The 63,923-nt window shown below is 49.9% G+C and overlaps 5 protein-coding genes across 7 annotated transcripts in view; 2 read left to right on the top strand and 3 right to left on the bottom strand.

Annotated features, from left to right (window-relative positions):
• KLK14 (kallikrein related peptidase 14) overlaps positions 1–157 on the bottom strand; it is a 5,858-nt gene extending 5,701 nt beyond the window's left edge. The window contains exon 1 of the mRNA XM_084773267.1: positions 76–157. The gene's annotated coding sequence lies outside the window, so the exon portion shown is untranslated. The remainder of the gene's footprint in view (positions 1–75) is intronic.
• Positions 158–8,108: 7,951 nt separating this feature from the next.
• LOC311588401 (uncharacterized protein) lies at positions 8,109–10,921 on the top strand. Of its 2 annotated transcripts, XM_084765981.1 has the most exons (4): positions 8,109–8,170; positions 8,413–8,508; positions 9,150–9,257; positions 10,365–10,921. In XM_084765981.1, exons 1-4 carry the CDS (start codon positions 8,151–8,153, stop codon positions 10,576–10,578), a joined length of 438 nt encoding a protein of 145 aa, XP_084622107.1. In that variant the 5' UTR covers positions 8,109–8,150; the 3' UTR covers positions 10,579–10,921. The 2 variants fall into 2 exon arrangements, 1 of the variants encoding a protein (XP_084622107.1); XR_014776188.1 differs by lacking the exon at positions 8,109–8,170 and having other exon boundaries at positions 8,294–8,508; positions 9,123–9,257.
• Positions 10,922–15,276: 4,355 nt separating this feature from the next.
• On the bottom strand, positions 15,277–21,989 carry CTU1 (cytosolic thiouridylase subunit 1). The gene is made up of 3 exons (XM_084774140.1): positions 21,918–21,989; positions 17,797–18,340; positions 15,277–17,064 (listed from the first exon to the last, which is right to left on the bottom strand). The coding sequence occupies exons 2-3, from the start codon at positions 18,302–18,304 to the stop codon at positions 16,424–16,426; spliced, it is 1,149 nt and encodes a 382-aa protein (XP_084630266.1). The 5' UTR covers positions 18,305–18,340; positions 21,918–21,989; the 3' UTR covers positions 15,277–16,423.
• A 14,044-nt stretch (positions 21,990–36,033) lies between these two features.
• Positions 36,034–43,206, top strand: LOC311583669 (sialic acid-binding Ig-like lectin 12). 2 transcript variants are annotated; one of them, XM_084757451.1, is made up of 7 exons: positions 36,034–36,504; positions 36,689–36,775; positions 37,157–37,204; positions 38,594–38,851; positions 40,029–40,122; positions 40,539–40,620; positions 42,804–43,206. In XM_084757451.1, exons 1-7 carry the CDS (start codon positions 36,069–36,071, stop codon positions 42,990–42,992), a joined length of 1,194 nt encoding a protein of 397 aa, XP_084613577.1. In that variant the 5' UTR covers positions 36,034–36,068; the 3' UTR covers positions 42,993–43,206. The 2 variants fall into 2 exon arrangements, with proteins under 2 accessions (XP_084613577.1, XP_084613576.1); XM_084757450.1 differs by having other exon boundaries at positions 36,689–36,967.
• A 302-nt stretch (positions 43,207–43,508) lies between these two features.
• CEACAM18 (CEA cell adhesion molecule 18) lies at positions 43,509–57,991 on the bottom strand. The gene is made up of 7 exons (XM_084756997.1): positions 57,883–57,991; positions 54,471–54,824; positions 51,884–52,168; positions 48,521–48,796; positions 47,525–47,660; positions 45,710–45,760; positions 43,509–43,939 (listed from the first exon to the last, which is right to left on the bottom strand). Exons 1-6 carry the CDS (start codon positions 57,932–57,934, stop codon positions 45,745–45,747), a joined length of 1,119 nt encoding a protein of 372 aa, XP_084613123.1. The 5' UTR covers positions 57,935–57,991; the 3' UTR covers positions 43,509–43,939; positions 45,710–45,744.
• Positions 57,992–63,923: the final 5,932 nt, after the last annotated feature.

The raw sequence follows: 63,923 nt of genomic DNA, 5'->3' as shown, positions 1-63,923 counted from the left end.
AGCAGAGATCTAGAGGCCAGAGTCAGAGAGGTTGGGGGGTCCCAGGCTCCTCAGCTGTGAAGAAAAAACACCTACCAGGTTCCAGTCACTCTAGCTCCTTGCAAGTGTGGAAGAGGTAGGGGTGGTGTCTCTTCCAGGACACGCCAGCAAAGCCTTTTATCCCTGGTCTGGGCAGCTAGCCCTGCCCCCACCGCCCTTCTACTGTTTTTTTTTTATTGCCTAGTTTCCATTCCAAGATTCTCTGCTCCCTTCCCTCCCATCTCTGGCCAGAGAAGCAGACACAATTATTAATGGAAGCCTACTTGGTGAAAGATGCTGTAATCTGAAAGGAATGGGAGCCAGGGGGTGTGACCCTGGGCACGGAGGATGGGAGAGGTGTCCAGCCTGGGCACAGGGCGTGGGAGAGGTGTCCAGCCTGGGCACAGGGCGTGGGAGAGGTGTCCAGCCTGGGCACAGGGCGTGGGAGAGGTGTCCAGCCTGGGCACAGGGGGTGGGTAGGAGAGGTGTCCAGCCTGGGCACAGGGGGTGGGTAGGAGAGGTGTCCAGCCTGGGCACAGGGGGTAGGAGAGGTGTCCAGCCTGGGCACAGGGGGTAGGAGAGGTGTCCAGCCTGGGCATAGGGGGTGGGAGAGGTGTCCAGCCTGGGCACAGGTCGTGGGAGAGGTGTCCAGCCTGGGCATGGAGGGTGGGAGAGGTGTCCAGCCTGGGCACAGGGTGTGGGAGAGGTGTCCAGCCTGGGCACAGGGTGTGGGAGAGGTGTCCAGCCTGGGCACAGGGGGTGGGAGAGGTGTCCAGCCTGGGCACAGGGGGTGGGAGAGGTGTCCAGCCTGGGCACAGGGGGTGGGAGAGGTGTCCAGCCTGGGCACAGGGGGTGGGAGAGGTGTCCAGCCTGGGCACAGGGGGTGGGAGAGGTGTCCAGCCTGGGCACAGGGGGTGGGAGAGGTGTCCAGCCTGGGCACAGGGGGTGGGAGAGGTGTCCAGCCTGGGCACAGGTCGTGGGAGAGGTGTCCAGCCTGGTAAAAGAGCATGGGGTGGATGGGTAGAATCTGGGAGGGGGACCCCAAAGATGATACTGGGTGGGGCAGAGGGGAAAAGAGAGAGAGAAGGGAGGAGACAGACAGACGGACAGAGACCCAGAGAAAGCAGGAGAGGTGGAAGGTGAGTTAAGGTGAGCATGTAGTGGGCTTTGGAGCTTGGGGGGTCTCCCATTGCAATCTGCCCCTCTTGGCCCCTCCCCCAGCCTCTTAAAGTACCTAATGATTATAATTTGTCCCTGGGCTTTGGCAGCCCCATTCTTGGACCACGCAGTGACTCACAGCCTGCAGCCTCTCTCCTCACCCCACCTCATCTCTCTCCTCACCCCACCTCACTTCTCAGTGATTTTCCTCCTGGAGGAGCTAGCTGCCTTGTGGCTGTCTCTCGGGGATGGTGCTTCTCCAGGGCCCATTCCTACGTCTGTGGAAATCTATGCCTGGCTCTCCTTGAACTATGCCTACTAACTGGGGGGCTTCATTTACTAGTTGATCTGAAGGCCTTTGAGTAAGATGAGTGTGGAGACAAACTAAGGCTTCGAGAAAGAATCTCTGATGATACAGGATCAGAGGCACAGGGGGAGCAGCCCCACTATGACCATTTCTGCTTGTCTCTACACTCGAGAACACACCAGAGAAACCCATATGCACCTGTGCACACACACTCAGCTAGATGCCCTGGAAGGAGACCCATGTAAGCTCAGCATGTCCATCTCCAGGCCTCAGGTAGACCAGATGTCACTGTTGGGGCGATTGGAGGAGGGGAATGTGGGTTTCTACTTCCTGCCTGTGAAACTAAGGCTGAGGATATAATCATAGCCATTAAAAGTTTAAAACACGATAAAATTCCTTTTCCTCAGAAGAATACGCTGATTGGTGGTATGGTGGTTCACACATGGAATCCCAACACTTAAGGAGGCCGAGGCAGGAGGGTTGCCATGAGTTTGAGGCCGCTTTGGGTAATATAATTCCAGGCCAGAAGAGGAGGAGGAGGGAGACCAGGAAGAAAAGGAGAAAGAAGAGGAGGAACAGAAGAAGAGGGGGTGATCAAGGGGTCATGGTGCCCAACAGGGCTCTTGGCGAAAGGTTGGGGATAAGGCCATGAAGAAGAGAAGCTTCCAGAAGCTGCCAACCCACCACAGCCTCATCACAGTGTCCTCTTCCTCCCAGATTCTGAACTCCCCAGGATCTCACTCAACCTGCTCAGCATCATTTTGATTTCCCCGGCACGGTTATTTAACAATGTGTGAGGAATAAATGAATGAGTGCATTAGTGAACACGCATGTGGCCTCAGTTCCAAGCTCACTGTCCGGTGGGACAGGTCAAACAAAGCTCAATCTTGTTAGCGCCCCGAGCGTGGGGACACACACAGTTCCAGGGTTCTGCGGATGAATAGGAGTTTGCCAGGGTGGAGAGCGATGTAAGGGAGCACAGTGGAGATTGGCAAAGGAGGCACGGTGTGCATAGAGACTGGAAGAGAAGAGAAAGAGACAAGGGCTAGATGCTTCCAAGGATGCGGAGATGAGATTTAAGAAGGGAGTGTAGGGCAGTTCAGCGTGTTTTCTAGGGACTCTGAAAAATTGTCTGGCTGGAACCAGAGATGTGTCAAGTATTCCAGAGCATGCGCTGTCCGTCAAGGAAAAGATGCATCATGAAGAGCCAAGGAAGCCCACACCCGGGAGTGTGTCCTGGGGGCCGAGACACACTGCCCACACCCGGGAGTGTGTCCTGGGAGCTGAGACACACTACTTATTTCAGTCATCTGTTGGATGTATGCGTGGTGTGATTGTGGAGTGTGAATACATCTAGGGACATATACCTGTGTCCCGGGGGGGGGGGCCAAAGGAAGATGTCTAATGTCCTGTTCTGCTGTTCTCTTCCTATTCCTTTGAGGCAGGTCTCTTGCTGAGCCTGGTGCTAGGCTGGCAGCCATCAAGTCCCTAGTGTAGAGGAATTTTAACCCAGCAACATGGCTACTTTGGCTGGAATACAGACACACTTTTGATCCCAGGAGACAGAGGCAAGCAGATCTCTGAGTTCAAGGCCAGCCTAGTATAGAGCAAGTTTCAGGTAAAGAAAAGCTTAGATCTAGGTGTGGCAGTACACACCTTTAATCCCAGCACTTAGGAGACAGAAGCATGAAGATCTCTGGATTTTTTTTCAGGCAGTTCAGTTGAGTCCAGTGAGTTGAGAGGCAGTGTGGTAGGGCTGAGTTCATGGCAGTTCAGTCTGTAGAATTCAGAGGCAGCTTTTACCAAAAGAGTTTTACAGAGAGGTTGAAGAGAGAACAAGTTAGACACGGGTGAAGGCAGAATGAGCCAGAAAACGAGAAAGAGCCAGAAGGTTAGAACAGATTGCTAGAGTTAGTTTGAAGCCAATCACAGCAATTCAGTCAGAAGTGAGAGAAGCCAGTTTGAATCAGTCAGCTTGAGGAAGAGTTTGAACTAGAACATCTGAGTTGAGCCAGCCAGCCAGAGTTTTCAGAAAGAACTAGAAAGGGTGAGCTTATTCAGCAGTGAGCCTCAGAAGCTGAAAACATTCTAGGCCTGGATTAGATTGTACAGAGGCTAGAAGCTTCCAGGGTTAGGCCTAGGTTAGCAGACGGAGGCAGTGAGCCTCCAAGACAACAGTTACATTCACAACCTGTGGTCTTCCCGCCTCCACCTCAGAATCGCTGGGGTTACAGGCTTGCATCTGGTCAAAGCTGGCTTTGCTATGTGGATAGTGGGAGTTTGAAGTCAGATTCTCAAGCTTGAGTAGTCAGCCTTCTGCACAGAATCGTTTCCCCTGCCCCCCTGAGTGTCTTACCTGCGAGTATGTATAGGTATGTGTTCCTGCTGACCAGAGGCCAGAGGAGGCTTTGGATCCCAGGAACTGCAGTTACAGATCATTGTCGGGCACTGTGTAGGTGCTGGGAACTGTACCTGCTCCTCTGTAAGAGCAGTGGGTGCTCTTAGCTGCTGAGCCCCCTCTCTGGTCCCAGCCGTGGCTGCTTCTAAATAGAGTAGGGGCCTCAGAGGACAGCAAAGAGACATCTTTGGAGATAAAGGGTTTTGGGGGTATGTAGGGTGGAGAGGAGAGTTGAGGAAAGCTGTGAGGGGGGAAGAGGAAGGAACAGCTGGGTGTCTAGAAAGTCAATTATAGCAGTGTTGCCCTGGGCCTTTTTCCTTTTGACTGCTTTTCACAAGTGAGTGGGACTAAGTGTTCCACATACTGTTGTGCTCTGAATCACCCAACTCACCCACAGACTTCACTTCATGTTCCCTCCCTTCCTCCCGCCCTCCCTCAACGTATGCATGTGTCAGTCTTCATGTGTGTTCACATATGTGTGTGTAGGCCAGAGGTTGATGTTGATGTTGAGTATCTTCCTTGATTGCTCTCCACCTTAAAAATTACACGCTCGTGTGTATGTGTGTGTGTGTGTGTGTGTGTGTGTGTGTGTGTGTGTGTGTGTGTACATGTGTGGAACTCAGAGGACCACTTACAGGAATTAGCTCCATCTCTCCACTGTGTAAGACCTGGAGATGGAGATCAGTCATCAGGTTTGGCTGCAGGTGCCCTCACTCACTGACTCACCTTTTTGGCTTTACCCCTGGTTGTTTGCTTCTTTTATATTAATTTACTTATTCATATATATATATAGGTTTTTGTGCAATATTCTTTGTGCAATAGCTCTGGCTGTCCTGGAATCACTTTGTAGACCAGGCTGGCCTCAAACTCACAGAGATTTGCCTGCCTCTGCCTCCTGCCGTTATTAATTTATTTCTTTTACATCCCAATTACAGTTTTCTTCCTTTCTCTCCTCCCAGTTCCTCCCTCCCACCTCGCCTCCCTCCCATCCTCCCTTTCTCCTCAGAAAAGGCTCAGAAGAAGGGAGGTCTCCCATGGCTACCAACCCGCCTTAGCATACCAAGCTGTAGCAGAGCTAAGAGCATCTTCTCTAATTGTGGCCAGGCAAGGCGGCCCTGTCAGGGCAAAGGGATCCAAAGGCCGGCAACAGAGTCAGACACAGCTCCGGCTGTTAGGAGTCCCACGTAAACACCCAACTGCACCACTGTTGCCTATGTGCCTAGGGCTTAGGTCCATTTCATGCTTGCTTTCTGTTTGGTGGGGGAGGGGTCAGTCTCTGTGAGCCCCTATGGGCCCGTATGATTTTGAATGTTTTCTTGTGGTGTCCTTGACCTCTCTGGCTCCCTCAGTCCTCCATCCTCGTCTTCCATAAAATTCCCCAAGCTCCACCTAATGCTTGGCTGGAGGTTTCTGCATCTGTTTCCATCAGTAGGTGGGCGAAGCCTCTTAGATGACAGTTATGCTAGTCTGGATGTATAGGAAAATGTTACTGATAGTGTCAGGCCCACCCCTGATATTTAAAGATAGGTTTCTACACAGCCCAGGTTTGTCTTGAACTCACTCTTTTCCTCCTTCAGCTTTGAAAGGGCTGGAGTTAACAAGTGTGTTCTACCACGTCCAGCCTTCCCAGCTACGTTCTCGTTATTTTTGTCTTGAGACAGGGTCTCATGTATTATTAGATTCGCCTCAGATTGCCGAGGATGACCTTGAACATTCTGATCCTCCTGCCTCTACCTCCTGAGTGCTCAGGTGACGGGTGTGCACCATCATGCGGCGTATCAGGTGCTGGAGATGGAGCCCAGGGATTTAAGCATGCTAGGCAAGCACCCTACCCCACCCCAGAGCCAGATCCTCAGCCCTCTAGCTCTGGTCTTTATGCCAGCTAGCTTCTTTCCCCCCCCCCCTTCTTTCTATCCTCCAACCTGCCTTTCTTTCTCCTGCCTCAATATTTATAACTAATATTTATTAAACACCTACTTTGGATCTATACAGCATGATTCCAGGTACCAGGGCACAGTAATGAACAAAATTGATCAAATACGAAAAAAAAATTTTTTATCTTGGATTCTGGAAGGAGAAAAGTAAATAAATATAATATGTAATTATAATTATGTATCATATGATGTTAAGAGACTTTATGCAAAGAAGCAGGAGCTGACGAGATGTCTCAGAGTTAAGTGAGTATTGCTCTTGCAGAGGATTGGAGTTTTACTCCAAGTACTCACTAGGCTGCTCACAACTGCCTGTAATTCCAGCTCCAAAGGACGCAGTGCACCCCATCCTGGCCACTTTACTCATGTGCACATATGCAAACAGACATACATGTCCACACATAATCAAAAAATAGTACATACTCATGTGCACATATGCAAACAGACATACATGTCCACACATAATCAAAAAATAGTACATACTCATGTGCACATATGCAAACAGACATACATGTCCACACATAATCAAAAAATAGTACATACTCATGTGCACATATGCAAACAGACATACATGTCCACCCATAGTCAAAAATTAGTAAAAACAGATATTTTTTAAAAAGAAGCTGTTGGAGGACCCAGCTGCTGAAAGTTGCAGCCTCTGTGACCAGACAGATCTCTGAGCTCTGATCAAGGTATAAGGCTTCCTTGCCCCAGCGGATCTTTCTACTCTCTGCCAGGCCTCAGTTGGACGATGTCCCTGAGCTCAGTGCCTGGTTTATCATAGAAATAGCCTCTGACACAGCTTCCTGCAGAACGTTCTCCCTCTGCTGCCCATATGATAATTAGGTATTATGTGCCTGCACAGGTGATAGGACCAAGCAGTTTCATGCAAGTGAAGTACACTGTGAACACCTATCAGAGTAAGTACTGGCTACTTCCATTTTCCCGTGTATTCCCCTCACCCCTGAAATAAAGTTGATCTACCTCGCTGCAGCTGGCCCCGGAAGCCCATCATTCTGTTGTGCTCACAGCCACCCCCCCCCCCGAGTCCTGCCCCGCCCCTCTGTTCCTCCTGCCCTTATGGGCTGATGACCAATGACCCCCAAGGCCAGAGGAGACTCATAGGAAGCAGGAACTGGGCGTGGTAGCACACACTTTTAATTTCAGAACTTGAGAGGCAGAGGCAGGCAGATCTCTGTGAGTTCCAGGCCAACCTGGTCTACAAAGTGAGTTCCAGGATAGCTAGGGCTACACAGAGAAACCCTGCCTCAAAACAACCAAAAAAAATTAAAAATTACAAAATAAAATAAAAAGGAAGCAGCTTGCTTTGTGTAGAAATAATATCATGGTTTTTTTTCCTTTACTCATTCTAGCTTCCAAATAATGACATAGAGACCTATGGGATTTACTAATAAGCTTTAAAGCACTAGAGCTGGGCAGATATTTATCTATTCTAATCTATTTATGCCATCCGGGCTATTTCCCAGTAGTCTCACCTTGGCTTTTCTGCTCCATTTTTTTCTGCTCCTGGTGACTCCCTCATGGCAACCTTCTCCCCTCTGTCTTCCTCCTCCTCCTCCTTTTCCTCTAGTCCCTACCTGAGACCCCCCTGAATGGAAACAGAAGTCCTGCCTCCTATCCTCTCTGCCCAGCTATTGGCTGATCAGCTTCTTTATTAACCAATCAGAGGTGATGGAGAACAATTTTTTTTTTGGTACGTCATTGAGACAAGAGATTCTTCAGAGAAATGGCAGTGCCCACTTCTGGACTGTAACCAGATCTCAGGGCACAGAAATCAGTATCTAAATACACAGTGCACGAGACAATCCATCAGTAGCTTGGGGGTAGAAGGGTCTGGCAAACGTGAGACCACAGAGAGACCAGTGTGTTTGGAGGAGAATGGAAACCGAAGTATGTGTCGTGGAAAATCTGTAGACACTACCTCATGTCTGGATTACAGGTTGGGAAACTGAGGCTGATTGAGAGGAAGTAGCATGTCTGCCCAGCTGAGAAGGAAGCAGTGTACGCAACTGACAACTGTCCTGGATCTTTCTTCTGTCACCAGGGGCAACTGCCACCTTCGTCAGCACATCGGCTTATGTGGCCAGTAGAATTTCACGCGTGTTGAGCAAATTAACCCACGGGATCCTCCCCCTACCTGCGTGAGAACTGAAGCATCCCAGTGTCACTCTGACCCTTCATTGTGCTAGACAAGGAAGTGAAGATGAAGTCAGCTCCCTCGCCCAGGCTTGCACAAAGCTATGTAGCCACACGGTGATCTGAACCTAGATGAAGGGCTCTTCCCAACTGTGGTTGGGAAATAGTCAAGTGGACGTGGATGGTATGGCTGGCTAAGTGGTGAGATTAGCCCCAGACAAGAGGAAGGACGCCTAATCCATTGTCCAGGGGAGGAAAAAGGAAGGGCGAGGTTCTGTGTGGGTTGTGGGTCAGGTGGCAGGAAGTGGAGGGCATGCCTGTCTAGTGGCTGGGTTGTTTTTTTGTTTGTTTTGTCTTGGTTTGTTTTCTGAGTGGCCACACACACTCAGGTTAGGCGGGAAGTGCTGGGAATGACTCGGCATTGGTGCCTGTCTTACCGCAAGGGCACTGTCTTGGCGAGTAGCCAGAACAAGGAAGCCAAGGAGCACCTGCGAGACTGATGCTGAGCCAGGGGAGCTGAGGATGCTGAGTGACTGGAGGTGAGGATGAAGTGAAGACAGGAAGGCTTGGTGATGAGACCTGCTTTGGGGGGGGGGGGGTCAAGTGTTTGGGGGAATGGAAGAACGGCTATGACTGAGCTATCCACACCACCCACCAGAAGTGTGCCTCAGAGGCGGAGTCCTTCCTGGAAGAGATAGAGGCTCTGGCTGAGCTACTGGGAAGGCTGTGGGGGAGGGGCAGTCTGTGGCCATGGAAGATTATAGACCTCTAAGCCTGGTTACTACCTCTGTGCTCCTGCCCTTGTGTTGCCCGGTGCTGGGTTAGGTACTCTGTAAAGGACACTTCTTGACTTCCCCATCATCTCTGGGAGATGTCCTGCTTGTTTGTTGTTTGTTTGTTTGTGACAGGGTCTCAAGAAGCCAGGTTGGTCTTTAACTCTCTATGCAGCTTGAACTTCCGGTCTCCTTGCCTTCACCTCCTGAATGTTAAGGTCACAGGTGTGATTCCTTTTTGCAGGGAATCGGGGTGGGTGGGATTCTTCTTCCCCGTGTTAAGTCTCAACCCTCCTTCCCCATGCTGACGCATACATCACAGGTGAGGACACAGACCTGAATCCCAGCCCTCCTGACTCAGGGTCCCTCTCTGGCTTTAGAACTCATGTGGCTCTCTGATTACTCAGACTCGCCGTCCCTGGAGATGAGCTGGGTGAGGAAGTGTCCATGCAATCCAAAAGAGGGTGTTGGACCTCCCGGACTGTAGGGACAGGGGGGGTTGGAAGCTGCTCCAGGTGAGTGCTGGGAACGAAACTCTGGTCCTCCGAGAGCAGCGCAAACTCTTAGTCACTGAGTTGTCTCTCCAGCCCCATTGCTACATCTTTCTCAGTCAGCATCCATACATGCTAATGCCTGCTAACACCGGGCATCCTTGATGGCGGTGGACCCTCTAATTCCTCCATCTGCACCGTCTCCCACACTGGGCATCCTTGATGGCGGTGGTTCTCTCTAATTCCTCCATCTGCACCGTCTCCCACACTGGGCATCCTTGATGGCGGTGGTTCTCTCTAATTCCTCCGTCCGCCCTGTCTCCATTTATTTGTGCTGAAGCTCCATGGTCCATTAGAACCCAGCCTACCTTTGTCTGGCCAACTGCACAGGCCAAAAGCTGGGAGTGGTCTCCAACTCGTGCCCACACTCCCCCCCCACCCCCCCTCCCACCCCCCCTCCCAACCCCCCTCCCACCCCCCCTCCCACCCCCACTCCCACCCCCACTCCCACCTCCCACTTCGGCAGTTCTCTTCAATGTTAGCTCCAAAACACCAAGCGGAGCCCCCACCCCTTCACCTCCTCTCAGCCCCTTTCAATGCAGCCTCCATTCTCTCTCACCTGCACAGGCCGAGCACACTAACTGCTCTCTCTGTTTTCTGTGCCCACTCGGCCCCTCTACCTCCCCCTATGCTGATCCCAATCTTTATGTAGCAGCTATAGTCTTATAATCAAAAGAGCACCTTTGTCAAAAGCTGCCTACAAACCATCCGCGTCCTTGATGGAATCATACTAAATTCTAAACGCCCCTAGGCCCCCAGCGTCTAGATGCCATTCAGACTTCCAGCCTTGCCTTCCCTCATGCCCTCTGCCACAGACCCCTGCGCTTCTTTGTGTCTCCAACGTGGTTGGTGCCTTCATGCCTCAGGGACTTTGTCATTGCTGTTCCCTCGGCCTGGGGCATGGTGGCCACCACCCTGCCCGTGCCATGCGCCCAGTCACCTTTTCCGAACTGAGTGTTCTCTTCCTGTCTGTGCCTTTATTGCTCTCTCTCTCTTTCTTGCACACTCGTGTGCGAGAGTTTATCATTGTGGAATGTCCTTCGTGTTTTATTCACCTACCTTCTCATTCAGAATACAAGTCTGGTCTCCGACTCTGATGAGGAAAAGTGTCCAGCCCCTCGACTCTGTGCCCTCTCCATCGGAGACCTCACGGGGAGAAGGACTGTGTCCCGCAGAGGATGCACGAGGCCCGGACCTTTCCTGCCTCCTCCCAGCGAATCTCCAGCACCTCTGGGTCTGGTTTGCAGGGCTGAATGAGTGCGATTATTTTCAAACTGAATCCTAGGACGTCTGCAACCCTCATTTCTTTCTCTTCAGACCTGACATTTGTTTCATTACTCAGCTTTGAGACACAGCTGGGGGGCGGTGGACAAAGCCTGTGGGATAATTTCTGGAAAGGCCTATCATCTGCTCAAGTCCCTGCCAGGAGATAGTGTTTTTCCTCTTAGGTCATGGAATGCTGCATTAGGAAGACCCATCACCATTTTTAAAAAGGACACCAGGGGGCTGGAGAGATGGCTCAGAGGTTAAGAGCATTGGCTACTCTTCCAAAGGTCCTGAGTTCAGTTCTCAGCAACCACATGGTAGCTCACACCCATCTATAATGAGATCTGGTGCCCTCTTCTGGCACCCAGACACACTTGCAGGCAGAACATTGTATATATAATAAACAAATAAATCTTTAAAAAAAAAAAAGCCACCGGGTCCTTTGTGTTTCAACAGAGGGTTGTGAGTCCAGAAGCCACGGGCTGCCTTAGGGATACCCGACCGTTCCTCCCGCGTCAGCAAACCCTTGTCCTCTCAAAGACCCTCCAGTATTTGCTAAGGCCATCTGTGCAGGGGAAGCTTTGGTATCTTTCAAGACTCAGTTATAGCCGGGTGGTGGTGGCGCACGCCTTTAATCCCAGCACTCGGGAGGCAGAGGCAGGCGGATTGCTGTGAGTTCGAGGCCAGCCTGGTCTACAAAGTGAGTCCAGGACGGCCAAGGCTACACAGAGAAACCCTGTTTCGAAAAACCAAAAAAAAAAAAAAAAAAAAAGACTCAGTTATGTTTTGTGAGTACGTTTTTGGTTTAATCCCAAGTGTGGGATATGGGGCTGCCTTAGTTTATCCACTGCTGATAACACCTGGCGCAGCTCAGAGACGGGTGTGGTCTTTGCCGGCTTCAGTTTAATCCCGAGGCCTTTGAGAGGTTATAGATAACAGAGCCCCAGAGAAAGGAGATGCTTTGAGGAGACAGATGGAAAAGGAAGGCTGCTGGACCTCTGGAGATCCTGACGAGAGATTAGCATTTCCCCAAAGAACCCGATGCCCCTAACCAGCCAGAACTAAGTCTAGAGAGGTCTATATGCCCTGTTCCTTCTAACCTTCTTTCTTTCCTTCTTAAGGTTGGGAGGTTGGAAGGGAGGTAGAGGCATAAGACAGAGTTAAAGGTAATGCCTCCACACCTGAGAGAGAAATCTGTTTGGTCTGCTTATTAGGAGAGGCACCTCTTGTACTCATATCTTTTTGTTTTGTTTTGTTTTTTGAGACAGGGTCTCTCTGTGTAGCCTTGGCTGTCCTGGACTCACTTTGTAGACCAGGCCGGCCTCAAACTCACAGCGATCTGCCTGCCTCTGCCTCCCCATCATATCATTTTTAAAAATATTTATTTATTTTTTTTTGTGTGTGTGTGTGTGTGTGTGTGCTCACGCGCACGTGCGTGCATGCAGTGAATATGGGTGCCTTTAGAAGCGAGAAGAAGGCATCTGTTCTCCTGGAGCTGGAGTAACAAGATGTCAGCCCACCTAACACAGCTGTTTAGAACAAGGCTCAAGTACTCTGCAAGGGTAGCACACACTCTCAGTGGAGCAGCCCCCTCTCCAGCCTCTGCGTACGCAGTCTGTGAACTCGCACAGGAGTTCTTTAAAGCTTTTTAAACACTTAATGACAGGAGGATGTGCAGCTCTTGGCGAGGGGTTCTTTGAGCCCTTGCACCGGCCCTCATGATCGCCAGGTCCTCAGCCTCTGCGTGTGGGGGAGGGGCAGCCTCAATCCCCCTGGCGTCTCCCAGAGAGCTCTTTTTGTTTGGGGACAGAGCATCACGTAGCCAGGCTGGCATCCACCTCACGTAGCTGAGAATGACCTTGAATTCATGGTCCTCTTTCTCTATCTCCTTCGCCAGTGCTGGGATTTGGGCTGCGTGCGCCACCACATCCAGGTTCCGCAGTGCTGGCGATGAAGAGACCAGGGCTTCGTACGCAGCAACCAGCACTCTGCCCACTAAGCCACATAGCCCAGCCTAGCCCTGTCTGCTTTGAGTCTTTCCTGGCAGGCCCTGCTCCCATGGAGGGCGGCATTCTGCCTCCTGAAGCAGGAACAACGCTGCCCACAAGGGGCAGGTGCCTCCCGTTGTGGACTTCCGGTCCGCCCGCCACCATTCTACCAGGCACTGTTTTCCTCTCTCACCCTTTTCCTGGCCTCCGTCTTACTCAGCTCCTGGGTCTTGGATTAAACATCACCTCCGCATTCTATGACACACCACACAGAGCTGGGTGCGCCACCTCTAAGCGCCCCGTGTCCTTCTGAACTCTCCCAATGGTGGCACCAGTGGCATGGAACCTTCTAGTCCTGACTTGTCCCTGCCTGCTCCCGCTTCCCCCACCAGAGGGAGAGCCCACTGAGGGCAGGGACCAGAGATGACTCAGTTGTTTCTCCACTCTCCTAGGCTGGGCCCCGACTCTGGAAATATCTGCAATCGTGATCCTTATCTTTCCCCTGCTGGGAGAACTTCCGGGCTTTCAACACCCGGCCCCTCACACTCTCGCCTCTGTCACCTCTGTCCTGTCCTCCAGCTGTCAGCCAAGCACTGTCTCACTTTTGCATGGTTCCGTGCTGGGACAGGGCCATCTCCCTGGGGCCACCCTTTTTCTGCTTACACAGACAGGACACAGTCCCACCAACGCCTGTCGGCGTCCGACTGTTGCAGTACACTGCTCGGTGTGCCCCTTCCTTCTCACTCTTGTGATTTCTTCTCCCTCTCCAGTCTTTACGTTCTGTCCCGAGTGGCTTCGGCAGTTAACTGTGTCGCAGGTCTCATGCATCATCGACACAAGCATCTTCCTGCAAAGTCCTCCAGTTCCGGGCTCTCTAGATGTGTAGGCCTGTGCTGTCTGGGTCTGGGCTGGAGACCCAGCGTTGGAGTCGAAGCCACCTCGGGCGCCGATGTGGTCACAGTGCCCTCTTGTGGCCAAAGCTGAATACAGCACCTTTCTCATACCAGAGGCTCAAGAGGGCGGAGTCCCAGGGAAGCTCCAGAAAGTAAGGATGCATGGATTTGGAAGCGGGTCCTCTGGCCTCCAGGATGAGGACCTAGAGACCCTACTCCCTCCCCGAATCACTGTTATGTACTCTAAGCAAGTTACTTCACTGGGCTGCACGTTCATCTACCATAAATGAGTATTAAACACCCATTACTCTCATATTACTGCACTAACGAGGGAGGAATGACCTCTTAGCACCGGGCCAGTCTCACAAGCAGAAAGCTCGGAGCTGTACCATCTTCCTGATTGGTCTTCAGTTCTCTGACTCGACCCGGTCGGTCCCTCCTGTTCCCCGTTCCTTGTACCCAGCCACTTCTCTTTACAGCAGTCAAGGGACTTTTAGAAAATGATCATTGGATGGATGGACTCGCGGAATAGGCCTCGGGAGACTGACCTCCACTGTTAGAATAAAACCCAAGCCTTCGACTCCACAAACCTGGTCAGGCTAATGGAGGGCCCTGCCAATCCCCGGAAGGTCCCACACCCTGGCGCTGAATTGGCGGCTCCTTCCTCCAGAGGGAGCTGTTCCTCCAAGATACTTTTGAGATTTGTCCTTTGCTTTCCATAGGTCCCTGCTCAAAGGCCACCTCTCCAGACACTGGCTTCTTCCTCCCTCCCTCTACACTACTTAAAACAAACCTCTGTGCTGGGGATGTAGCTCAGAAATAGACTGCCTCTGTGAGGAGCTGGGGCTGGGGCTGAGCACCTAGGCCCTTCATTCGATCTCCAGCATTGAAAAAGAACAAAAAGTGGCAGTCAAAACCGCTTGACGTCTTATTTATGGTCACATTGTCCTCCCCCTTCCCCGACCCCCAGGCTGGAAAAGCCTGGAAGGAGGGTCCCCCGGCTCTGCTCACTGAAGCTTCCTGGCACCCACTGGAGGACCACACAAAACCATGTTCAATATTTGCCAAATGAATAACTGTCCTGGTGCTTTTAAAGCCCAGGAGAACCTGATGCAGGCAGGACATCTATCTCTGCCCTTTAGCCCCATCTTAATTAGGGAAACAGGACCCCACTTCCATGAGGACAGGACCACAGAGCTAAAGAGTACCCTCTGCCCAAAGTTGGGAAGTTCAGGGAGCAGGAGACAGTTAGCTCTTGAGGAGCCAAGCCACATCTAAGGGTAGGAATGACACCACCAAATCTGGGGCAGTTTCCCCAACCTCTCAATTCTTTGTATGTCAAGGCCGCACCCAGAAGCCTGGCGCCCCCTGGTGGCCAATCCTTAATATGCAGGGCCATGCTGGACACGGTTGGCCAACTACTTTGACCACCGGCCTCTGCTCTCCCCAGCGATGTGAGGGGAACTGGACATGCCAGTTTCGTTTTCACAGGAGGAAATGTCATCTTAGAGAAGTTAAGGGAGGGACTCAGCACAAGTTATGTCTCCAGAGTCCAAGCTTGGGGTGCATACCTCACCCACAACAGATACCAGGAGTGGACAAGGCAGTCACCCTATTGTGGATAGGACTGGTGACAGCCCCTGTGATCCCTTCCAGTTGAGTGACCAACAGCCATGTACAGACATGAAGTTGCCATAGGGACAAATGGGAAGGTATCTATAAACACCCCAAAGCAAAGCTTAAGATCAACTCCCCTGGAAAGCAACATGTGTGTTGAAGACCTGCATGCCGACTCTGATTTCTGTTGCTTCGATAAAACACCATGACTAAAATCACTGTGAGGAGGAAAGGGTTTATTTCAGCTTACATCTCTCAGGTCGCACTCCATTGCTGAGGGAAGTCAGAGCAAGAACTGAGGCAGAGGTCATGGAAGAACACTGCTGACTGGCCTGCTCAGCCCGGTTTCTTACAGAGTACCCAGGATCACCTGCCTAGGGCCTGAACTGCTCACTGTGGGCTGGGCCCTTCCATCTCAACCAGGCTTGCCTATAGGACAATCTTAACGGAGGCATTTTCTCACATGGCCTGTGTCAAAGTTGACAAAATAAAGAAAAAACTGAACAGCCAGGACACTGGCCTGACAGCCTAGCAACCACATGAAAACCATGCGAGTCTGGTTTGGAATGCATCAACCCAGCAGACCACTGGCTTCCAAAGACCCACAGGCTAAAAAATGCCATCGGATAGTACCTGGGGGCCACAGAGGGAATGTCCCCAGGTTTCCCGTAACCAGTCTGAGGTCCACACCAATATATCTGGCCAGTGTCTTGGTGACTGGCTTTCTATTGTTCTATGGCCCTAACTGTCTGTGTAACTGTTTCCACAGCAGTGTCTCTGGGGCAATCGCAACTCATGCAGGCGGCCATGGACGCTCCCATCTGGTTCACAATAAACTCTCTGATTCCCTTAGGAGCAAGCAAGAGCGGTCTTGATGGACGGGGCATAGTGATGACTGTAAATATGTTCCCATTACTCATGTGACTTTGTTTACCTGACTTGGGGAGACAGAAAATGAGAGCCAGAGCTATCTTGAGCCACAGAGACTCCCCCCCCACACACACACACAGAGGCGCAGGAATGCCCAGCTGTTGGTCTATTCTCCCTCAGACCTGGTAGGCCAGCCCGGGTCCTCCCTCGATTTCTTCAAGGCTCAGAGTGCTGTACCGGGTGCGTCCCTCCACACGGCAGTCACTCCGCAGGGCTCAGGTTGCAGGGCACAGGTCACTCTAGAGGTGCAGTGACTCTGCAGGGTAGCAGGTCAGTCTGCAAAGTACACGTCCAATAAGACACAGGCCACTCTGGAAGCGCAGGGCACTGTAAAGCAGTCATTTCACAGTGTACAGATCACTCCACAGGCGCAGGACACCGCGGGGTAAATCACTTCCCAGGGCACAGGGCAAGGTAGAAGAGTATAGGACTTGGGTCACTCCGCCACTCGGCTCAGGTCGCTCTGCAAGACACAGGAGGCTCCAGCCTGATCCCCTCCATCCCTGCACAAGTTGGCTTCATCTCTGGATTGCTTGCAGGAGCAGGGGCCTGGCGGGGCCACAGGATCACTGGTGACCCGATTTGGATTCCCGAGTGCTGGCGGCTCAGCTTGCAGCACACGGCGGCCCTTGCCGATGGCCAGGCGCGGCAGGCCTCGGTTGAGGCCATCCAGGAGCGCACAGGCCTGGCAGAGCGTGTGGCTGGCCAACGCCCCGCAGCGGGAACAGGTGCCTGGAGGAGGCGGCCGTGCCGCTGGGGCCAGAGCGAGGCGCTCGGCTGAGTGCACTAGGTCCAGCACAGCTGACGGCCGGGCTGCCTCCAGGCGCTTGAGCAGGTCCCGGGCGTGGCCGCGGAAGGCCTCAGGGGCATACACACATTCCTCAGAGAAGTAGCGTAGGCGACGGAAGTGTGCGTACAGCACGACCTCCTTCTGCGAGGCGAACTGCAGAGGCCGGCACCGGGGGAGTGCACACCCCTCACCCGTGGAGCCCAGGACTCCGCCCCGGGCAAGCCGCCCAGCATCACCACGCAGGAAGTTCATGAGAACTGTCTCCGCCATGTCGTCAGCATTGTGGCCTACGGGAGAGAACTCAGGTTGAGAATGGGGGCAATGAGGACAGGGTTCTCATAAAAGGTCCGAGCCTACTTCCTGGTTTGAAAACTTACCAGAAATCCACTAACATCCCCCCACCCCTCCCGCCGCCGAGCCTGAAAACCCACCATTTGGGGTTGGCTTGAAATTTCACCAATCCCTACCCTAATCTTCACCTTGGAAAAACTCCCAGCCCCAAAATTTTATATAAGTGCTCAGTTGGCTGTTGCTTCTTACTGGAACAGGGGTACTCATCTTCTGTGTCACTCTCAATAAATTGTTTGTGTGAGATTTCTTGTGTGTTTGTAGTACTCCTTGGCTCCCGGCTGCCAGGGCACCTTTCCCTTAAGAGCAGCACACTGAGGCCCTTGCCAGCAGCCAGACGCTGCGGGCCTGGATTGAGGCCATACAGGAGGCCACAGGGAGGGCTGTGTGGAGGCGCCCAGGACAGAAGTAGAAAGGTTAGCCAGAAACCCCTGGACCAGGAGAATGAGAGGACCCTGTAGACCGTCTCTTCCTAAGGAGAGGACGGAGAAAGGATGGTAGACACTGAGGACCAGAAGAGTGGAGGCAGGCGTCAGAGCGCCCCGAACTCAGAGGGAAAAGGAAGGTTCGTGGAAATTCCAGGGACCCTAAAAGAGAGGGCGGTGGAGACCGCACCCCACACCCACTCTCTTGAACTTCCTTGCAAGTTACCTTTCCACAACTGCACTCACCTGTCACGATGTGTGTGGCGCCCACGAGGCGAGCACCCTCCTCCAGCGCACGTCGCCGCAACACCCCACAGAAGGTACAGCAGGAGCGGCTCCGGCCAGAGCCAGCGGTGCTGCGGGCCACAGCGTCCATTGTCCAGCCCCCGAAGAGATCTGCATAGGCCACAATGGTGAGTGGCAGCTCCCAGCGTGCCGCCTGGCTGCGCACCGCCTCCAGCGCCGCGTCGCGGTAGCCGCCAATGCCCTCATCCACCGCCACCAGGTGCAATGTGATGCCCAGGCGCGGGGCGAGCTCGCGGAGCACGTGTGCCAGCACCGTGGAGTCCTTGCCACCAGAGGCACCCACGGCCACTACAGCACCCGGCGGCAGCAGGTGCCCAGCAAGCACCGTGTGCAGCACCTCAGCCTCAAAGGCAGCACAGAAGCAGGAGCCGCACAGCGCCTGCCCCGAGCGCGGGCGACGGAGGGCGGCTCGGGCTGTGTGGCAGGAGGAGCACGTCGGGGCAGGCATCTCAGGAAGACGAATGGGTCCTCTGGGAAGTCTACACTGTAGAGGAGAGAGAAGAGAGTCATTTAGAGTGTCTACACTGCAGGGCTGATGGGAGAGAAGGGGGTGGAGCCACAGGAGATACCCAGAAGAAGGGAAGCTGGTCACCCAGGCTTGTCTGCACTTCGGAGTTAAGGGGAGAGAGTTGGGTGGAAGAGGATAGTCAACACTGTGAGGAAGCTGTGGAGGTGGTGTCCTACCTAGAGTGGCCCTCACAGAGGGGAGACTACAGGAAGGTCAGCTTCTCCCTGCACCAAGAAAAAAAAAACCTAATGATTCAGGTTTCAAGGGGACAGACGGGAAGACATGCAAGGGACAGACAGACAGAACGCAATTGTTGGCAAAGAGCGGAAGAAACTTACTCTAAGCACTATCATTTTGTTTCCAGACTCTGTTTAATCACAGGGATGAAGGGCCCAGAGCATCTCCATGCTGCTGGAAGTCCCCTACTCTAGATTCTCCCGAGTTACAGGGAAAACATGCTTTGGCCTATAAAGTTAAGATAAAAATTGCTACATTGCCAAAATAGCCTTGAAGGGAAAGTGCACTTTCCTTCCCACGTGTTCCCTTCTTACTACATTGCTTCTGCCCACATCCTGAGCAGGCCCTGTACTCAAGGACCACTTCTCCATCTTACCCGCAGGGTCAAACAAGTTCACGTTCCCAGGCCCAGGGACCTACTCCTATCCTGATTGGTGGAAACTCCCTTGCTCAATCCCTTGAGTCAAAATATGATTGAACAATGCTATAGCCCTGCCCCCCCCCCCCAACACACACTTTGTGTTCCCATCCTTTAAAAATACTGAACAATCTCCCTTCAGGGACAAGGCTCAGATCTCGAACTGGCCATCTCTCTGAGCTCAGAAAATAAAGCTTTCATTTTAGGCTTCAGTGTCTGAAGTGAGTTTTCTTGGCTTCCACCCTAAACCCAACAGAATTTTTGTCTGTTTTATGAAGTGGACCACTGCACATTTTTTTAGGTCTTTTTTGTTTGTTTGTTTTTTGTTTTTTGTTTTTGTTTTTTGAGACAGAGTTTCTCTATGTATCCTATGCTGTCCTGGACTCACTTTTGTAGACCAGGCTGGCCTCGAACTCACAGCGATCCACCTGCCTCTGCCTCCCGAGTGCTGGGATTAAAGGCGTGCGCCACCACGCCCGGCAGGTCATTCTTACTATATCTGTAGTCACAGAGACAAGATAGGTGTCACTGACCTTGACTTCCAGGGCTAACCAGAACCCGGAAGAGTCCACTACTCAGAAGCAGAGGGCTACCGATGTTTGGATTTTAGTAGGGAACACACCTCCGCCCCCATCCCCGCCCACAAGGCCCTAATTGCATCCCCTGGGAGGCAGCCTGCATCACCTCTATGTCACCAGCTGTGGCTCAGCCCTCTCCCCTATACCACCTCATTCCTGGCACAGACTGTCCAGGAGGCCCCTGCCTTTCCCCGCAGGTCAGGCTGCTCCTGGGATTTAGCACAATGATCAGAATTATCTGCACCTGCGGGTTTTCTGTCAGGCGCTTCCACGAGGACAGGACCATGTAAGCAGCATCTCAGCCCCCACACGCCTGACTCCTTTTACCAGATGGCGTCTGCTGCAGCGATGCTCAATTCTGTCCTTCCGGGTGCCCAGGTGCCCTGGGGGTCTGAGACCACCCTGATCACTCATCCTGTTGGGGGCTCAAAAATGCAAAGTCCAGTCTTCAAATGTCCCCAATCTATCCCCAAAGGCATGCTCAGATCACCCAAATAAGGACAGCCAACCTTTCTGTGGCTTCAAAACAGACCCAGAGGCCAGCGACCTCACACCTGGTCCACGGCCAGCACTGCAGTATAATTCTAGTAGAATCATTGTATACAGGGTAAACATTAGGATGAAACAGCTGTTTTTCACTGTATCTAGGGCAGACATCAGAGTGATGTCAGAAGCATCAGATGATGTTTTCTGGACGCACTTTGACCTTGAAATCATCGTAGAACAGTGACTGCTTTCTGTTGTCTATAGAGCTGTTTTTCTGAAGGAGCTTTGCAACCTTTGCATGGCTTTGCTCATAAGACGTTCTGGCACATCTGGAACATCGTGCACTAATGAGCACTTCACACAGTGCACAGTAAGGACTAAAGCTGCAGGGGTGTGATGTTTTCCTTCATGAAACATACAGACTAGATCAGAGGTTTCAATATGAGAAACCTGTTTTACTAAATTCTCTGTCTCTCTCTCTTTTTTTTTTCATTTTAAAAGGTAATGTGTTTTTGTTTTTGTTTTTGTTTTTGTTTTTTTTCTGCTGCCCAAAAGCATCTACAGGGACACAACCTAAAGTAAATGCTAAATAAAAAGAAAGAGCCCGGATGTAGGGCTCATCAAGGCTGCCTCGGAGCCTGATGGCACTCTGAAGTGACCTCTTTCTTTGGTTGTCCTGCACCACTCAGCACACAGACACGGCAAGCTTGTCTGGGTCACTGGCCTTTCTGCCTTGAACTCCCCTGCTTTACACTCACAGCAGATCCAGCCCAGTTTTCTTTTTGACACTGTTCTGTAAATGATGTTAGCCCTGTGAGGCCCTGTGGCTTCCCCTCCCATCCCCCTTCCAGCCCCCAATACTCTCAAGTATCCTTCCCAGGGGCACGCCTTTCCTTTGCGCCAGGGTTATTTCTGATTACGGAGCCCAGCAAGCAGCTCTCAGGACTCACTTATCCCTCATGGCTGAGCCCTGGCTCTTGAAATATCCCCTCCCCAGCTTTTGATTCAAACCTTCCTCTTGCCTAGATTATGTCTTTTCCAGTGTCTCACCACTGGCTCAAACCCTGCCCAGCAAGCCTGAGTGAGAATCACCAATCAGGCTCAGAGGTGCCTCCAGGCTCCGCCTCCAAATGCCCCATTGAGGATCCTTGCAGGGCAACTTTCAGACCTCAAGTGCCAACGAAATCTGTCCCTTCTGCCTGGCTTACCTGACTCCTGAGTGGCCACCACCTTCTACCGGACAATTATGTAGAATGGGGTGTAAGGTCACTCTCTGTCCTCAGCCTCTAATCCTGTAAGGGGGTTGCTGTTGTGAGGCGTAGCTTATGGGCACAGGCCGAAACCGAAGGCCAGGGGACCACGTCAGTAGTCCTTAGCTGCTGGAGCGGAGCAGGCTGATGCTAACTAAGTAAATATCTGGGATGGTGCGGAAAGAACTGTCTACAGACAGGCTACAAACCCGTGTAATTCTAGGCGTGGTGGCACACGCCTTTAGTCCCAACACTCGGGAAGCGCAGCCAGTTGAATTTCTTCACGTTCCAGGCTAGCCTGAGCTACAAAGCCAGTTCCAGGGATGCCCCCGGGTGGCTGACTTCCCTAATGGACAGAAGAGGGGCCTCCAGAACATATTCAATTGGGGGCAGAGGAAGTCGGATGATCTGTCACCACCAGGTGAACAGAGCGGCCTGGCAAGAGATAGGACTAGAAAGGCATCTTGGCCCCACCACGAGATGGCAATCATAAAAGCGAGAGCCAAACCCCTAAAGAGCCCTTCGGCTCTCCCGTGGCACCACAACCTCAGGCCCGCCCGACCTGGAGCAAAAGGAACACTAACCTGGGTGGAAAAGTAATCTGCACTCTGCCTGCCACGCGGAAGACTGTCGCGGAAGTTGCCCTTGAGACTACAACTCCCACAAGGTCTAGACTACCTTGCCTACGATTCCCAGAATGCAGCCGTTCTACCGGCGCGCCTGTAACGCTAGGACAGTTTGGACTCCAATTCCCAGCAACACTAGAGGGCTTCCCTTCTGCCACTGGCTTTCCAAACGCAGGGCTCTGTGAGGCGCACGCTCTGGTTTAGAACTGAGCTACAGGTGCTGCTGTTGCCCTGGCAACGCGAGATTACCAGGAGGGATGCTTGAAATCAGAAATGGCTCCAATTGGCGGGGTGTGGTGGCGGATGCCTTTAATTCGAGCACTCAGAGGCAGACGGATCTCGGTTAGTTCGAGGCCAGCGAACTGGCCTGATCTACAGAGTGAGTCCAGGACAGCCAGCGCTATTACACAGAAAAATCATGTCTCGAAAAATCGGGGCGGCGGGGCGGGCTGTGATCTAATTTCTTAGTTTTGCAGATTGTCATATGCTTTTTTTTTTTTTTTGACGTATCTTACCATGTAGCCTGGGTTATCTTGGAAGAACTCGCTATATAGACCAGTCTGGCCTTGAACCCACCTGCTTCAGCCTCCAGAGTGCTAAAATAAAAGGTGTGTGCCATCTCACACCTTTTTATTTTCCTTCCTTCCTTTCTTCCTTCCATCCTTCTTCAGAAAGGTAGAAGGAGTCCAGGATGACACACAGCTGTGCGAGGTGTTGTAATATACATCAGTACATTGGTAAATTGTTGTCTTGTATAGTTTACAGTGGCTGAGGACCTGACACTGGAGGTGGGGTTACCTGCCGCAGGCCAACTTTAGACCTCAGCATTTTGTCTAAAAGGGCCCTCCAAGGCCACCTGTTCAGCTGTCAGCCAAACAGCCTGGAGAACAGGAGAGTAAATTCTTATAAGATAGTTTATACTTGAACACAGACGGGATGTGAACCAGGCCCAGAGACCACTGCCACTTCTCGTCCCGTGTGATATAAAACTGAAAGTATCTGTGGTGGGAACGGCTGGTTGGGAGACAGTCTGCCTGCGACCCACTTCTCCAGCCAGATGTCCCCGCTGATTGTCCTGGTTCCTGCCCTCCCCAGTCTCCCCAGATGTTTGTCACGCGTCTGACCTGCCTCCCCCTGCCCCCTGTATCTTTCTGCGGGGTGCTGCTTATGCACTTAAAAGGAGAAGCACTGCTGTGGGTCATTCTACAGTCTGAGACAGCTCTCCACCACTGAACCACACCCCAGTCCGTCACTAGGGCATTCTAGGCAGGGGCTTTACCGTTGAGCCACACCCCAGGCGCTAACTGAGGAATTCTGGGCAGGGGCTCTACCGTTGAGCCACACTCTAGCCTCTCACATGAGGATTCTAAACAGGTGCATAGCATCACTGTGCTATGCATCCAGCACCTCAATGGGGAGAGTCTAGGCAGATGTTTTAACACTGAGCCATAACCCAAAGCTACTCGCTGTTGGGTACTAGGCCAGTGCTCTGTAGCTGAGCTATAGTCCCAAGATGCACCCCTTTTTGTGCTTTTTGTTTTTAAACAAGGTCTTAGTATGTGGCCGATGGACCTCAAAATCACAATCCTTGTCTCAGTTCCTCAGAGTAGCTGGAATTACATCCGTAAGCTACCAGGCTGGGTTCAGCCGGCTGGTAGATCAACCTAGACCAGTGGTTCTCACCTTTCCTAATGCTGTGACCCTTTAATCCAGTTCCTCATGTTGTGATGACCCCAGCCACAAAATTATTTTTATTACTTCATAACTGTAATGTTGCTGCTGTTGTGACTCATACTGTTAATGGCTGTGTTTTCTGATGGGCTTAGGTGACCCCTGTGAAAGGGTCGTTAGACCCCAAAGGGATCTTGATCCATAGGTTGAGAACCACTGACCTGGACTATGGGGATGATGTTTCAGCACCATAGATAGAGCCAGTCCAGTTGCCTGGCCTGTCCCTGATGTCCTCCAGCCCGTTCCTCATCAGCGTTTCAGACAAATTGGCTCCAGATAAGTAAGAGAGACCTCCTCACCACATGGCAGAAAATAGAGTACATGAAGACATCTGGCTGGCTCCCTCCACAGCCCTGGGGTAATATGTGACCAAGTGGCAGGCTGTTTTCTGGAATGGGCGTGGTTGTGAAAAATGAAGAACTTCTCTGTCTGAGGCTCAGGGAGGAGACTGTAAGAGTTCTAGAGGATTAGGGATTCTAAGGAGAGCTCCTGAGTTGGCATACTCAATGCTTAGTTGTTCTGGGCACCTGAGCAAGGAACGGAGGAAAGGAGTCCAGGTCCTCCCTCCCTTCCCCCTCCCTTCCTTCCTCCCTCCCTCCCTTCCTCCCTTACTCCCTCCATCCCCTTTCCTTCCTTCCTCCCTCCCATACCCTCCTTCCTCCCTTCCTTTCTTCCTTCCTTCCTTTCTGCCAGCCTCTGCCTCCCAAGTGCTAAGATTAAAAGTGTGCTCCACCAAGCCCAGTGGTCCTACTTTTCTTGTTGAGTTTATGGCTCCAAGTCCTAATTTGCTTCCCTGTTGCTGTTATTAAAACACTGACCAAAATGAGCTTGCATTTATTTTATCTTACAGACCACAGTCCATCATCAAGCCTAGAAGCTATGGGAGGAGTCAGATCTGGAGCTTGACACAGAAACCAGGGAGGAGCTCTAGTTATTGGCTTACTTCTGGGCTCACATGTAACTACTTTTATTATACTGGGAGGACCACCTTCCCAGGAATGGTACTGTTGGACTCTCACGCCCAACTCGGGAAGGGGGGTCGCCGTGAGAGACCACGAGAGGCACAACACACTGATGCAAAAGCAAAGGTTTATTGTTATTGCTGACGCGCCAGGGTCCCTCAGCCCTCGGGAGGTGAAGGACCCCGAGTAGCTGTTACAGACTAGTTTTTAAAGGTTAAAACCACAAAGCACGTGGGGTTCCTTATCAAGCTTAAACCATATGGACATTGGCAGTGGGAGACTTCTTGTGGGGACTTGGGTGTGGGTCCCTAGGGTGGTTACTAGAAACCATATGGGACTTCTGATATAGGGAGCTCGCATGTAGCTATTCTGGGATCTAGGGTGGAACTCTGAGGCTAGTAGTAACGAGAACTGGGAGAAGCCTCTGGGCAGGGCAAGCAAGCGTCTTACATTTTATAATTTTACAATTTCTCAGTACCATCCCCAGTGAGCTGAGTCCTCCCTCATCAGCCAACAATAAGATCCCACAAAGGCCAATCTGGCTGAGGCAATTTCTCAATGGAGGGCTCTTCTTCCTATGTTGTCTTAGGTAGGGTGTCTATTGCTGTGAAGAGACACCATGACCACAACAACTCTCATAAAGGGAAACATGTAATTGGGGCTGGCTTATAGTTCCGAGGTTTAGTCTATTATCATCATGGAGGAAAGCATGGATGCACACAGGCAGACATGGTGCTGGAGAGGCAACTGAGAGCTCTACATCTGGACCTGCAGACACCAGGAAAAGAATGAGAAAGACTAGGCCTGGCTCGAGCGTCTGAGAGCTCAGAGCCCACCTCAGCCACACCAGTGCCACACCCACTCCAACAAGGCCACACTTCTCAATGGTGACACTCCCTATGAGCCTATGGGGCCATTTTCTTTTCTTTTCTTTCTTTTCTTTCTTTTTTTTTTTTTATGTGTCAAAAAGCTTTATTCCCTATATAGCTCACGCTTTCTTGCCAGCTGCCTTTGGAGCAGCAGGTGCTTTCTGGGCTGGGGCCTTTTGACCTTTCTGACCTTTGGCAGGAGGAGCTGCCTTTTGGCCTGCAGCCTTCTTGCCTGGTCCTGTTGCCTTCTTGGCTGGGACTTTAGCTTTAGCAGCAGCAGCAGCTGCAGCAGCTGCTGCAATGGCAGCCTTAGCAACAGGTGCTTTCTTGGGAGAAGCTTTCAGGATGGCGGCTCTTTGAAGTTTCTTGACTTCAGTCTTAATTATTCTGTTTTTCATTTTCTTTGCCTTCATAACTTTGAAACGATCAAAATCTGTCATCTTAGCCGGGCGGTGGTGGCGCACGCCTTTAATCCCAGCACTCGGGAGGCAGAGGCAGGCGGATCGCTGTGAGTTCAAGGCCAGCCTGGTCTACAAAGTTAGTCCAGGACAGGCAAGGCTACACAGAGAAACCTTGTCTCTAAAAACAAAAAACAAAACAAAACAAAAATCTGTCATCTTGGCTTTCCTTTCTCGGGCATCAATCTTTTTGGCCCATCTTGTGGCTTCCCATTTCGTATTGATATCTGCCTTCTCCCAAGCTTTTCGAACATACTTTTGACGGGCACTGTGGGGGAACTTGAGGAGGAGGTCAGTGAGCTGCATGCATTTGAAAGGCATGGCTTGTCTCCTCACCCGAGTGCAGGGTCCATTTTCATTCAAACCACTACTTAGGTGGACAACTGACATCTTATCACTGTCACTTAAGTAGAAACTACCACATTTCTTTGAAGATAAGTGCACTTCCTGCGGCACCTTAACCTTTCAAGAAAATAGCATGCAAGGGAGCTGGGGATATTCCTCAATCAATAGTGTACCTGGCTATGGGTTTAATTTCCAGTACTGCATATACCATATGCGGTGGTACAGACCTGCACTCTGAGTGTGGGGAGCCTCGCTAAATTCTGCCACGTCAGAAAAGCCGTGCTTAGGCTGCGCGCTGTGACCTTCCAGCTGCTGAGCTCTGCTGGAGGAGGTCTTTGTGTTCCAGGCCACCTTTGGACTATTTACCTTTGAAAGAAGTAGGGAAATCCCTACTGAGAAACACCTGGAGGGTTAAGGGATTCCTTTCAGAGAGCTACTCAGTAATAGGAAGTTCTTTCAGAGAGCTATTCAGGCTATTGTGTTCTTCTTGCCTTGGGAGCATGGGAGAGAGGGTTCAGAATAGACCCTATTGACCTTACTATATAAAGTCTTACTCGTCTGCATTAAAGGGGAATCTTGATCAGAAATTTCCTGACTTGATTTGTTATTTCTGTATCCTGCTCTCAATCCCCACTTCCTCTTTCAGGTGAACCCTGATTCGATTTTTCCAGCGGGCCGGGACTACCTAGTGACTTTGAGTTCTGCCTGCACTATGTGAGGCCTTGTCTGAGTCAATCAGTAAATAAAATTTTAAATGTAATCTGTTCAGTACAGTATGTAGAAAGATTACCTGCAAAGGTAAATCCTAGCCTTACCTTTCTCTATTAATCATGATTCCTGTGCGCTACTGCTTTGTTTCTCTTTTGCTGAGCATCAAAACTTAACTTGTGCCTTAACTGATGGAAGTCAGCAAGGCTGCTGTGGTGGTTTGACTGGGTACGGCCCGCACAGACTCATGTGTCTGAATGCTTAGCCCATGGGAAATGGCACTATTGGGAGGTGTGGCCTTGTTGGAGGAAGCGTGTCACTGTAGTAGAGGTGGGCTTTGATATCTCTTATGCTCAAGCTTTGTCCCGTGTGACACATAGTCCTCCTGCTGCTGCCCGTGGATCAAGATGTAGACCTCCCGGCTCTTTCTCCAGCACCATGTCTGCCTGCCCGCTGCCATGCTTCCTGCCATGATGACAATGGATTAAACCTCTAAAACTGTAAGCCAGCCCCCAGTTAAACGCTGTCCTTTGTATGAGTTCCGTGGTCATGGTGTCTTCACAGCAGTGAAGCCGTAGCCGAGACAGCTGCATTTGCACCATTCCCCCTTCAGTTCTGCTCTGGGCGCTTTGAGGAAGTTACACTTGAGGAAGTGACCTTTCTCTGGGGTTGGATGGATGATAACCTCAAGACCCCACCCACATAGGCCACTCTCTGAAGAGGGCCAAGAGTTTCTCAGGCAGAAGACCCATGCGTTTATGAATAGCGGTGGAAGTTGAGCTGTTGGAGCCTTGGGACCTCTCCTTCTCTACTTTCTTTTTCATTTTTTAATGTTTAGTTTATTTGCATTGGTATTTTGCATTGCATGTGTGTCTGTGAGAGCGTGTTGGATCCTCTAGAACTGGAGTTACAGACAGTTGTGAACTGCCATGTGGCTGCTGGGAATTGAACTCAGGACCTCTGGAAGAGCAGACAGTGCTCTTGACTGCTGAGCCATCTCTCCAGCCCCCCCCCCCCCACTCTCTAATTTCTATTGATCAAAACAGCTATCAGCAGACTAGGGAGATGGCTCATTCAGTAAAGTCCTTGCCATGCAAGCATAAAGGCCTGAGGCTGAGCCACAAAACACACATTTTGAAAGTCCAGCTACGGTAGCACACATTTATAATTCCAGACTTGTGGAGGCAGAGACAGAAAGACCACCGAAGTTTACTGGCTACCCAACTAGCCTGCTGTTGAAGCTTATGACTAGACAAACTAGTCTGCGTGAGAAGTCCAGGCCAGTGAGACTGTCCTCTGACCTCCACATGCATGCAAATACAGGTGAATCTCCTCACATGAATGTACTGTACACACACACATACACACACACGCACACACACACACATGCACATGGCTATGGGTTCAGTTCATACTTTAGAAGAGGCAGAGATAATGATGATGTGGATGCTGATGACAATGATGATGATGCTGGCAGTGATGATGATGATGATGACGATGATGATGACGACGATGATGATGATGATGATGATGATTAGTGTCTCTTATATGGAGTACAATGCCTTGTGTGTATTTGCAGTGGTTGTTTTGGAGAATACTTTCTCCAGATGCTCACTCACTTATCTGAGTATCTGTTGCCTTGTGTTATCTGTTGTGAGTTGGAACCACACCTCATTGGGAGGACCAATGAGGCATGTATGAGACAATTTAGTGTCTTTGCTTCCTATCCCTGGCGATGGGTAGAAGGATGAGGAAAATAAGTCAAGTCTATACCTTTCCTGGCTGTCTCCTTCCAGTGGGAATGGACTCTCCTCAGTGTATTTGACATGCCAGCCCTTTGGCTCCAGACTAGGGCCTCTGTTCCATGTGACAGGCTCTTGTGTGGGGGCACCAATGACTCAGTCTCTACTGATACGATGGACAGCAAGCATCTCATCCTCTTGTTTAGGGCTCTCCAGAGCCAGTCTGTCTTGGGCAGAAATAGAAGGCATCCTTACATCCCATGAGCACGTCTGTCTCACCAAGATGTTGCTGCCCATTGGGTCTATACCACCTGCCTTCGAGGGAGACCTGGAGGCACAACATGAATGTGCTCCACCAGGTGAATGCAATGAGTTAATGAAGCGTCACCCATCATGCCATGGACACAGGTGGTAACTCATTAGCATTAATTTGATCCCAGTAGACAAAGCTTGACAAAGGAGAGAATGGCACATGAAGTGGACAATACATGCAATTATACAATTCACTGTCCACACTATTGAGATTCGTATGGCAAGACACCACAAACCGTGACGCTTACAGACATCAGAGATTTGTTTCTTACAGAACAGGTTAGTCAGTGCACTGGCAGATTCAATGTCTGTATGTTCTTGAAAATGATACTTTTTATGTGGTAAAAGCACAAGCAATTAACCTCCCTTGGGTGTCTCATATAAAGGGTATTAATCCAATTTGTGAGGACCGGTCCCTATGACTTAATTCATTCCTAAATGTGGCGGCTAGTTTTATGTCACTTGACAAAAGCTAGAGTCACCAAAGGAGGAAGTTTCAATTAATAAAATGCCACTATAAGATAGGTCTGTCAAGGTTATTTTTATAAAGCTGTATTTGTTTTATAAGAGATATTTCTCTCTTAACCTGGCTATCACACAAAGAATTGAGACTTTTTAATATTCACTTATAAGGCTTTACAACACAACCTTGAACCATTTAGGTTTGTTTTTAACCCTCTATGTTATCCTGGTTCCATCTTTGCCAAAAATTCCCAAATTGCCATATTTTCTAGTGTATAAGATGACCGCCCCCCCAACTTTAACTTTAACTTTTCCAGTTAAAATATAGAGTCTTATATGCCAGAAAATATGGACTTGCTTTCTAGTTCTTTCTCTGATCCAGCTGAATCTTCTTTGTCTCTCTTGCACCACTGCCTGAGGCTCAATCTCCTGGCTAAATCCCCTACTTCCTCTTCTAACTCCTCCTGGCCTGGCTGACAGGAAGTCCAGCCCTATTCTATCCCTTGCTCAGCAAAGGGTTTTTTTTTTTTTTAATTTTAATTTTATTAATTTATTCAGATTACAACTCAGTTGTTATCCCATCCCTTGTATCCTCCCATTCCTCTCTCCCTCCCACTTTCACCCTTCCCCTAGGTCTATAACCAAGGGGGACCTCCTCCCCCACTATATGGTCATAGGCTATCAAGTCTCATCTTGGGAGCCTGCTTATTCTTTCTTTGAGTGCTACCAGGCCTCCCCACCAAGGGGAGGTGGTCAAATATGGAGCACCAGAGTTCATGTCAAAGTCAGTCCCCGCTCTCCACATAACTGTGGAGAATGTCCTGACCATTGGGTAGATCAGAGTAGGGGTTCAATGTTTACTATTTGTATTGTCCTTGGTTAGTGCAATAGTTTGAGCAGATCCCCCTGGGCCCCAGTCCACCCATCACGATGTTCTTCTTGTAGGTTTCTAGGACCCTCTGTGTCCTTCTATTTCCCCATCTCCTATATTTCTCTTACTTAGAGTCTATGGCTAAGATAAAAAATGTCAAGTGACATCACATGCTGGCGAGGATGTGGAGAAAGGAGAATACTCTGTCATTGCTGGTCGGAATGCAAACTTGTACAACCACTTTGGAAATCTATCTGGCGCTTTCTCAGAAAACTGAGAATAGGGCTTCCTCAAGATCCAGCTATTCCACTCCTTGGAATATATTCAGAAAATGCTCTACCACACAACAAGGACATATGCTTAACCATGTTCACAGCAGCCTTATTCATAATAGCCAGAACCTGGAAACAGCCTAAATGTCCCTCAGTTGAAGAATGGATAAAGAAACTCTGGTACATTTGCACTATGGAATACTACTCAGCTATTAAAAACAAGGAAATCCCGAAATCTGTGGACAAATGGGTGGGATTAGAAATGATGATAATGAGTTAGTTAACCCAGAAGCAGAAAGACTCACATGGTATATACTCACTTATAATTGGGCACTAGTCCAAAAGGCACGTCCCACGAAAGTCCTCACTTACCAGGAGATTGGGATAGAGGTGAGGACATCCTACTCAGCAGATGGCTTTGAGCTGCTTTATTGACATACAAGGGGACAATTGGGGGGCAGAGTTTATACAAGATTGAGACAGGAGATTCTCAGAACAAGGTTTGCAACCAGATATGGAAGGTACAGAAATCAGTATTTGAATTACAAAATAACCCTATTCCTACATAGGGCTGTTGGCAAACCTGTAAGGCATTTTCTTAATTAGTGATTGATTAGGGAGGGCCACCCCATTGTGTCTGGTACCAGCCTGGGACTGGTGGTCCTGGATTCTCTAGGAAAGCAGGCTGAGTAAGCCATGGGGAGCAAGCCATAAGCAGTACTGCCCTGTGGTCTTTACAGCAGCGTCTGCCTCCGGGTTCTTGCTCTGCCTGAGTTCCTGCCCTTACGGTTTGGATGTTGAACTGTCATATGGAACAGCGAGTGAAATAAACCCTTTTCTCTCCAAGTTGCTTTGGGTTTAGTATTTCTTCACAGCAGTGGTAACTCTGACTAAGACACTAAACAACTCACCTCAGCGGGACAGTGAAGTGCGTGCTACACAGCATGGGCCTCTGAGCCCAGATCCCCAGCTCCACATACAAACCGATGCAGTGTGAGGCATGACAAATGACAGTGCTGGAGTGTGAAGGCAGGAACAGGCAGATCCCAGGGGCTCCCTGGCCAGCCCAGAGGAGGGCCTGTCTTAGGCTCTGGTTTGTTTGTTTGTTTGTTTTGTTTTGTTGTTGATAAAATACCCCCAAACACATGAAGTTATAGGAGAAATGTTTATTTATGCTTATGGTTCAAGACCCAGTCTATTGTGGTGATAAGTCAGGGCAGCAGGAGCTTGAAGCAGCTTGTCACGCTGCATCCACAGTCGGAAAGCAAAGCGCAAGGCATGCTGGTGCTTGGCTCACTTCTCCTCACCAACAGTGAGTGTGGCTTCCCACCTGATCAAGAGAAGCCCCCATAGGGCTGGAGAGATGGCTCAGAGGTTAAGAGCACTGACTGTTCCTCCAGAGGTCCTGAGTTCAATTCCCAGCAACCACATGGTGGCTCACAACCATCTATAATGTGATCTGATGCCCTCTTCTTGTGCAGGCAAAATACTGTATAAATAATAAATAAATACTTAAAAAAACAAGCCGGGCGTGGTGGCACATGCCTATAATCCCAGCACTCGGGAGGCAGAGGCAGGTGGATCGCTGTGAGTTCGAGGCCAGCCTGGTCTACAAAGCGGGTCCAGGACAGCCAAGGCCACACAGAGAAACCCTGTCTCGAAAAAACCAAAAAACCCACCAAAAACAAAAAACAAAAACAAAAAAAAAACTGAACAACAAGTGACCAGTCAGGGCCATAATCTGGGTTCCGGAGCCAGACTATGATGCTGGTTTGTTTCTAACCAGGTAACCAGGTGGGAAGCAAGGGGGAGGGCAACATTACGTTGTTTTGATTATCTAAACACAAGAAGAACCGATTTTGTTCTGAGCACATTTATCCAGGTGGCTAGACGAAGCATTTTAAGCTGGTTGGCTAGGATTTAGGCTTGGGGACTTGTCAGTTCCCCACTGTTCTGGGAGAACGGAACATAGCAGGAGATTGTGGTTTTGTTTAAGCAGAACTTAAATGTTCAACAAGTGTTGAATTGTAAGTAAAAGGCTATTCACACTCCAAGGCAGGTAGAGCCTGAGACCCTGAACTTAATTTTACCTTATGATCAAAATGAAGATTTGGAGGCAAAATAGCTTCTGAGATGCTAAAAAGCAACAATAGGTGTTAAGAGAGGAGCCACAGTTATGCTAGGAACTAAAAGTAGGTCTCAACAGTAGGGCTATAGAGTTTGAGCAGGTTACAACATTGCTGCAAATTCTGCTAACTAGGAGAGTGTTTGGGTAAAGATGTAGGTAAATGTTGGTTACCAATTGAAAATGCAGAAAATAATGCTTCGAGGAGAAAGAGAGAGAGATTGTTGGTTGAGAATGTTCTGGTATGGGTTCTCTCAAGGAACAGGGTTTATATAATGAATATGTATTGTATGTCACACACACACACACACACACACACACACACACACACACACGATGTATTAGAATGATTTACAGGCTGTGGTCCAGCTAGTTCAACAATGGCTGAGCGCCAGAAGGTCCAAGAATCCGGTAGTTGTTCAGTCTATGAGGCTCAAAGTCTCCGCTGGTCTTCAGTATATGCTGGAATCCTGAAAAAGTGGCAGAAAGCGTGTCACAGATTAAAGATGGATCTTTCGCCTCAAAAAGATCTGGCTTAAAAGTGTATTTTCTCACCTCAAAAGATCCAGTTTAAAAGTGGGTCTTCCTACTTCAAATTATTTAATTAAAAAAAAAACTTCATAGGTATACTCAACCACTTGAGTTTTAGTTAATTCTAGATGTAGTCTAGTTAACAACCAAGAATGAACCTCACAGGGAGCAAATGCAGAAACGGGGAAGGTCCATGGCCCGGGAGGGGGCACAGTGGCCAGTCTCTTGGAGGCATTCATCTTGTGGTCTATCTCTGGATCATTTTTCTGATGTGTTATATATTTTTCCCTAATGCAAATGTTTCAATGAAAGCTGACATAAGTAAAAAGAGGCTTGACTTCTCAGGATTATTTCCCCTTCCTCCTAGCTCCCACCACAAGTAAACACAGTCTTCTAGGAATTGCTGACCGTCCCTGATGGAGACAATGCAGGGCCATAGCAGACAACAGCAAGGAAGAAATATGTATTGGTGGGCTGTGGCCATGACTCAGCAGTAGAGAGCCTGTCTGGAATACGTCAAGGAGAGGCCAGGGGTGTGACACAGCAGTAGAAACTCATCCTAGAGTCTCCCAATCAGACACTGGCAGTGTAGCTCAGTTGTAGAGCACCTGCCTAGAATCCCCCAGTGAGGGGATGGAGATGTGGCTCAGTCATAGAGCATCTGCCTAATGTGAGTGACCCTGAATTCCATCTCTAACAAGAAATCTGTCCTGGCACAAGGAAAAGAGTTTTACCTCTTTCAAAAATCTGTGTTATGGGGGCTGGAGAGATGGTTCAGTGGTTAAGAGCGCTGCCTGCTCTTCCAAAGGTCCTGAGTTCAATTCCCAGCAACCACATGGTGGCTCACAGCCATCTGTAATGTGATCTGATGCCCTCTTCTGGCCTGCAGGTGTACATGCAGGCAGAGCACTGTATACGTAATAATAAATAAATAAATCTTAAAAAGAAAAGAAAAAAATCTGTGTTATTAGCCTGGCATGATGGCACACACTTGTAATCCCAGGACACAAGAGGCAGAGGGAGGCAGATGTCTGTGAGTTCGAGGCCAGCCTGGTCTACAAAGCAAGTCCAGGTCAGCCAAGGCTACACAGAGAGACTCTATCTTGAAAAACCAAAATATAATTTGAAAATAAATAAATAAGTAAAACCTGTGTTATTGTAGTTTTCGAGGTTAATGCCTGAGCACTGGTTATATCAAAGTGACCTGCTGTTCCAACCCCCCAAGAGCTGCCCTGTGCAGAACACTTCAAGTGCTGTAAGTGCTGCACTGTCCCTTGCCGATGCCGCTCCCGTCCAGCAGGAAAGACACCAACACCGGGAATTCTTCTTGCAGCAGTTTTTATTCAGGATCCTGGAGTGACCCCGGGAGAAGCTCCCACAAAACCTTTTATAGTGTGCCTGTCCTATCAGAAACTGCCACGTCGCCACTCCTGGTTGGTGCATTCGGATCACACCACCTCACGCCATGCCTTGTCAGATCACACCACCTGACGCTATGACTTGTTTGAATCACGCCACCTCACGCCATGCCTTCAGGCATGCGCATAAGGGGCTTGCTCATTGTGCATGCGCAAAAGGGGGTGCATTGCGCCGGTGAAGCAGCAGGGGGTGCTGCTATCTGTGGCTCTCCACAGTCCCTTACCCCAGTGTGGTATTTCCCGTGGGCCCTTTGTCCCAAAAAGTTTGCCAGGCAATGGAGGATACAAGCATCTCTCTAAAATATCTCCTCTCCTGCTAGATTGGCTACATTGGATTTCCACTTGACAGCCTTCTCTCCCAAGTGTCACTCTCTAGTCCTCCATTTCCCCAGGCAGATCTCCTGTGACTGAGACTCCCCTCTGTGGCCTTGATGTATTTTTTCGCTTTTGCTGCAGTTGTTTGGGTCTGTGTGTTTTGAGACTGGGTCTGCTGAAGCCAAGGCTGGGCGGGAACTCGCAAAGTAGCTAGCCAAGGTTGACTCTGGACTTCTGACCCTCCTGCTTCCTGTTAAGTGCTGAGATGGCAGGCACATGCTGTGTGATGCTGCTGGAGATGGGACCGGAGAGCTTTGTGCATGCAAAACACGCCCTCTCCCAAGCTGGCCGTGTCTATCACTTCTACCCCTCCAGAGCAATTATCTTCTGAGTCTGCACCACCTCCCCATGGGCTCTGTCTGTGAGATGCTCCTCGTGTCTCATGTCTGATTTCCCAACTGGACAACAGTGCTTTGGGAACAAGGCCCACGTCGCTGTGTAGGGAGGGTGTGCCCAGGACAAGCAGCTAAGGGAGGGAGGAAGGGGAGGCTGGATGCTCCTCAGCCCCTCTTCTTATGCCCTAGAGCCATCCCCAACTCCACCATTGTCATCAGCCTTGGGGAAGCTCTCCGGGCTCTGCATGCCCTTCTTTACTTGGCAGAAAATGTCACTCAAAGGCTAAGGTTAGTACAGGGAGGGAGGAGATGGGGTCAGGCCCTGCATGGATGAATTTGGGAGAGGTAATTGCCTTCTTTGGATTCAGGGGTAGATCAGGGGGTGGGGGTGGGGGGGATAGGTGGCTGATATTCAAGGGCCAAGAGCCCTGAAGTGCATGGGTCTGAAGTTCCTCCTCCCTGAGGCAGCCTGGGTGCTGGCCTCACCCCAGCTTCCTCTGAGGTTTCCTCCGGGTCTTGCATCTCTTAGTTCCTTAAAGAAGAGCCCAGAGAGACAGAGACAGACTTCTGGTGGCCCGCAGCTTCAGCTGGTCATGCTGCTGCTGCTGCTGCTGCTGCTGCTCCTGGGCATGAGTCGGGTGGAGGGTGAGCCTGAGATCAATCGCAGTTACAACCTGACAGTGCAAAAGGAGGTTGTAGTGCAGGAGGGCCTGTGTGTCCTCGTACCCTGTAAATTCTCTTATCCCAAGGAGGAGGTGACTGACTGGGACCCAATTCGTGGATACTGGTACAAGGAAGAAGCCAATATAAGAAAACCTGGTTTATTAGTGGCCACAAGTATCTCACAGCTGCCAGCACGGAGGAAGGCCGAGGGCCGATTCTTTCTGAGCGGAGACCTGCGGAAGGATGACTGCTCCCTGAAGATCAGCGACGTCACGAAGAAGGCTGAGGGGAATTACTTCTTTCGCCTGGAGAGAGGAAAAGTGAAATATAGTTATCTTGTGAACAAGATGATCCTGCTTGTGACAGGTCAGATATGGCCCGCAAAGAAGCCGTTGGGGAAAGTGATGGGTGCCACCCTGCAGGGCTGGGATAAAGAGGCTGGGTCTGAGCATCAGGGCTCAGGGGAGGAGCTGGATCAGAGCTGGGGCTGCCCTTGAAGCTGCACCTCACCCCCTCCTGATGCTCCATTTCTTCCCCCTCTCCTCGCCAGCCCTCACCGATACCCCCCACATCCTTATCCCGGAGAGCCTTGAGGCTGGCCGTCCCAGCAACCTGACCTGCTCTGTGCCTTGGACCTGTGAGTGGTTGGCACCCCTCACCTTCTCCTGGACTGGTACCTCTGTGTCGCTCTTGAGCACCAACACCAATGGTCCCTCAGTGCTGACCATCACCCCTCAGTCCCAGGACCATGGCACCAACCTCACCTGTCAGGTCACCCTGCCTGGAACTGGTGCGACCTTAAGAACGACCATCCGTCTCAACGTGTCATGTGAGGCTGGGCTGAGACGCCTGTTTTTCTAATGCAGTGTGGTTCCCCGAGTGGGCTCAGGGTCTGGACACTGGGTCCTAAAATCCTGGTAGAGGGGCTTGTCAGGATGCTGGCCTCCTGCCATACCCACCTAGGCTGCTGCTGGGGATAGGGGGAGGTTAATGGGTCCTCTGTGCTGTTCTCTCTTAGATGCTCCAAAGAATCTGACTGTGACCATCTACCGAGGAGCTGACCAAGGTATCCTGGGTGGGGAATACAGCATGTCTTCAGGTCAGGGAAGGCGTATTCTCCCTCACACTGGACTGACCCTGGAGACAGAGGATTCTTGTTGGGGAACCCCTGGATCACTCCATCTGAAACTCCTAGGAGTTTGCATTACTCGTATCCACCCCTTACTTTCCCAGATCTGCAATGGCCCTCGGCCATCACAGGCATAGGGTGATGTGCACACAGCAGAGCCACACCATCCCCATTTATGAATCTGCCTGCATTCCCACAACAGCTGTGCTCCGAGTTCTTGTGCAAAGAGACACAGCTACATGGCTAGTCACCCAGAACACACACAATGCTCTGTTCTCAGAAGCTCACTCTCCAATCTGTAAGTGACCAGTAGCAGAGATGGCCTATGGTCTCCATGACTACAGGACCCAGAACAGATGGCTCTAACTCTGTGGCTTTCTAGAACCAATGGGCAGCAAGGGCATGGAGTCCATTCTGACACCAGCAATGAACTGGGTACAGGTCTTGTATCTATGACCACAGTGTGTGCCTCTGAGTGACAGACTTCTAAATGCAGGGAATGTGGCTCAGTTGACAGAACCCTTGCTCAGCATGTCCAAAGCCCTGAGTTCCATCCCCAGGACTACATAAGCTAAGCATAGTGGTGCAAACCAGCACTAGGGAGGTGGTGGGGGCGTGAGGGTTAGAAATTCAAGGTCAGCTGGGTGTGGTGGCGCACACCTTTAATCCCAGCACTCGGGAGGCAGAGGCAGGTGGATTACTGTGAGTTTGAGGCTAGCCTGGTCTACAAAGTGAGTCCAGGACAGCCAAGGCTACACAGAGAAACCCTGTCTCGAAAAACAACAAAAGAAGAAGAAGAAGAAGAAGAAGAAGAAGAAGAAGAAGAAGAAGAAGAAGAAGAAGAAGAAGGAAAGAAAGAAAAAGAAGAAGAAGAAGTTGTTCAAGGTCATCCTTGCTACATCATGAGTTTGAGGCCAACCTGGGCTATTTGAGACACTGCCTCCAATTCTCTCCCCCGCCCCCCCCCTCTCTCTCTCTCCTTCCTCTTTCCCTCTTCCTCTCCCTTATTTCTGTTTGTCTGACTCTCTCTCATCATCAATTCCATATGTATACCTGGGATCACATGTTCTTTCTAACTTTTGAGGCTTATGATCAAGTAGTTCACACTGAAATGAGACAAGTTCAGATTCTTGCTGTGGTGACAGAGCTCGGAGCCCACATTTTCCTATCCTTTTTCCTCCCTATTGGTATGTCAATCCCTGTATCTGGATCCTAGTAACGAACTGTAGAAATGATTCCTGAAAGCGTAGTCTTCCGTTTCTGGATTCTAATGTCCCTTCTCTTAATCTTATCACACTGACACTCCCCCCCCTCCTCTCTCTCCAGAATCCACAACCCTGGTGAATGGCTCGTCTCTCCCTGTCTCCGAGGGCCAGTATCTACGTCTCTTCTGTAGCGCCGACAGCTATCCCCCTGCAACCCTAAGCTGGTCCTGGGATACCCTGAATCTGTGCCCCTCAAACCTGTCCAAACCCGGCCTGCTGGAGCTGACTGCAGTACATCTCAAGCATGAAGGGCTGTATACGTGCCGAGCTCAGCATGCCCTGGGCTCCCAACACATCTCCCTGACCCTGTCTCCACAGAGTGAGTGACTCACGGGCCAGAGACAGGAGGATGGGAAGCAGTGTTCCCATTGGCCGCCTCAGCGTCACAGGGGAGCTTAGCTCCAGGTAGTGGTGAGCTGTGAAGTCTGTACTATTCTGGCTATCCAGAGCCTCACAGTCTTAGTCCTGCTTCAAAGATGGGGTGTGGGTCGGGGAGGGAGTTACTTTAGGAAGCAGCAAGTGCCGAGTAAAGGGGCTGCGACTTAGATGGGTGAGCTTTGAATTCAAGTTCCCTGCTTCTGCAGGCCAGGAGGAAGGCCATTTGGCAAGGGCATAAAGTTCAAGGGCAAATTGAACTAAAACAAAAACAGTGTAAAAACAACAACAACAAAAAAACAACTCAATGGTCAAACCTGTGTGGTGGTCCAGGCCCCAGCCCCTCACTGGGGGATTTAGGCAGGCTCTCCACACTTGACCTGTATCCTCAGCTCTTGGTTTTTTTGTTTTTTGTTTTTGTTGTTGTTGTTGTTTTTTGTGTTTTTTGTTTTTGTTTTTGTTTTTGTTTTTTTGAGATACCATCTCACCAAGTTGCTCAGGCAGACATTAAATTCATATTATAGCCCAGACACCCCTTGAACTTGAGACTCCCTCTCCTTGGCCCCCGGGGGTAGCTGGAACGACAGGCATTCTCCATCACATCTGGCTGTGGGGGAATATTCCTTTGCCTGTTTGTGAGTCTGGGGTTAGAACCGAGGTCCTAGCACGTGCTGAGATACATTTATTTTTATTTTTATTTATTTATTTATTTATTTTTTGGTTTTTCAAGACAGGGTCTCTCTGTGTTAGCCTTGGCTATCCTCACTTTGTAGACCAGGCTGGCCTCGAACTCACAGCGATCCGCCCGCCTCTGCCTCCCGAGTGCAGGGATTAAAGGCGTGCGCCACCATGCCCAGCGAGATACATTTAATGATCCAATTGAAAATGCAAAATAATCCTATGCCGAACAAGATACCAAACTAAATCAAGACAAACTGCCGCCCAGCTTTTTAATGTCCCCTCTGCCCCGTCTCTGGTCCGTCCATCTGACGCTTCCACTCGGGTCCCTGTTCCGGATATCTGAGCTAGAGGCGAGAGAAGTGGGAAGCCCAGCTTCCTCTGTGGGCCAGGGTAGGTAGGTAGGTGAGGAGGAGGGCTTCCTATGAGTTCCCTATCTGCAGGCAACGCAACTGTATCCGAAATGATGACGGGGACACTCGTGGGTGCGGGGGCAGCAACCCTCCTTTTCCTGTCTTTCTGCATCATCTTCCTGGTGTGAGTATCGGCCTCGGTGAGGAAGGAGGACTTGGGGTGGTGAGGGACACGCCTGGCACCTGACGCTGAGTCCAGGCCTGGGGGAAGGACCTTGGTGGGTGGAGCCTGAAGTCACGGAGCATCCATGGTCTAGGCATATGGTCAGTGTGTGGGACTCTGCAGGGTGCAAACCTGAAGTCACGGAGCATCCATGGTCTAGGCATATGGTCAGTGTGTGGGACTCTGCAGGGTGCAAACCTGCAGGCCCCAGTGTCCCAGATGATAGGAGCCACACAGGGGCCTCTGTGACAGGACCACCAGCCGCCACGACCACCCTTCAGAGACTTAGTTTCGAGCAGAGGGTGGGGGAGAGGGGTCTGCCAACTGCACCCCCTACCTGCCCATACTGAGAGGTCCTCCGGTGTCCTCCCATCCAGGGTAAGATCCTGCAGGAAGAAACCAGGCAGGTCAGCTGCAGGAGCTCCAGATCTCAGTGCCCTCAAAGCCTCGGTTTCTCAGGTGAGTGACAAGTGTGCCTGCGTTCACCTTCCCTGTGCTGGAGCCGGAATTGTTGTGCCGAGTGTGATCAAGTTGGCTGTCCGGCACGCAGCCCCTTCTAGCTCATTCTCCAACTAAACGATGGCAGACGATGTCCGCACTGCTTTCTCTCTGGCGGGGCAGGGAGACGGACTCTGCTTCTCTTTCTCCTTCTCGTCTTTTCTACCTCAAGTTCACAGGTTCTCATTTGGTCTCCCTCTTTAAGACACCAAGCTGCAGCGGCCTCTCTGTTTCCTTCCAAGACACACACATTCTCTCTCTCTCTCTCTCTCTCTCTCTCTCTCTCTCTCTCTCTCTCTCTCTCTCTGTCTCTGACTGTCTCTCTCTGTCTGTCTCTCTGTCTGTCTCACTGTCTGTCTCTGACTGTCTCTCTCTGTCTGTCTCTCTGTCTGTCTCTGACTGTCTCTCTCTGTCTCTGACTGTCTCTGTTTGTCTCTGTCTCTCTGTCTCTGTGTCTCTTTGTCTCTCTCTGTCTGTCTGTCTGTCTCTCTCTGTCTCTTTCTCTGTCTCTGTCTGTCTCTGACTCTGTGTGTGTGTGTGTGTGTGTGTGTGTGTGTGTGTGTGTGTACGTACTGGGGGGTGTCAAAGGCCAACTTTAGGTATAGCTCCTCAAGTGCTATATATTTTTGGGGGGGAAAGGCTCTCTTAATGAGATCTGGGGCTTGAAGATTAGGTTAGACTGGGTGGCAGGGAGACCCAGGGTTCCTCCTGTCTCTGCCTCCTTAGCTCTGGATAATAAGCCTGCAGGTCACCCATGCCTTTTTATAATAGGCTGAGGGAATTGAACTTGGGTCCTCACGCTTATACAGCATTTTTAAAAACTGACTGAGCCACCCTCCCAGCCTTGGTGCTCCCTTGAACTTTTCCTAGATTCAGTGCGTACTACCCCTCCGTGCTCCATGCTTGGAGCCAATCTGGTGGTCAACCTCTGGGAAGTGCTTCGTGCTTTTGCAAGGGCAGGGCTTTAAGTAGCAGAAGTCCAAGTAGCCTTTTAAAAACTTTTTTTCAGTGTGTGTGTGTGTGTGTTATTATATTTTAGGAGTGTACATACATGTAGACGCACAAGCAAGTGACAGGAATCACCCTCAGCAGCTCTTCCACCTTGTTCACTGAGGCAGTATCACTTAAGGTCACTGATAGGGCTACTCTCACTAGCCAGCTTCCTGTAGGGATTCCCTGCCTCTGCCTTCTAAAGTTAGAATAACAGGTGGGCCACCACACCCAGCTGCCCCTCATGCACGTCACTTCTGGAGTTCTAAACACTGGCCCTCGCTCTTACACAGCAAGCATGCCACCACGGAGCCATTTGTCCCAGGTCCCCTCCTTCATCCATTTGTGAAATATTAAGTCCTTATAAAGGAGCCAGCAGACCAGGTGCCAGGGAGCCATCTTTGAAGAACCTTAGAGAACCTTGTAATCGGTCATGTTTTATTCCAGAGAGAGAGGTGCTTATTAAGCCACTGAAACAAACAACAAAGGCCAATATATTAATAAACAATAGAGACATTTATTGTGGGAAAATGAAGGTAAAGAAACTAGGAAGTGCTGGGAAGCTAGGCTATGTGTTATCATGTGTCTTAACCCAGACTGACCTGAAACTCACAGCAGGCCTCGAACCTGTACTGAGTCTGTTGACTCTGCCTCTGCCCCAGCTGCTCCAGGGAATCTGGATGAGTTGCTTGCTGTGAGCTGCTCTTTCCCTCTCAGTTTCAGGTCTATAAAATAGAGGCAAAAATAGTATCTTGCTGGTGGAGCTAGGGAGACTGGGTGCTTGTCAAGTATTGAATGTTTGGAGAAAGTAGGAATGAAGGGGACATAACAAAAGATTCTCATGGGAGGCTAGAGAGATGGCTCAGTCGTTAGGAGAGTGTGCTGCTCATGGGAGGCTGGAGAGATGGCTCAGTCCTTAGGAGAGTGTGCTTCTCAACAGAAGACTTGAGTTCAGTTCCCAGCACCCACATCTCTAGGGAATCAGATGCCTTTTTCTGGCCTCTGCAGGTATTGCACCATATGTGCATATATCCCCCACACATACACATGCATGTAATTTAAAATTTTTAAAAAATGTATGTGGCTGAATAGGTGAGGAGTTCCAGGGGTTTCTGCTGTCCTGCCTGACTCTCTCCCTTCATCTCTTTACACAGAGTCCCCTAGTGGAATTCCAGGCAGATGACAGTTCTGAGCCCCTGCCATCCACAGCTGAGGTGGTCTACTCCTCCACAGAGGAAGAGGTGCATTATGCGACCCTCAACTTTCATGAAGCGAAGCCCAGGAACCCACAGGTGAAGGAGGACACTGCCACTGAGTACTCAGAGATAAAGTTCCACAAGTGATCACATGGCCAGGACAGCTGCCACAACTGTGAAAGACACCGGAGCCTGTCTGGCTCTGGAGAAGGAGTGTCACCCAGGTTGGAACGCACTGCCCAGGACTTCAGAGCCATGTCTCTCAGGACACAGGTGTTCTGTTGTCGCTCATGCCCCTGCGCTCCCTGCTCCTGCAAGCCCCAGTCTCTGGCAACCATTATTGTGCCCTGGAAATCATAAACTTGACTTTTTAAAAATTGTGTGTGTGTCGGGGTGGTAGTGTTTTGCTTGCATGTACATCTGTGCACCACTTACATGCCTGGTGCCTGCAGAGGCCAGGAAAGGTCATCAGATCCCCCTGGATCTGAAATTACAGAGGGTTGTGAGCTGCTATGGGAGTGCTAAGAATGGAACCCAGTCCTTTGCAAGTGTAGCCAGTGCTTCTCACCATGGATACAGCTCTCCAGGCTTCAGATTGATTTTTTTTTTTAGATTGAATTTTTATTTTTTAAAAATGGCATATGTTATTTACACGGTGATAGGTTTTGCTACATTTTCTTCCAAGTGCATCCCATGCTTTGGCCACGTTCATTCTCTTCGCCTTCTCCTGTCCGCCTCCCGTTAGCTGCTAGTCCCCTTTCTCTGCCCAGACAATCCCTCTTCTACTCTCATGCTGTCTGTTTTATTTGTCTTTGTTGACAAAACACTGACAGAAACGTGGAAAATGGAAAGGTTTATTCTTGCCCATGGTTTTAGTCTGTTGTGGTGAGGAAGGCAACACGGTGAGCAAGACAGGGTGTGCCTTGTCTTGATGGATCAGGAAGCAGTGGGCCCCGGTTTTCTGGAACCAGAAGTAGGCATCGTCTTCCAGGCCCAGCTCCAGACTTCTACAGGTTGGGCCACATGTCTGAAAGGTTCCATGACTTTACAAAATATTGCCACCAGCCGGGTACAAAGTCTCCAAATATATGGGCCTGTGGGGACAATGTACATTCAAACCAAACTAGATGGATAGACGGATGATAGACAGACATCAGACAGGAAAGGGTTGGGAGACATGTAGATAGATGATGGGCAGAAGACAGGAGATAGAGGATAGAGAATAGAGACATAGAGATGGCAGACAGATAATGATAGAAAGGCAGGTAAATGACAGACAGACAGACAGACAGATAGACGGATGGTAGAGAGAAAGATGACAGACAATTTGACAGAGATTCTGCTCAACTCTGCTTTGCTCTTTGGGATGCACTAATGAGCACAGCTAAGAAAAGCCGCACACTATGGGGAGGGGAGTAGGGGACAGGGGGAGAGAGGGAGGAATGGCAGGATACAAGGGATGGGCTAAAAATTTAGACGTAATATGAATAAATTAATAAAATATTTTAAAATTTTTAAATTAAAAAAGAAAGAAAGAAAGAAAGAAAAGCCCCGTGGATGCTGAGGAGCTGCGAAGAGCATCTTATTTGGTTTTCCGTTCCTGATTTTTAAAAACAGTGTACATACTTCATGAGAGAAAAGCACTTTACAACACAAAACATAAAGAAACTAACATAAGAGGAAACAATGAAAATACTTAACATTTTTGCAATTTTTTTCACTTGCATGTGAACATAAAACTGGACTGAACCTGTATTTGTGCCATACACATCACACCTGTCACCATTGATTAAACTATACCTTTTGGTTTAGTTCGTTTTTTGAGACAGTGTGGTGGTTTGAGTGACAATGGCCCCTATAGACTCATAGGGACCAGCATTATTGGAGATGTGGCCTTGTTGGAGTGGGTGACACCAATTGTCTGAACTTAAAATTGCTTCATTTCTATGTCACTGGCAAAATTGATGTGGGCATCTTCAAAGAGTCTTTCAAGATTCCCTAGTGTTACCAGGAGATTGGGATAGTTGTGAGGACATCCTATTGGGACTCTAGGCAAGAGAAGTATGAGAGAATGGGAAAACAGAAAGATCCAGAGGGTCCTAGAAACCTATAAGAAGAACATCATGATGGGCTGATCTGGGCCCAGGGGTTCTGCTCAAACTATTGCACCAACCAGGGACAATACTTGCAGTAAACATCGAACCCCTTCTTAGATCTAGCCAATGGACAGGACATTCTCCACAGTTGAGTGGAGAGCGGGGACTGACTCGGACGTGAACTCTGGTGCCCCATATTTGACCACTTCCCATTGTTGGGGAGGCCTGGTGGCACTCAGAAAAGGAATAAGCAGGCTCCCAAGAGGAGACTTGATAGCCTATGACCATATAGTGGGGGAGGAGGTCCCCCTCGGTCACAGACCTAGGACAGGGGAATAGGGTGAAAGTGGGAAGGAAGGAGGAATGGGAGGATACAAGGGATGGGATAAAAATTTAAATGTAATCTGAATAAATTAAGTAAATTAAAAAAAAAAAGATTCCCTAGTGTGAGAGAAAGGATGTGAGGTTGGAAACACTGGAGGGGGGAGAGGTCTAGGGGGAGAGCCTGGAGCTCTCACGTGACCCCACCCCAGCTTGGCCAGCTCTGATTGGCAGATGGTGCTGCTAACGGCCAGGCTGCCTGTGAGGTCACTCCTTGTCCAGGTCCCACAGAGAGTCTTCTGGTTCATCAGGAAGCTTAGACTTCTTCAGCTCACTGAGACTGGATGGTACCCTCCCCAGAATGTTCCAGAGACACTTCTGTTGGTCCAGTTCAGCTGCTTCCCATGGGACACTCATTCTCCCTTCTCTCTCTCTCCCTCACCGTACCTGGCTGGGTTGTCCTCCAGGTCTGCTATGGACATTTATTCCAGGCTTCTCCTGTGGGAAGAAATCACATCTTGTATTCCTAAAGTCCTGGGAAAGAAATAGACAAAGGGGCCAACTCCTCCCACTACATACACACGTGCCTGTGCAAGAGATGAACCTGGGGCTTAACATCTGTGCCCAGAGTTTCTACTAACATTTCCACTCATACTTTTTAATATTAGTTAATTTTAATGTCAGAAAAATAATTCGCATCACCCACCTGTTCTAGTTTCACTGCTATTGCTGTGGTAAAACACCCAGACCAAAACAATGTAGGGGTAGAGAGGGTTTGTTTCCGTGACCAAGTCCAGATCACAGTCCGTCACTGAGGGAACCCAGGGTGGGAAACTGAAGGCAAGCCTGCTTGCCTTTCCACACAGCATGACCCCCAGCAGAGAAACTCACAACCAAAGAAGTACAGCAGAAATCATGGAGGACTTCTGCCAGTTCCACAGACTCGCCTACACTAAGCCGGCTCTCTGACAGTACTGTGACCACAGGCTGGAGAGATGGCTCAACCACTAAAGTCTAAGCTCACAAGCAAAAACCCAAGAGCACTGTTGCCACATCAGTGTTATCATCATCACCATCATCAGTAGTAGTGGCACCTTCATCACCATAATTTCTGATGTATATTGGATTTAGAATGTTTCCTTTAGGACTACGAATACAAAGTCCCTAAAGTATTGAGAATTGTGAAGCCCTGAAGATGTAGGCCCTAGTGAAAGTAAGTAGGTTATTGGAGGGGGTAGCATTGAAGGGAGGATTGAAGCCCAGACCTTCCCCCGTCTTTGTTTTTGGCTCATCACAAGATGAGAAGCCAGAATGTGTTGCTTTGGCACAAGTCCAGTAACAGTAGGGACAACTGACATGACCTGAAAGTTCTGAGACTGGGGTCTAAGATGTGTCCGGGTATTCCATCATAGCGATGGAGAGCTGGCTGATACCATCACCACTGTCTTCACCATCATCACCACCACTATAACACCACCGTCTCATTATGTATCCCCTTGCTAACCTGGTGCTCACTCTGTACACTAGGCTAGCCTGGAACCCACAGAGACCCACCAGCCCGCTACCTCCCAAGTGCTAGGATAAAGCGTGTGTGCCTGTCTATCCAGATCCACTCACTGAACCTAGAGCTTAACCTTTCCTTTGGACTGGTGGGTGGCCAGTCAGCCCCTGGAATACACCTGCCATCACATCCTCTGGTGCTGGGATTACAGGCACACGCTGCCACGATTGGTTTTTACATGGGTGTTGGGGGGTATAAATTTCAGTCTTCATTCTTTAATAGGAAGAATTTACCACCATGATACTTTCCAGCCCCATCACTATTATTTCTAATACTGAATTTCATGCCAGGGCAGTTCTGTGTGTCCCCCCGACCCCCGCCCCAATCTGACCTGGGGATATTTTCTAGCTATCAAAACCAGAGTGGTGGTGGGTTTAACTGCTGGTATCTAGTGGTCAGGTCCCCGGGGTGATACTCAACACCTACCAGGCACAAGATAGCCGTCTGCCCCTGTCTCAAATAACTTACTCTCCTAAACACAGGCAGTCTGAAGCTGAGAAGGGTTCCACTCTACAGGGAACATGACTAATGCAGCCTTTCATCTTCCAGCGTGTGTCTCTGGCTCCCACATCCCGAGCCCTGCTCTTCCACTAGCTGCTGGTGCTGGGACTCTATGTGCCTGCCTCATCTGAACCCTTGTGTCCAGTTCCTGGCCAGTCTCTCCATCTGGCTGTGTCTCCATGATGTAGAATGATCGTTACCTTCTGGAGCAGAGTATAAACAGGCTGTAGACGAGCATCCCACAGATGTAGGCACTGCCCAGGGATGCCAATATGATGAGAAATATCACCAAAGACCCTGAGATGTAGAACTCTCTGTGGACAGTTGGCAGAGGTCCTGGATGGAGAGGACAACAGGACATGAGGACATCACACTGACTCAACTCATGTCTTCCGCTCGCTGTCTTTCCCAGAGTCGCTATTGCTGTGGTGTAACGCCACGACCAGCGCAACTGGGGGAGGGAAGGGTTTATTTTATCTTCCGGTCTATCATGAGGGCAAGGCAGGACCGGGAACTCAAGCAGAACCCTGGAGGCAGGAACTGCAGCAGAGGCCAAGAGGATTGCTAATTAGCGGCTTGCTCCCCAGGACTTGTCCAGCAAGCACTTTACTGAGTCAAGCCTTCGGCCTGAGTCCCCACTGCTTGCTGCCCTCTCTCCCTGATCATGTCAGTTTCTCTTCTTGCAGCAGCTGACTGAGCTGAGAGGCTGCTGGGAAGAAAGGGGTGTTTTCCTCGTTTGCAAAATTGCCCCCAAGTTCCTGGTTTTAAAACCACGAGTGACATCTACTTCTGCACTGTCTGAACTCCTGCCTCTCTTCCTACTTTCTCCTCTGGGAGGTACCATACGGATACATGAAGGGCCACAGGCTGTGGGGTCAGAGCACCTTGTTAAAGGAGTCTCTCCATTTTTCCATCAGCTGTGGGGCCTTGGGTTATGCACTCAGCTCCTTTTTCCTTCTCCCTCATCTTCTGTCTCCTCTCTTTGTCTCTTATTCCCCTCCCTTTGTTCCTCTGGGGTAAATAAATCCCCTTTGTACTGAGGACTTGGATCCTGGTATGTCCTTTGCTGGTGCCAGTCCTTTTATGTCACCAGAAGCTGGGGTGAAGCAGGAGATGGGCCTCCTCCTGACATGGGCACTGCTTAGACCAAACCATACGGCAGGGAAAGTTTAGAGAGCTTTGGTGGTTGCACTCACGAGGTGGCTGGATGGTGAATTCCCTGTAGAAGGCCAGCTGGGTCTCTGTGTTCTCCACAATACACCGGTAAGTGCCCATTTGCTCCCACTTCAGACTGGGGAGGGTCATGTTCTCCTCTGAGACGCTTAGGAGGGAGCCGTTATGGATCCAGTGGTACCTGGGTTCTGGCCTGGAGAAGCAGGTGCATTCCAGCTGCACACTGGAACCAATGGCAGCAGTCAGCACACCATCAAAGACATTGGGCTGGGTCCACAGTGACACATAGTCTGGCCCATCTGCAGAGACAAGGGAGACCACAGCTATACGTCTGGTCCCTCTGGGATGGCGTTCTGCCCTGTAAACACAAGGTGTCCCACTGTGCACAATGAGCCCACCCCAGGCAACAACTGAAACACCAGTAAAGGTAGTGCCTGCTGTGGCCTAAACCTTGGTAGCCATCATGCTAACTGTGTGTCAGGAAACAAGCTAAGCTCTGTCCATATTTCAGAGCTTATGTGTAATCTACAAAGCTCATGCCATTTGGTTCCATAAATTATTCATCCTACAGATGCAAATCTCAGAGGACAGGAAGAGGGTTCGAGTGTTCTGTTCATAAAACAGCAGCAAGTAATTGGGGCTTAGCTACAGTCTTTGGGTTCCCAGTCTTGGCTCCTGCCTGGAACCTATAAATGGTAGCATAGAGGTCAAAGGTTGTCTGTCTTCCTGAGAACTAGGTTCCTCTAGATGGGATCACAGCCTTCATCTTAGGACAGTGAGCAGTTCCTAACAAAAATGTGAAACTCATTAGAGATGCTGATTATGATTTTCGGTTGAAGATAAATGTGAAAGACAGTTCTGGCTGCTGAAAGATTCCGAGTGGGTGTTTCTGAGTTCCTCGTGTTTGTGGTTGCTGCTGTGATCACATGGCTTCCTGGATGCTAGGCGGAAGGGCGCCACCCCTGAGCCACACTCCAACCCCTTACTGGGGGATTCTGTTCTGGGACTATGTCACTGAACTGCATCTCACATCATGATTAAGTTGTAAAATCTGGGCGGGAGAGATGGCACAGAGGTTAAAGGCACTGACTACTCACTCTTCCATGGGTCCTGAGTTCAATTTCCAGCAACCACATGGTGGCTCACAACCATCTATAATGAGATCTGATGCCCTCTTCTGGCCTGCAGGTGTACATGCAGCACTGTATACATAATAATAAATAAATAAATCTTTTTTAAAAAGTTGTAAAATCCTACTTGCTGTTTAAGGTATTATAATCAGTGTCATTGGAGTGAGACTAAATATTGAAGGTGATTTTCTTAAACACAAAAGAAAACAACAAAATTAGTGAAGAGATCTGATGGTTTCAGAGAGGTGATAACTAAATACTCATCTAAGCATAACTGAGGAGGAAAGAGATGGTTCAATGGCTAAGAGTGCTCGCTGTTCTTGCAGAGGACTGGAGTTTGGTTCCCAGCACCCCCATCCATGTCAGATGGCTCATAACTGCCTGGAATTCCATCTTCAGGAGAGCTAACACAGACACATACACATACACACAAATAAAAGCAGATAAAAAAGGTAAAATTGTGATTTGAAATAAAAATAGTAAAAGATTGATTGTAATCTGTTCTCTCTCTCTCCCTCCCCCTCCCCCTCTCCCTCCCCCTCCCCCTCTCCCTCTCCCTCTCCCTCTCCCCCTCCTCTCTCTCTCTCTCTCTCTCTCTCTCTCTCTCTCTCTCTGTGTGTGTGTGTGTGTGTGTGTGTGTGTGTGTGTGTGTGTGTGTGTGTGAAGTGGAAGTTTCTGGTTTCTTCGAAGACTCAGTTGTGTCGTCATATGATGTTTTGTTGCTAGTTATCTCGTGTGTGTGTGTGTGTGGTGAGGGGGTGTGATTTTGATCAGCTGAAAACATCTGTGGGTGGACTTTGAAAAGAGGATATATATAGAAGCCCACGGACAGTGAGAGAATCCTTTGGCATTGCTATGCCGAGCAATGATTTACATTGCTTTGCTGGTCTTCGCTGGTCTTCGCTGGCCTTTGCTGGTCTTCGCTGTTCTTCACTGGTCTTCACTGGTCTTCACTGGTCTTCGCTGTTCTTCACTGGTCTTCGCTGGTCTTCACTTCACAGAGAGAAACACTTAAGAGAGCCTCTTGTGGTTCCCTGGCTGAGTCCACTGATTCGTGGCGATTCAGTGGGGCCTGGCTGTTTCTGCCGGATCACTGATGCTGATTCGTCTTCCTGTTTGCTGTTTTCTGTTGAACTGGACTGTTGGTGTCCTGACAATGCAGACTGGAATTGCCCCAAGGAACTACGTCTAAAAACCTCCATACTCCCTGCCCTCATTAACCTTTGTCCCCTCCCACCTCTGGGTGGTGGGTTGGAAGCGAGGTAGAAGTGTTTAAGAACCCTAAATAAAGTAGGTTTTTGAAAAATCTAAGCCTCAGGGTGTGTGTGTGTGTGTGTCTGTGTCTGTGTGTCTGTGTGTGTGTGTCTGTGTGTGTGTGTTGTGCTAGATTCAGAGACATGTACATGAAGGTGTGGGTGCATATATGATTTACATATATAGGTTAGATGTCAACATCACATGCATTCCTCAGTCACTCAAAACATCTTTATTTTTATTGAAAAATTTGTTTTCAAGAGCCAGGCATGGTGGCGCACGCCTTTAGTCCCAGCACTCGGGAGGCAGAGGCAGGTGGATCATTGTAAGTTCGAGGCCAGCCTGGTCTACAAAGTTAGTCCAGGACAGCCAAGGCTACACAGAGAAACCTTGTCTCGAAAAACCAAAAAAAGAAAAAAGAAAAAATTGTTTTCATGCACTATATTCTGACTACAATTTTCTCTTCTTCCAATTCCTCCCAGATCCTCCCCACCTCCTCACACACTCAACACCATGGCCTTTCTTTTTCTCTATTTAAAAAAAACAAATAAAGAAACAAAACAAACAACGGAAAGAGATAGAGTATCTTCCTGAGCTGGAATTCATCTAGTGAGGCCCAGCCAGCCATCTGTCCCTCCCTCCCTAGTCCTGATTACAGGCACACACCACCGTACTCAGCACTTGTGCATATGTCATGGGTCCTCATGCTTGTTTGAGAATAGCACTTTCCCAGCCCCAAAAAAGAAAGAAAGGAAGGAAGGAAGGATGTAAGAAAAAACAAAACCTCAAGAAACTCATACTGGCCGTTTCTAATCTCAGAATGGGGATCACGGCCCTCTCCTAATGTGCAACACCCCATAGGGAGGGCAGTCATGAACCCACAGAGCTAACTAGGCAGAGGTGGGATTTTAACCGCACCAAGCTGGCTGCAGCCTAGCTCAGCCTTTTCCCTCCATACAGAGTAGACTCTAGCCCTGGCTTCCCACTACCATGTTCACTCACAGGCCACAGTCAGGGGTATCTCCTCACTTCTCTGAAGTATCTCTGGAAAATCTTCTATGGCACACTGAAGACTGCGGTCATAGCGACTGACCCTGTGGATGTCCAGAGTCTTGCCATCCGGGGAAATCGTTATGCGGTTACTGCCTGAAGTTGGTACCAAATTCACATACCACTTGATGTTCGAGGAGTTGGTAAGACATCTGGCAGCCACCGAATCCATGCCTTCCACCAGGACGCTGCCATTGGCTGAGGCGTTGGTGGAGATGCCTGGATTGCTTCTCAACTCTAGGGAAAGCAGAAGGAAGAAGAGAGGCATTAGCATCAGCTTTCTTCGAGCCTTGGGACATGTTGAAGATGTGCCATGTTGGAGAGATGTCAAGAGCCTCCCCAGCACTCGGGAGGCAGAAGCGGGCAGATCGCTGTGAGTTCGAGGCCAGCCTGGTCTACAAAGCGAGTTCAGGACAATCAAGGCTACACAGAGAGACCTTGTCTCGAAAAACAAAAACAAAAACAACAACAACAAAAAACAAAAACAAAAACAAGAGCTCAAAGACAAGGCAAAAAGAGAAGCGCCTTCACTGAGAGGGGAAGAGGTGGGGAGTAAGCTGTACAGCCCTGGGCAGGGCCTGAGCCATCCTGTACCTCAACTGCAATAACAGCAAGTTCTTGGTCATGAATAGGTGGCCTAATGGCTGTTTTGTGTCCCTCTGTGTGTGCACATGCATTGTATGTAGGACATGTGTTTATGGGCGAGAGTGCTGACACGTGCATGCCGCTGAGCCTGTGTGGGAGACAGAGGACAGCTTGAGTACCGGTTTTCACCTTCCACCTTGCTTGAGGCACAGCCTCTTGCTCATCTCTGTGTACCCAGTTAGCTGGCACATGAGCTTCCATGGACACACTAGGAGTGCTGGGATTGCAGCTTACACCCCCCCCCCCCAGGACTCAAACTCATACCTTCAAGCTTTCTCGGCAAGTGCTTTAAGTTACTGAGCCATCTCCCCAGTATCGCCCCCGCCCCAATGATTTTCTGTACAGCCCAGAACCCTCGTCTGAGGAGCTGGAATGGGTGGCTTTGGGACGACTCATAATAATTAGACCCACTCTCTGAGTTTCATTCGATTTACCAACTTCTCTGCAAACATACAGAAAAGAAATGGTAGGTATTTCTCCTTTCCACACATGGGCTAACTGGGGCACACAGATATGGCTGAGGGCCACAGAGTATAGACCCAGAAACAAGCAGAGGTGCTTCCTGTCCTCAGAGAATGACATTCTCCCCTTGGTCCTACAGCACCAGTGGGAGCTGTCTGCAGTTGACAGATCCCCAAGGCAGCCATGCTACTTTCTCCAGGCCTGGAGTGACTACCGCTATTATGGAGGAGATTGCTATAGTGAGTGACCAGATATTTGGCCCCACAGTCATGGCAACCAATATAAAACTGGCTGGGTCTATGATCATACAGACACTACCAGGGAATAACTTCATCCTCAACCCAGGAGAAGGCTGGGAGGAGATTGTTCCCTAGGTAAATCTCCACACGAGAACATAGTTTTCCCTTGCACCTTGCAAGATGCAGGGGGACTCAGCTAGGACAATGCAGAAACTTCCGGCCCACAGAAGTCATGTGATAACAAGCTAGGCGTAGTTGTGCGCATCTGTGGTCCTAGCACTCAGGAGGCAAAGACAGGAGAACTGAGAGTTCTAGGCCAGCTTGCACAACACAGTGAGCCCCGGCTAGGGGTGTATCTCAGTGACTTAGCCCATGCCTAGAATCCCCAGTGAGTGGCTGGGGTGTGCCTCAGTGGTAGAGTGCTTGCCTGGCATATAGAAAGCTCTAGATTCAATCCTCAGCACTACAAAAATAAATAAAATTAAGTAATTGGTTTTTTTTTAGAAGATTTATTTTTATTATGTATACAATGTTCTGCCCCCATGTATGCCTGCAGGCCAGAAGAGGGCACAAGATCTCATTATAGATGGTTTTGAGCCACCACATGGTTGCTGGGAATTGAACTCAAGACCTCTGGAAGGGCAGTCAGCGCTCTTAACCTCTGAGTCATCTCTCCAGCCCCCGGTTTGTGTGTGTGTGTGTGTGTGTGTGTGTGTGTGTGTGTGTGTGTGTGTGTGTGTGTTTAAAGCCTCTAAACAGCGGTTCTCAACCTGTGGGTCACGATCCTGGGGGGTTCATATATCAGATATTTTGCCTATCAGATAGTCACATTATGATTCATAACCATAGCAAAATCATGGTTATGAAGTAGCAATGAAATAATTTTATGGTTGGGGTGGTCACTACATCACGAGGGACTGTATTAAAGAGTCGCAGAATAAGGAAGGTTGAGAATCACTGCGCTACAGCGTGGATGTTATTTATGTAACAGTGGAAAAATCAGTACTCTCTCCAGCAACTGAGCTGGAAATGCTGGTGACCCATCTCTGCAGGGAAGGCTAGAGAGCCATCTTCATGTGTTCCGGTGTCACTCTCAAGCACCTGAGAGACAGACATCCAGGACTCTCCCTATCGGAGCCCTTAGGACAAGCTTCCCCTTTCCATTAGAGAAATCGGTGGCCTTGCCAACTCACTTAGAATCTCGAGCCAGCCAGTCGCTCTTTGGGTCCCGTTGCTAGTGCCCACCTCAGCAGTGTAGTATCCGGTATCATTCAACGCCGACTTCCTTATCACCAGGCTCCCCGTGCGGGTCACGTTCTCGCGACCACTGTACAAGGGTCCAGGGTGTCGGGTATTGGGAAGTGTATAGCTGAAAATCATGTTTCCTGTACTGTTGTCCGTGCCCCGGTACCAGCGGAACTCCAGGACATCTTCTGGGACGTTTTCTAAGGTCAGAACGGTCCGGTACTTCTCCACTCCTGTGAGCGAGTCTGGGCTGATGAGGATCTGACCAGAAGCCTGGCAGATCCCACAGGTCAGCAAACTGGCTGAGGAAGCCAAAGAGGAAAAAGGAGAGAAAGGGGAGGGAGGAGGGGGAGGGCAAGGAAGAGGAGGAAAGGGGCGAGAGAGATCAAGGTGATTCTCTTTACAATTCTGTAACAGTCAGAATCTGTATCTGCAGTGTCGCTCAGATTTTGAACACTTGGTCCTAGCTGGTGGCACCGTTTTGGGAGCCTGTGGTCTTTGGCAGGGATGGGGGGTGAGGGTGGGGCGGGGGTGTCGGGGGTGGGCAGGGTATGGGGCGAGGTCTAAGTGGTGGAAGCAGTTCAGTAAGGGTAAGTCTTTAGAGCTCCTGCCCAGCCCCTGGCTCCTGCCCTGCTCTGTGCTCCTGGCACTCTGTGCTGTGACTAGCCTCCACCACGCCCTGCTGCTGCCGGGAGCTGAGCTGTTTCACCATGGCTCGCCCAACACGCTGGACCGAAACCTAAACCAATCAAAACATCTTCCGTGCCCGGTTCCTGTCAGGAACTGCTGCAGTGACTCCAAAGGAACCAACACCATAAATGAAGCAAGCGTTCCCCGCACAGCTGACTCTAGAGTTGGCTCAGTGGCTAGGGGCACTTGCTACTCTTGCAGAGGACCTGGCTTTGGCTCCCAGAACCCCGTAGTGGGTGGCTTACGACTACTGTAACTCCAGCTCCACAGTCTCTGATACCCTTTTCTGGCCTCTATGGATACATGTATACACGTGGTGAACATACATACACTCGAGCACACACAGATACACATAAAATAAAACAAATCTTTAAAAAGTTTCCAGTTCAGGGATGATTTCCTCCTCCTCCTCTTCCTCCTCCTCCTCCTCCCTTTCCTCCTCTTCCTCCTCCTCCTCCACTTCCTCAGTCCTTGTCTTAGGCATCTTTTCTTCATCCTCCCTCAGCCCACCCACTTCGCTTTGCCACTCACCCTCCAAACCATGCCAAGATGTGGCCCTGCTCCCCTCTGTTCGATAACCTTCTATGCTGTTCCCCATTCCTGACACACACAGATCCCTGCTCCCCTCTCCCCATTTGCAGCCCACTCTCCTTCATCCTCAGCTCTGATGTCTCCTGACGAGCCCGGGACAGGAGACTCTTCCAGGCGTCTTAGCATCCTGAGAGCCCCTTGGTCCAGCCTTGAGCACTCAGCTATTTCAGTTTGAGGGCAGACCTGTGAGCTCCAGGCAGACAGGGCTTGGCTGTGCCGGGTATACAGCTCTCATGACCATCTGGGGGGGAAATGAAGGAGAGCCTCTCTGAGACCGACACAATTGTGATTGCAGATCTGGGGTGCGGATGGGGTAGGACCTGCTACCACCTTAGGCACACGTTGGTATCCTCTACTCTGTAATGCCTGAAGTTTGGCTACGGGGGGGGGGGGGGGGGGAGGTAAAGGTGCCTGAGACCCCACCCCATACTGCAGGGTGAGCACTGACATATTCAAGGCGCACAAATCACAGGGACTGTCAGGGAACATAAAGGGCCCTGGAGAAAGGAGGAGGTTAGAAAGGGACCCACGCTGGGCAGGAAGGGAATCCAGACAGACAGAGAACTCCAAGCAACAAAGAATGCGTGCTGGGAGGTGGGGGTCCAAGTTCACCAGGCCACACAGCTTGTGCCTACAAGTTTGATGTGATGTTTGCAGATGTGGAAACAGGTGTCAAAGGTCCCAGCCCTCCCTATATTTTGCCATTTACCTCTGTACCATAGATATCTTTGAGGTCCTCGGCTGGGCTAAGATTATGGGTTTAAATTACTTCAGAGCCTCTGAAATAAAGCCTATCATTTTACTTTATGCCGTCGTGGGTTTATGGAGCTGTAAATATCCTCATGCAATTACCATACGTGTGGTCTGCACATGTTCCTGAGGAAGGCACACACATAAGCAGATGCATTGCTATTTATATAGTAAATGAAACAGAGCAGCGTGCCATAATGACATCGGCCATACTTCTAATAGACTGGCTATAATAACGCTTATGACTCCAGGAGCTAAAGTTGGAAAGGGGTCGGGGCGGGGGTGGGGGTGGGGGCAGCTAGCGAAGACATCGCTCTCTGTGGGAGCCTTGTCTTCAGGCTCATGTTGCTTTGAATTAACATATGAATTATTGTTGCATTGAAAGACTCCCTGGCAGCCTGGGTGCTGCACTAGTGGTGGGGATGGCTTGTGTTTGTGTGGGGTTTTTCACGTCTCCAAAATCCTCCCACCTGCTCTTTTTACTAATGTAACTCCCATAACCGTTTGCTACTCTTGAGCTTAAGTTAGGAAGAGAGAGGCAGAGCTGGGGAAAAGACTTATGTGGGTAAGTCTAGGCTTTTACTGCCACAGGCATAAAGAACACGCAGTCATGTTTTCCTGGGAAACGGTCCCTAAAGGGTGGGCTGGTGCCTCTGTCCTCAGCACGTGCCTTTCCTGGGCTCTTCAGCTGCCCAGCCAAACCTTGGATGGATCTCGGAGCTGATGCTGGCTGAGTATGATGTGATAACAGGAAACGGGCGAAACCCAAATTGTGACCTCTTAAAACTGAGGAGGAAGTCTGTTCACAGAAAAGCCCAGCACTATATACACGGTGGGAAATAAATGTATTTTGCAGCTGAGAAGTCTGAGAGGTCACTCAGCTCACGGAAGTAGCACCAGGTCTTGGGACTCGCTGATGCTTGAGTCAGTGGAGGGGGCTGTGCTCCCTCCCTCCCTCCCTCCCTCCCTCCCTCCCTCTTTCTCCTTCCCTCCCTCCCTCCCCCCCCCTGCCTCCCTCTTTCTCCTTCCCTCCCTCCCTCCCCCCTGCCTCCCTCCCTCCCTCTCTCTCTGGCTCTTGCTGTGGCTGTGTGTATACATATGTCTGAGCCAGTGTGTCTCGTCCGTGTCTCTATGGGTGAGATATGCCCATCTGTGTGTGTGCCTGACAGTCCAGGTGAGACTCCCCTCTCCCATTCTCTTCCTCCTGCTTGCATCACAGGACTTCTGGGTTATACCTCAACAGGTCTGTTTCCTGTTCCTACCCCTTCCAAGCTGAGCTCTTGGTTGCCCTCCCTTCAGCCTCAGAAAACAGACTCTTCTTCCTCTTACCTGCAAGGGCGAGCCACTTCCAGGGGCTACAGCTAGGCCTGGAAAAGTCCATGAGTGCCTTGGGTCCTCCAGAGCTCGGCAGGTCCCACCACAACGTCACAGCCCTGGCCTCCCGACTCCAGTGTGGCTCCTCCTAGCATGGACTCTGCCCAGCAGTGAGGGTGGACCTATGGCAGCACCCCTTATCTTTATGGCTCCTCATTGTCCTTCTGCATTTACTTCTATAGCTATTAATATTCTTTTCTGGCTATGACACAAACAGCACCAGCTTCTTGCTAGTTCTCAAAAACTGGGGAATACAGAAAAGCAGTTATAAAGGCAAGAGCATCATATACCTGTTGGTTGCTTAACTTTCCCCCCCAGTACTGGGGATTTAACAAAGGACCTTGGAGCGTAGGCAAATTCTCTACCACTGAGCTACATTCTCAACCACAAACAGCATTGTGTGTGTGAACCCAGGGCCTTCCACATGCCGTTATGTTTGTAGACACATTGTGTGTTGATTTATTTGTTTGTTTATTTATTTATTGGGAGAGGGGAGGAGGGATGGAGTGTGTGTGTGACAGGGTGTGTGAGACAGTGTATGTGTGTGTATGTGTAACAGTGTGTGTGACAGTGTATGTGTGTGTATGTGAGACAGTGTGTGTGACAGTTTATGTACATGTATGTGACAGTGTGTGTGAGACAGTGTATGTGTGTGTATGTGTGACAGTGTGTGTATGTGACAGTGTATGTGTATGTGTGACAGTGTGTGTGACAGTGTTACAGTGTGTGTGTGACAGTGTGTGTATGTGTGACAGTGTGTGTGTGACAGTGTATGTGTGTATGTGTGACAGTGTGTGTGTGACAGTGTATGTGTATATGTGTGACAGTGTGTGTGTGACAGTGTATGTGTGATGGTGTGTGTGACAGTGTATGTGTGATGGTGTGTGTGACAGTGTATGTGTGATGGTGTGTGTGACAGTGTATGTGTGACTGTGTGTGTGACAGTATATGTGTGCATATGTGTGACAGTGTGTCTGTGTGTGTGTGATAGTGTGTGACTGTGTGTGTGTGTGTGTGTGTGTGTGTGTGTGTATGTGAGTGTATGTGTAGCTAAGAGGGTGTGCAGCAGTATGTGGGTCCTGGATATTTATCTCAGGTCATCAGGCTTGGTGTCAAGCACTGTTACCTGCTGAGCCATCTTGATAGTGAAAGACCATTCCATTTTAATGTAGGTTTCCCTTCCATTTTATCTGGTCTTCGTGTTCAGCCCCATGATCAATCTTTTGATTGCTTTGCCTCGGATTATGACTATGTTCTTTCTCTCCACAGAATAACTCCCCATGTCACATGCCCTCATGTTCGTCAAGGCCTGTACTGGCCCGCTCAAGTGAAACTTCATGGAACCATACACACACATCACACACACAAAACACAGCCGGCAACAAACCACACACATGATGGAGCCCTACTTAAAACAAAGGAGAAAATTCCCACCACTTAGGGCGGCCATGGAGACAGCACAGGGCAAGGCATGGCCTTGTTCGTGGTGCTGGTGTAAACAGACCAAACTTGCTTTCTACTGCGGTGACAAAATACCAAGACCAACTTGGGGAAGAAAGAGCATATTTTAGATGACAAATCTTGGGCCACAATCTACCACTAAGGGAAGCTGGGGCAGACAGAAGCTTGGAGGCAGGAGCTGAAGCAGAGACCGTGAAGAAGTGCTGCTCACTTGCCTCCCATCGCTTACTCAGCTGCTTTCGTCTACAGCCCAATACAACTTGTGCTGAGGTAGTGTATCACCCACAATGAGCTGGGACTCCCGTATTAATTATTAGTCAAGAAACTGTCCTACAGATTTGCCTAAAGGGAATCTGACACAGGCATTTTCTTAATTGAGGTTCCTCTTCCCAAATATGTCTTGGTTTGTGTCAAAATGACAAAAAGCCACCAACACACAGGCCTACTGTGCCCAGCTAGGACCTACCTACTGCCTTTTACTACCTTCTTATAATAATGATAAGCCCGTTGGTGACATCAGTGCTCTCATGACCTAACTCTATATGGATACATTCCTAGGCCAGTCCAGAACATTATGTTGGCATATTAACTATCGCAGGGCTGGAAAGATGGCTCTGTAGAGTTAAGAGCACTTGCTGCTGGTGCACAGGACCCAGATTTGGTTCCCAGCACCAACACAACAGATCACAACTGTCTGTAACTCCAGTTCCAGGAGAAGCAATACCGTTTTCTGACCTCTGTAGACTTCTACCTGCATACAGTCACACAAACTCACACAGGCATACATACATACATACATACATACACGCACATTAACAAATAAAACACTGAAGCGGGTGTGCTGGAGAGATGGCTCAGCAGTTAAGAGAGAGTATTATTGCTCTTGCAGATGTCCCTAGAGATTTGGTTCCCAGAACCTATGTGAAGCTACTTACAGCTGCTTTTACTCCAGCACCAGGGGATCTAGTGCCCTCCTGTGGACTACATGGGCACCTGCACTCTCACACACACACACACACACACACACACACACACACACACACACACACTATCAACCCTAGCACCCACGCAAACAAACAAATTACTGGAAATAAAAATAAATCTTAAACATCACCCACCACAGCTAGACAATGAAACATTTATCTGGAAAACAAAAACAAGCAAACAAACAAACAAACAAGTTGTCTCTCTCTGTAAAGTGGCATGAAGTTCGAGGTGAGTTAGATAATTTCCCAGGCTCCTCTACACTGTTACTCTGTGACGCTCCTGTTTCCCACCTCCTGATCCAAGATGGCAGCTGAAGTTGTGCCAATGTGTCCAGCATCAGGGAGCAGGAAGTGGGAGGGCTTAGGGAGAATTCCTGGAGTGACGACCTTTTCTGCCTCTGTCTCATGGGGCCGCCCTTAACTGGAGGGAAAACTGACAGAAGTAGACTGTAAAATCTCTTTTCTGTGGACTTCCATCTACATGAGCTCCCTACTTTTGAGGAAAAGGGAAGAACAGAAAAGTCTTTATTGTACTTTTTTTTTTCCTGATGCCAGGGATGGTGTTGGGAATGAGTCAACAAAACTTACTCTACATGCTATCATTTCATTTTCAGACTCTACTTAATCATAGGGAGGAACTAAGTTCAAGGTCCCAGGCTCTGGGGGAGCTGGGCACTTCCCAATAGCTGAACAGCTTCTGCTGTAAGGAGACAGGTGTCTGAGTCCAGACATCTCAGGGCCAACTTGGAAGAAGACAATTATCTGAATCCAGACATCTCTATTTTGCTGGCAGAGTCAAACTAAGTTCATGCTCTCAGGCCCAGGACTTACTCTTGTCTTGATTGATGGGAACGCCCTTGCTCAGCCCCTTTGACTGGACAATGCTACAGCCCACCCTGTACCACCTCACTTTACGCTTTCATCCTTTAAATATGCTGTACAACATCCCTTAAGGGTCATAGTTCAGCTCCTGAGTCTGTACTGCGGCCCTAACCAATCAGTGGTGGTTTGATAAGAATACAGTTTTGTCATCCGCCTTGGTCTGGTGTTTGAGTTATGTTGGATTTAAGCAGAACCCCCAGAACAATGGAACAAAGCACACCCTGGACAAGTGCTCTATCACTGAGCCACATGCACAGACTGTGGAGACAGGATCTTGTATTGTCGCTTAGGCTAGCCTCAAACTTGCGATCCCCTTGTTTCTACTTCCTGGGTGCTGAGGTCATAGCTATGTGTTACACCCCTGACTCTGTAGCTTCCTATCAAAGGGAAGAAAACATCACAGTCTTTCCCAGGGCAAAGGTCTTCCCTGTACAGTCAGAGCGGATGCTGTAAGTAAGTGCCTGTGCCTCCCTGCTTATCGCTTCTAGATTACACAAGGAGTATTAACATGGGATCTCTGGGGAGCCAAACCCACCCGCTCAAACACCATCACACCAACTGTGTCGTACCACCAGGGGGAGCCATGGAGTTTGAAACATACCAACCTCTGCCGGGCGTGGTGGCGTGGTGGCGCACGCCTTTAATCCCAGCACTCGGGAGCCAGAGGCAGGTGGATCGATATGAGTTCGAGGCCAGCCTGGTCTACAAAGCAAGTCCAGGACAGCCAAGGTTAATACAGAGAGACCCTGTCTCAAACTCTCCCCCTGCCCAAAAAAGAAAAAAAAAAAGAAACATACCAACCTGAATTGTTGTCTGTATTCCTCAGGGAAAAGGAGAGCTGGAAGGAAAACAAAATGAAGTCAGGAGTCCTCAATAAGCTTCCAGAGAAGATGAGGGTGAAACAACAATGTTGGGGTGATCGCTCAGCAGTTGAGAAAGGTTTGCTGCCATTGTAGATCATCTGAGTTTGGTTCCAAGGCTCATATGGTGGCTCACAACTGCCTGTAGCTCCAGCTCCAGGATCTTATGTTCTCCTTCCAACCTCCTCCAGCACTGCACTCACATGCATATGTACATGCGTGCACACACATGTAAAATAATAATTAGTCTTTAACACTAAGGTCAACAATAGTGATGGCATTAAAATAATGACATTATGGCGGAGGAGAGGGTCAGTCCATAAAGATTGTTTGCTGCTCTAGCGTAGGGACTTGCGATTCCCAGACCTGACGTAAAAAGGTGGGCATGGTGGCTTGTGTTTGTAATCCCAGTGCTGGGTAAAAGGAGGCAGGCAGATCCCTGGGATTCACTGGCAGGCGGCCAGCCTAATCCCAAGTGCTAAGTACCCCCTGAGACAGGGAGTATGGGGCTCCCTGCTTCAGGGTGGGCAGTGGGAGGGATCACAGGTCCTTCAAAGGAATGACCTGGTCTCTCCAGTGATGCCATTTGCAGGGTGAGCATCAAGCTGTTTCCTCTGTCCACGTGAGAACTAAACCAGGCAGAATAAAACCAGAGCAGTAAAAAGAAGCCGAAGGAGCCCCCTGTCATCAAAGAAGTTATTAGTTTGCGGCATATGTGTATGCACACAGGTGCCACATTGCACAGCGGGGTCAGAGGACAACTTGTGGGGGTTGGTGCTCTCCTTCCATCACGTGGTCCTTGAGCTTGAACTCAGGTTGTCAAAGTGGATGGCGAGGCCACTTATTTGCTCCCAGGCACATTTAAATCCAGGCCTCTTCTGAAGAGTTTCACAGTTTACAGGAGTAAATGCATTTATTTTTCTTCATTCAAAGCCAAAACCATGGTGCTTCCTGGACATGAGCCTGATGTGGGTATCACAGACAGGCTGTGAGCAGACATGAAGCCTTGGTGCAGTTAAGGTTGTGGAAACAGGAAATGCCCATGAGCTGCCATAGGTCTTTAGACACGCTGACATCTAACTATGCCATATCTACATACAAGTTTGCCTTCAGAGGAAATATGTGCCCGTCTGTTCCCATCTGTTCAGTGGTGCTGATGCTCCCAGGAAGCTCCGATGGGCTCTCTGTCCAGCGAGTCAGGGTGTCTCGTCAGCAAACTCACATGTGCTTATTCATTGGGAACGAGGTTTTCAGTCTTCCTGTGCTTTATGCTTTAGCCTCTAGCTCTGAAAATGCAGACGAGAGGCTTCTTTTGTGTGTGATTCTGTTGAAAGCATCCATACAAATAAATGGCTCTCCAGATGCTGGCCAAGTGGGTACACTCAGTGCTTGCTGGGAATGAGGTGCCCCAGGACAACAGTCTCTGCTCCCTGACCCCCTTGCTCCCCTCACCCCCACACTCCCACCCCCATCCCACAGCCCCACCCCCTCCCCCCACCCCCCGCAGAGTTCTGTCTTGTGGGATCCCAGCTGGGAGAATTCGGCTCTTCCTCCATCATGCTGTTCTACTTGGGCTCTCAGCTGTGCAGGTGATGCCCCGCACATATTGGTGAGGGTGATGTTTGCTTGGTCTACCGTTCAAACACTGACATCTGGAAACACTGTCGTGGCCACCTCCAGACATGTGTCAGCAGCTACCTGAGCATCTGAGCCCAGTCGCACTGGGCATATAGAATTAACCGTTACACTCGGGTGCCTAGATTGGTAGTGCCAATGCTTTAGCTAACATCACCAAACTCCAGGGCAC

This window comes from Acomys minous (genome assembly GCF_964271855.1).
Source record: "Acomys minous genome assembly, chromosome: 2".
In the NCBI taxonomy this organism is placed as follows: domain Eukaryota; kingdom Metazoa; phylum Chordata; class Mammalia; order Rodentia; family Muridae; genus Acomys; species Acomys minous.
The sequence above is the reverse complement of the archived record's forward strand: the minus strand, read 5'-3'. Positions and strand labels throughout refer to the sequence as shown.

What these genes read in the sequence shown, in the direction of transcription:
- CEACAM18 (XM_084756997.1), bottom strand. Translation starts at nt 57,934, where the DNA reads ATGGACTTTTCCAGGCCTAGCTGTAGCCCCTGGAAGTGGCTCGCCCTT. An exon ending in GAAGTGGCTCGCCCTTGCAG is followed by an intron (nt 54,825 to 57,882) that starts GTAAGAGGAAGA and finishes TGGCTTCCTCAG; the next exon opens with CCAGTTTGCTGACCTGTGGG. An exon ending in TGGCTGGCTCGAGATTCTAA is followed by an intron (nt 52,169 to 54,470) that starts GTGAGTTGGCAA and finishes TGCTTTCCCTAG; the next exon opens with AGTTGAGAAGCAATCCAGGC.
- CTU1 (XM_084774140.1), bottom strand. Translation starts at nt 18,304, where the DNA reads ATGCCTGCCCCGACGTGCTCCTCCTGCCACACAGCCCGAGCCGCCCTC. An exon ending in CGCCACACACATCGTGACAG is followed by an intron (nt 17,065 to 17,796) that starts GTGAGTGCAGTT and finishes TCTCTCCCGTAG; the next exon opens with GCCACAATGCTGACGACATG.
- LOC311588401 (XM_084765981.1), top strand. Translation starts at nt 8,151, where the DNA reads ATGGTATGGCTGGCTAAGTG. An exon ending in ATGGTATGGCTGGCTAAGTG is followed by an intron (nt 8,171 to 8,412) that starts GTGAGATTAGCC and finishes TCTTACCGCAAG; the next exon opens with GGCACTGTCTTGGCGAGTAG. An exon ending in GGGGTTGGAAGCTGCTCCAG is followed by an intron (nt 9,258 to 10,364) that starts GTGAGTGCTGGG and finishes CTTCTCATTCAG; the next exon opens with AATACAAGTCTGGTCTCCGA.
- LOC311583669 (XM_084757450.1), top strand. Translation starts at nt 36,069, where the DNA reads ATGCTGCTGCTGCTGCTGCTGCTGCTGCTCCTGGGCATGAGTCGGGTG. An exon ending in CATCCGTCTCAACGTGTCAT is followed by an intron (nt 36,968 to 37,156) that starts GTGAGGCTGGGC and finishes GTTCTCTCTTAG; the next exon opens with ATGCTCCAAAGAATCTGACT. An exon ending in TCAAAGCCTCGGTTTCTCAG is followed by an intron (nt 40,621 to 42,803) that starts GTGAGTGACAAG and finishes CTCTTTACACAG; the next exon opens with AGTCCCCTAGTGGAATTCCA.